General features: G+C 28.2%; 5 protein-coding genes and 2 long non-coding RNA genes across 15 annotated transcripts in view; 3 read left to right on the forward strand and 4 right to left on the reverse strand.

Annotated features, from left to right (window-relative positions):
• The window catches only part of LOC122718793, a 24,059-nt gene extending 23,096 nt beyond the window's left edge, over nucleotides 1-963 (reverse strand). Inside the window, exon 1 of the mRNA XM_043944127.1 lies at nucleotides 798-963. Coding sequence (XP_043800062.1) covers nucleotides 798-861 — 64 coding nt within the window. The 5' untranslated portion in view covers nucleotides 862-963. The remainder of the gene's footprint in view (nucleotides 1-797) is intronic.
• Nucleotides 964-1,740: 777 nt separating this feature from the next.
• LOC122718695 (vacuolar protein sorting-associated protein 53 homolog) lies at nucleotides 1,741-5,685 on the forward strand. The gene is made up of 13 exons (XM_043943955.1): nucleotides 1,741-2,008; nucleotides 2,189-2,589; nucleotides 2,671-2,791; nucleotides 2,863-2,999; nucleotides 3,074-3,503; nucleotides 3,587-3,933; nucleotides 4,006-4,158; nucleotides 4,238-4,363; nucleotides 4,442-4,520; nucleotides 4,601-4,749; nucleotides 4,825-4,990; nucleotides 5,119-5,265; nucleotides 5,358-5,685. Exons 1-13 carry the CDS (start codon nucleotides 1,922-1,924, stop codon nucleotides 5,517-5,519), a joined length of 2,505 nt encoding a protein of 834 aa, XP_043799890.1. The 5' UTR covers nucleotides 1,741-1,921; the 3' UTR covers nucleotides 5,520-5,685.
• Nucleotides 5,686-5,750: 65 nt separating this feature from the next.
• On the reverse strand, nucleotides 5,751-7,688 carry LOC122718697 (60S ribosomal protein L7a). Its single transcript, XM_043943958.1, has 6 exons — nucleotides 7,565-7,688; nucleotides 7,090-7,204; nucleotides 6,852-7,001; nucleotides 6,546-6,766; nucleotides 6,215-6,337; nucleotides 5,751-5,990 (listed from the first exon to the last, which is right to left on the reverse strand). The coding sequence occupies exons 1-6, from the start codon at nucleotides 7,577-7,579 to the stop codon at nucleotides 5,808-5,810; spliced, it is 807 nt and encodes a 268-aa protein (XP_043799893.1). The 5' UTR covers nucleotides 7,580-7,688; the 3' UTR covers nucleotides 5,751-5,807.
• Nucleotides 7,689-8,232: 544 nt separating this feature from the next.
• LOC122718696 (UDP-glucose 6-dehydrogenase) lies at nucleotides 8,233-12,665 on the forward strand. Of its 2 annotated transcripts, none has more exons than XM_043943957.1 (6): nucleotides 8,233-8,512; nucleotides 9,267-9,758; nucleotides 10,785-10,982; nucleotides 11,241-11,687; nucleotides 11,770-11,925; nucleotides 12,006-12,665. In XM_043943957.1, exons 2-6 carry the CDS (start codon nucleotides 9,297-9,299, stop codon nucleotides 12,180-12,182), a joined length of 1,440 nt encoding a protein of 479 aa, XP_043799892.1. In that variant the 5' UTR covers nucleotides 8,233-8,512; nucleotides 9,267-9,296; the 3' UTR covers nucleotides 12,183-12,665. The 2 variants fall into 2 exon arrangements, with proteins under 2 accessions (XP_043799892.1, XP_043799891.1); XM_043943956.1 differs by having other exon boundaries at nucleotides 9,282-9,758.
• Nucleotides 12,666-13,996: 1,331 nt separating this feature from the next.
• Nucleotides 13,997-54,333, forward strand: LOC122718888 (TGF-beta receptor type-1). 7 transcript variants are annotated; one of them, XM_043944270.1, is made up of 8 exons: nucleotides 13,997-15,066; nucleotides 26,096-26,207; nucleotides 29,049-29,206; nucleotides 48,892-49,119; nucleotides 49,822-50,055; nucleotides 52,883-53,223; nucleotides 53,724-53,963; nucleotides 54,070-54,333. In XM_043944270.1, the coding sequence occupies exons 1-8, from the start codon at nucleotides 14,982-14,984 to the stop codon at nucleotides 54,190-54,192; spliced, it is 1,521 nt and encodes a 506-aa protein (XP_043800205.1). In that variant the 5' UTR covers nucleotides 13,997-14,981; the 3' UTR covers nucleotides 54,193-54,333. The 7 variants fall into 7 exon arrangements, with proteins under 7 accessions (XP_043800205.1, XP_043800203.1, XP_043800206.1 ...); XM_043944268.1 differs by lacking the exon at nucleotides 29,049-29,206 and adding an exon at nucleotides 41,422-41,630 and having other exon boundaries at nucleotides 49,825-50,055; XM_043944271.1 differs by lacking the exon at nucleotides 29,049-29,206 and adding an exon at nucleotides 35,533-35,684 and having other exon boundaries at nucleotides 13,998-15,066.
• LOC122718891 lies at nucleotides 34,358-36,998 on the reverse strand. Of its 2 annotated transcripts, none has more exons than XR_006347473.1 (4): nucleotides 36,538-36,998; nucleotides 36,025-36,319; nucleotides 35,704-35,903; nucleotides 34,358-34,708 (listed from the first exon to the last, which is right to left on the reverse strand). It is a non-coding gene; the product is annotated as an uncharacterized LOC122718891 (long non-coding RNA). The 2 variants fall into 2 exon arrangements; XR_006347472.1 differs by having other exon boundaries at nucleotides 35,279-35,903.
• Nucleotides 38,307-41,471, reverse strand: LOC122718890. The gene is made up of 4 exons (XR_006347471.1): nucleotides 41,335-41,471; nucleotides 39,573-39,639; nucleotides 39,367-39,490; nucleotides 38,307-38,738 (listed from the first exon to the last, which is right to left on the reverse strand). It is a non-coding gene; the product is annotated as an uncharacterized LOC122718890 (long non-coding RNA).
• Nucleotides 54,334-72,089: the final 17,756 nt, after the last annotated feature.

Raw genomic sequence — 72,089 nt, forward strand, 5'->3', positions numbered from 1 at the left:
AAGAAAAATTAAAAATTTAGAAATGAATTATAACCATTATGAATAAAAATGATATGGAATGTATGCTAAATTATTTTTAATTCATAGTTATATTGTTTGTATCGCTAAATAATTGAAAGATAGATATATTGAAGATATATGAAATATAATTGAAGATAAATGTCAAGCGATTTCCAGTTATAAGATGTAATAAAATTTAAGTTACATCTTATATATGTCACAAATGAAAATAATATAATTTAATACGTATAATATATGCGAGAAGTTTTAAAAAAACCGCGAAAAATGTAAACACGTTCATATACTTTGTAATTCGTTCAAATCTTGCACTTAATAATAAATAATTATCTAATAGCAGTCTATTTTAAATAAAATTGACTAAACGTCATTAATAAGCTTCTTTCTGATTATCCTTTCACTTATTCTAATAATACATTTGTGTTGCTTAAACTTAATACAAAAAATCTGTTTGACATATTAAATAATATTACATATATTAATATATATTTTGCTATATTATTTGTTTCTTTTTCATATTCTTAATGAAACACTAGCTGTTAAAAAAAATTTCATTCAAATTCTGAAACATGAAACATTTTATGCAAGATGTTTCTAAGAATGAAAACGATCAGACAAATTTATTAAAATCAAATTTAATTTCTATGTTTGAATGCTTCTTTACGCTTCATCATCAATCATTATGACATGTAATATTTCGATGTAAAAATCAGTAATTTTCACTATTCGAGAACAAAATGAACTGGCCGGGTGGGTGTTTACGATTGCGTACAACTTACATGAAAATAAATGTAAAATATATACGAATACAAATTTTCCCCAATATGTTGATTGGCGCGGCATTGTGGTATGAATTTTTTCGCGTTATTTCTACGTAAAATTGTTACTGATTCTACGTTACTTAATACGAAAAAACGTGCGTCTATTTTGTACAGTGGTGTGCCTTTAAACTACACAACTTCCAACCGAGTCGGCGCTACAACTGACCAAGCTTTTCGATCGTTCGACCAACTCCCATAGAATATAAAACATAGAGCGAAGACTCACTGTCTTTTTGCTTATCGAGCGATCTTCGATATTGGATTTATTAATGAGTAGCGTGAAATAAGCAATGAGTGACAGAAACTGAAATGAATAACGTATTGATATCTTTATGATATAGAGCGGCGAATTTTTAATTAATCTACTTGCATTGATTTAAACTGCATTTAGGAAGAAGTTTATATTGTTAGATAACATAAATTTTTCTTAATAGATTTTTGTTCGATGCTTTATATTTATAGAGTAAAAAATTTAATTCGAAGGATAATTATTAATAATATTTATAATATTAATATTTTATTATTTTACAAATAAGATTAAAACATTGCATTATGATTTTATAATATTTTAATGAAATAAATTTTGATAAATCAATAAATAAATTATGAAAACTCAAGTCGATGAAGAAAGTAATGTAATTAATTTTTAAATTAATTCATTTTTTTATATTATTAAGAATTTATTTTTTGTTTTATATTATAAGAAAAAAATATCATTTGTATTCTACTATTACTATTATTACTATTATTAATTATAATATATTAAATATAAATTATTATATTCATGCACAATATATCATTCATCTGCAATGATAGCTAATATTCATTAACATGCATATAAGATATATCAAATGAGTCATCATTGCTTATTTCTATGACAAAAATAATTAATGCGTTGCATCGCACAGTGAAAAAAATGTACCTAAATACGCAACAAGTGCAACATAAAAGTTCTTTTTCACATTGTAGGTTTGAAGTGTTCACGTAAACATTTTATATGTTTTCTTGTCATATGTTTACGCAAATACATTTAGAATGAAATATTTATTAGTTGTATAATTGAAATTAATATATAAACAAAAATGGAAGGGCATGAAGATGATGAATTAGAAGATTTAAATTCAACTATTTATACATTTCCACCAAATGTACAAAATGTCATTGAACAGGTTAGGTTCATAACAAACTGTCAAAATATTTATAATTGTCACTCATCATTAACAAGTAGTTGTTAATGTTTTTTTATTTTATTGAACATTATAATTCATTTTCTTTTGTTTTGTGTGTGAATAATTTTAGTAATTTCTCTTTGAATTAAATAAATAATTTTTATATCTTTTAATTCTTAGGTTTTACCTAGTACAGATCCATTGGACCAACCAAATTTTAATGTAGTAGATTATATAAATTCACTATTCCCAACGGAACAGTCTCTATCGAATATAGATGATGTAGTAAATAATATGGAATTAAAGATACGCAATATAGATAAAGAAATTCGTTCTGTAGTACGTGGACAAACAAATGTAGGTCAAGATGGAAGAGCAGCATTAGAAGATGCACAGAAAGTAATAAAACAATTATTTGTGCATATCAAAGATATTAAAGATAAAGCAGAACAGTCTGAAGAAGTTGTCAAAGAAATAACAAGGGATATTAAACAATTGGACTTTGCTAAAAGAAATCTCACTGCCTCAATAACAGCATTGAATCACTTACATATGCTTGTGGAAGGTGTAGATACTTTAAAGTAATGTATTATAATTTTTATTAACAAAAATATATTTAATCTAATTTAATATATTTATATATTATTTTAATTTTATTATAGAGTACTAACACAAAAGAAACAATATGGTGAAATTGTTTTACCATTACAAGCAGTGATGGAAGTGATGCAACATTTTAATAGTTATATGGATATACCTCAAGTAAAACAATTGTCTGATGAAGTATGTAATATTTAAATTTTTATAACAGTAAAATATGTTTTTTACTAATGTATCGTTTTGTTAATTTAAAGGTACGTCAAATACATGTTGAGTTGGCTCAACAAATTACAGCAGATTTTAAACAAGCATTTTCTGGTCAAAATCCAAAATATTTTAATCAACTTACAGAAGGTTGTTTAGTGTTGTCTGTTTTGGATCCTAAAGTCAAGTATGTTTATTAGAAATTTAATTATTTATGATATTTAAATAAATAAATGTAATAACTCATATTTTTTTTATAAGGAAAGATCTACTTACCTGGTTCGTAGGTATTCAATTACAAGAATATGCACATCTCTTTGATGAAAATCAAGATTTTGCATGGTTGGATAAAATAGATCGACGCTATGCATGGATAAAAAAACATTTACTTGATTTTGAATCAAAATTTGGTGCAATTTTTCCTCAAGATTGGGAAATATCAGAACGAATTGCTGTCCAATTTTGTCATGTTACAAGAGAAGATCTTACAAAATTAATGCATAAGAGACGTTCTGAAATAGATGTTAAACTATTACTTTATGCAATTCAAAGAACTACTAATTTTGAATCATTATTAGCGAAAAGATTTAGTGGTATTACTTTAGAAAATTTGGATGTAGGAAATAAAAAAAATACTACAGACATGACTGATAATAAAGTTCCAGGCAATCCATTTGAACAAAATGAACAAGTATAATTATATTGAGAATGTATATATATTATATAAAAATATTTTATATTTTAAATTATCTAAACTTTTATATTATAAAACAGGTACAAAATGAGAAACCAAAACCATCATCATTTTTAAATCTCATAGGAAGATGTTTTGAACCATATTTAAATATTTATATAGAAAGTCTAGATCGTAATCTGGCAGATCTAATGGATAAATTTGTATCAGATTCTAAAACACAACCACCTGGTGCTAAAGATTGTGATGGTATTGAGGGTCCTAGTAGTGTGTTATCCTCGTGTGCAGATCTGTTTGTATTTTATAAAAAATGTATGTTACAATGTACACAACTTAGTACAGGTTCAATTATGTTAAGTTTAGCGGAAACTTTTCAAAAATATTTACGTGAATATGCTCTTAAAATATTGCAAAATAATTTACCTAAGTAAGTAGAATACATACTTTTATGAGTCTACTAATTAAATTTATAATTTTTCACAATTAACATTTCTTACAGAATTGGGGGTAGTGCAGGAATTGCTACAAGTATGAGTAGTATACGTGATTTTCGAGATCTTTCAACATCAGGTTTTATACAGAATTTCCAAAGTTTTTTAAAGGAAGGTGAAAGTACTAGATTTAGTAAAGAAGAACAATCGCGTATATGCTGGTAAAGGTTTGCTAATTAGAAAACATCTTAATTAATATGATATTTAGAAGAAAATAAATTATATAAACTTATATTTCAGTATACTAACAACTGCTGAATATTGCTTAGAAACAACACAACAATTGGAAGAAAAACTACGAGAAAAAACAGATAAATGTTATGCAGAAAAAATTAATCTGTCTCAAGAACAAGATATTTTTCATAAGTATGTATTACAAAAATTTTTTTATAAATAATCGATATTTAAGTTTTTAATAATATTCGTAATTATTTTTGTTTATAGTGTTATATCAAATTGTATACAATTACTTGTTCAAGATTTAGAATCTGCATGTGAATCTGCATTAACTGCAATGACAAAGGTATTTATTCATTTATTTGTTATATTTAATGTTTTTAATTATTTCAAGTAATTTTATTCATTTGTATTCATAATTTTTAGGTTCAATGGGGTGCCATAGAAGTTGTTGGTGATCAAAGTAATTATGTTAATACTATTGTGGCACATCTTCGACAAACAATACCTACTATCAGAGATAGATTATCTTCATGTAGAAAATACTTTACTCAACTCTGTGTGAAATTTGCAAGGTAATAAAGTAAAATATGAATTTATTTCATTAAACATCATTATAAAAATTAATAAAAAAAAATTTTTTTTTGCAGTTCATTTATAATAAAATTAGTACAACAACTGTATAAGTGTAAACCATTAAATACCGTAGGTGCCGAACAATTGTTGCTAGATGTACACATGTTAAAAACTGCTCTCTTAGATCTCCCATCAACAGGTTATCAAGTTCAAAGAAAAGCACCTGCTACATATACTAAAGTAATTTTCTATAATTAATGAATTTGCTAATTAATTTTTATTCATGATATTTATTCATGATATTTTGAATTAATGATTTTCATTTAAAATTGTATATTAATGTATATATCTTTTATTATAAAAAACAGGTAGTAGTGAAAGGCATGGCAAGTGCTGAAATGATTCTTAAAATTGTAATGTCCCCAATAGAATCTCCAAAAGACTTTGTAAAGCAATGTAGAATACGTCTACCGGATTTACAAGCACCAGAATTTCAAAAGATATTGGATATGAAGGTATTTAATGTTTCTTTATGTTTCTATTATTAAAATTTATTTAAAATTAATTAAGATTATATCATTTATATTAAATTTCTAATAATTCGTAGGGTCTGAAAAAAACAGAACAAGTTTTACTATTAGAACAATTTAAACAACCTGAGAATACAGATGTTTCTCATGATATTAGGAGTCATATCATTCAAGATAGCCCAGAACATGAAGCCGGGCGAATAAAAAGATTGGAAAAGTTAATAAAAAAAAGAATATGAATACGTTTCATAGTAAAACTTATATTGTAATGTACATATTCAAAATTAAATATAATTGTATCTATATAAATATTAAAATTGCATAATTCTCTTTGTTTCAATAAAGTAAAATTGTTTTTATATAAAATTCATTAAGAATTTAATTTTTTATTATTTTGTATTAATAATTTTTATTCTCCAAATTTTATAAATTAAAAGGTCTTGTATCATATATATAAAACAACAAAAACCTTGGTTTTTTATTTTATTATTGTACATAGTAAATAGTATTCAATAAACAGGTAGATGTTAACCCTGTTTCTGTGCAAGTTCCTTTGCTTTAGCTTTTTCCAGCTTTGCTATTCTAGCAGCAGATTTACTGCCTAAGAGACCACCACCCCAATGACGTCGGATTTCATCATATCTATCATTGAAGTTTGTCTTAATAGCTTCAACAAGTTTTGCAAAGTTTGCTCTATCACCAGAATCCACCTGAAATAAAAAACAATGTATTACTAAAAGTAAATCAAATTTAAAATTTAATAGGACTACTAAAATTATATCAGTATCATATTGTTTAGTTATATCATTAATATTATCATTGGATTGGCTCTTTTTAAATTCATCATGTTTTAAATTAATTATATTTTGTATAGAAATAATTTAAAAAAATTATATAAAAATAATGTAAAAAAATAATATAAAAAAAATCTTACCTGTACTAAAGCTACAGCAGTGCAAGTTTTACGCCTAACAAGACGTCCCAATCGTGATTTACCTTTTATAATGCAATAAGGTACACCCATTTTACGACAAAGAGCTGGCAAAAATAAAACAATCTGAAATGAAAAATAATGTATCAATGAATAAGAACAATGCAATGATTCATATTTTACGAATAGAACCATTTTACTCAGAAAAATATTTCATCTTTTAAATAAAATTTATATTAAATTTATTTTCAGGTGAAGAAATTCAAGCATCATTGTAACAATAAAATATTGAATTTGTAAAATTCTTTCTTTTTGAGAAAGAAAAAATATGTACCTCGATTGGATCAACATCATGAGCAATTACTACAAGTTGTGCTTTCTTTTGTTCAACAAGTGTAGTTACTGTATTTGTTCCACTACGTAATACATTAGGTTTTTTTGTTGGTGTATCTTCTTTTTTTGCAACTTTTTGTTCAGCTCTAGCTTTTAGTCTCATTTTTTTCATAGCAGCAGATTCTGGTCTGTACTTTTCTAACATTTTAAATAATTGTGTTGCTATAACATGAAATAGATGAATTTAAATTGTCAGGTTTTCCCAAATTTTTTGTTTATTTACATAACAAATATAAGATAAATATACCTGTTTGTTTATCTAATGTTTGTGTGAATTGATTGATTGGAGGTGGGACTTTTAACCTTTTCTGTAATACTGCCCTTTGCCTTTGAATACGAATGTATTTGGGCCATTTCACAAAGCGACTAAGATCACGTGCAGGTTGAATATCCTGTCCTAAGTAATAAATTATTATGAATAATATAAATTAACACTATATAATAAATAAATTATATATTTAGATTATCTATTTTTTTTTACTTACCAATACCGAAATTACGAGTACGTTTCTCAAATAAAGGATTGGTTTGTTTTTTGGGTTCAACCTTCTTAACAGCAAGTGGTGCAGCTGCCACTTTCTTTCCAACCTTCTTCTTCGGCTAAAATTATTACAAAAATATATATATTAATATTTTTCATTTACTAAATATTATTATACATTTATTATCTTCATAAACACAAAGTAACACAATACAAAACATTATATTTAATTTTACTACGACAATATATATTAACAAAATAATGTATTCTATAAAATTCATATATTCTATATCAATAAATAATCGTATTAAATAATAAAGTAAATAAATATAGCTAATACAATAAAACGTATAAAAGAGAAACATATTTATAATAATATTGCATATCCAAGACATGCTGAATTCTAACCATCAAAATTCAGAATAATAAATCATTATCATTGGAAATATTATTTTTATTTAGCAATTTATTAAATTTACCTTTTTCTGAACCATCGTTTTAATAAAAAATTTAACGGATCCTTTATATCACAAAGGATATAAAAGTTTGTACTTCGCTTAGCACAACGCAAAGTACGACCGCCAAGAACGTAAAGAAAGAATCATATAGCAGCGCCATCATCAGCGCCACCACAATGCTGTTTGACAAATAATATCTTGATATATTAATTTATATAGAGAGGAAACATAATGATTATTTCTGAATTTTCTAAGTATATCTTAATATTTATTTCTAAAATAATTAAAATATTATTTTAAATAACTTACAAATATTTTTTTAAAAAGAAATTCACTTTATGTTTTTAGAATTTGCATTACAATTTAAAATATCATATATTATATAAATCATTATTTTTTTATTTATCAAACAGAAAATATAATTTAATTATAAAATTATTAAATTAATTAGAAATACATTAATATTGTCAATAAATAGATACAATGTATTGATTTTATGTTATATATTATTATTAACATAACATAAATTTTATGTAAAAAAAGAAAGTTGCATTTTATTTAAAGTAAAAATGTTTTGCTTATCTCAATAGTTTTATGAATTTGAAAGATGCAGTAGAAAGTTGAAAACGTCGAAACACGCATGCGTGAATTCATTAGCAACGAGAATGTAACGACAGAGACCGCGCGTGCGACCTATGCGTCTCCAGTTGAGAGTATTTTCTGTAAAGAACGCGTAGCGGCTATGTCAGTGTTCCTAATGTGTCGACGATTCGTTTATAAAACATATCTGTCATGAACGTTGATATTTGGAATCTAAAAAACATTTGTTTATTAATGTGTTCGTGACAGTACGTGAATTGAATGAATAGTGATTTTCGACTTATCGTAATATTTTCTTCCGTCCTACTGTCGATTCTGAGAAGCCGCTCGTTTTCTATTTCGACATAAATTTAGAAGCAGTAGCTACAGGTAATAATAATAATAAATTAAATAAAATTACTTTATATTATTTTAAATCTTGTTGCTAGCTGAATTCATTTATTCTGTCGTTTTAAAGCTAATAAATCATTAGTACTTCGAATGTTGAAATCATAATGTAGCATTTCGTTAATGGTTACTGACAAAAATGTGATAAATATATTCTTTCTTGATCTTTTGCTTTTTATTTATTTTAAATTTACATTAATTACAAATTGTAATAATAGAATCATTAGAAAATATTTCTTATTGGAATTAGTAATTATATGAATATAATGATTTACAATATAATATAGTAATAATTAAAAAATTAATGAATTAAATGTTTAAAATAATTTTATTTAATGTATTATTATGTAATTTTTGAGAGCTTTATAATTTAATTAAATTCATATATCAGTAAAATAGTAATAAAATGTTCTATATTTATTTGTACATTTATTTCTTTATATAATCTTTCGTGTTACATTTTTAATACAATTAAATACAAAAAAGCAATGTAAAATGAAAAAAAATATTTTTTTAATTAATTTTGATTTATTCAATTAGATTAACTATCAATATGATTCTCAATTTAGAAGATCTACACGTCAGATATCTGTGAAATTATTTGCAAGTTTTATTATATCTTATTACTTACGTTACAATTTTCGGTATTAGATAATGATTTTCTCGAAAATATATATCAAATAATCTTGTTATCATTTTTCAAAAAATTTTTCTTCAAAAAGATAACGATCAATAGTTACGTGATTGATAGGTACCAATAGCAAATATGACTATCAAAAAAATTTGCGGTATCGGTGCTGGATATGTGGGTGGACCAACGTGTAGTGTGATTGCTTTGAAATGCCCAGAAATTCAAGTAACCGTGGTGGACAAGAGCAAAGAGAGAATTGCTCAATGGAATTCAGAGAAATTGCCGATATACGAACCAGGTCTTGATGAAGTGGTGCGCAAATGTCGTGGCAAGAATTTGTTCTTTTCCACGGATATAGAAACTGCGATCCAGGAAGCAGATCTAATCTTCATTTCAGTAAATACCCCAACGAAAACGTTCGGCAATGGAAAAGGAAGAGCAGCTGATTTGAAGTACGTCGAGAGCGCGGCTAGAATGATCGCGGAGATTGCAACCGGGAATAAAATCGTTGTAGAAAAAAGCACGGTTCCAGTAAGAGCTGCAGAAAGTATAATGAATATTTTACGTGCCAATCATAAACCAGGAGTATCATGTCAGGTAAATGTACCACTATGAAAAATTTGATTATTTCAATCATATTCAACGAAATTACAATTGATCGATTTTGTATATCGATCGAATGTCGATTATCGGAAGTAAACGATTATACGCAACGAAGATTGCATGAAATCGAAATGCAATTTCAAGTTCTGAAATATTGATCACTTTGTCGAAGCGTAAATTTGTTTCTTTGGAATTTCTTTTTTTTTTTTTTTTTTTTTCATTGCTCTCTGTAGAGAAGATTTAATGGTCTTGTGAGAGTAATGACTCGAATGCCACGTGGCTGACTTCTGATATGCTGTTGTGTGTTCTAGAAGTAAAGATTGAGTAGATAGATAGTATAATGGACTCAATATCGTCGTGAAATAAGAGCAAAGAAAATTTACAGTTTCTCCTTGCTCGTAATAGAGTATTATACACGGTACCCTTTGCAGCTATTTTTAGACGCATACCAGATGCATCTTTTCCGCATGTTGATTAATATTTTTTTTTTGTAGATTAGACTTTCTATTTGTAGATTATGCTAATATAATTTAATCTCTTTTTTTTTTTAAATATTAAATTATAATTAAAAATAAATAAATAATTTTCAAAGAGAATAATTCTTAAATATATCATTCCATAATTATTTTTATACATAGATTTCAAATGCAAAAATTCGATATATATGATATTTACGATAATTATATTATATTTACGATAATTTTTAACATATAAATAACCATTTAGTTTTTTTCAGCGCTAGAAAGATTCGATGCGATATTATTTGTATTTCTTGTATTTATTATTAACACATTATTAATGTATTATTGGAAATTGATATTATGTGATTCAATAAACGGTTAAGTTTATGTCTGCTAATACGAGACATCTTAATTGTTACTCACTCATCATATATCATCATATATGACCTTTCTTTCTTTCACAACTAACCAACCTTTTCATTATTTATTGCGCGTTCTTTGACATCATCGATGCAATTGTGTAAAGCGATAGTAACAGGAAAGTTTATATTTTTTTCAGATCTTATCAAATCCAGAATTCCTAGCGGAGGGAACCGCCATTGAGGATCTGGTAAATGCAGATCGCGTTTTAATCGGAGGTGAAGATTCACCGGAAGGACAGGCGGCTATCGAGGAATTGTGCAAGGTTTATGAGCATTGGATTCCAAGAAAGAATATTTTAACGACAAACACTTGGAGCTCGGAATTATCAAAACTGGTAAAAAAGAATATTTTATTATAGCTATAACAAATATTACAGATATTTTATATTGGCGATCAGATATCATATCAACTTGTTTACAAAAGTTTAACGTATGATTGTAAAATTTGTTTGCCAAATAACGTCACGTATTTTTCAACGTCAAAATGTACGTATATAAGTCTTTAATTTATATAGGTTTATCTCTTAAATTAATATTTATCGAATACGGACGGAATCGAATTGCGCAATTATTTGAAATTAATTGTTTTTTAGGCCGCCAATGCTTTCTTGGCACAACGTATATCGAGCATAAATTCCCTGTCGGCCGTGTGTGAGGCGACCGGCGCGGATGTGTCCGAGGTTGCACGGGCAGTTGGCCTTGACTCTCGAATAGGGTCGAAGTTTCTTCACGCATCCGTCGGATTCGGCGGTTCGTGCTTTCAAAAAGATATTCTTAATCTGGTGTACATTTGTGAATGTCTAAATCTACCAGAAGTTGCCGCTTATTGGCAACAAGTGATAGACATGAACGAATATCAAAAATCCAGATTCTCAGCGAAAGTAATCGAGTCTTTGTTCAATACCGTCACGGACAAGAGGATCTCAATGCTCGGTTTTGCCTTCAAGAAAAATACCGGTGATACGCGTGAATCACCGGCCATTCACGTTGCTAAGACCCTGCTGGACGAGGGCGCTATGCTTCACATATATGATCCCAAGGTGAAACCTTCTCAATATAAATTCGAAATGTTTGATACATCATTGGGTTATTTTTTTTATCTTTTTTCTTCTTTTACTTAAGGTCGAAGAAAGTCAAATTATCGAGGATTTGACGCATCCAAGCGTAACAAGTGACCCAGAATACGTAAAAAGTAGAATTAGTATTTACAAAGATGCTTATAGCGCTACAAAAGGTACACACGCTATTGTCTTATGTACCGAGTGGGACGAGTTTGTGGTTAGTAACAATGTATTACTTGCATAAAGTTTTAAGAGTAATTTTAAGCTTATTAATTATTTTGATTTTTTTTTATTCAGGAGTTAGATTATAAACGAATTTACATTAACATGATGAAACCTGCATACATTTTTGATGGAAGAAAAATTTTAGATCATGATAAATTACAAAAAATCGGTTTCATCGTACAGACTATTGGTAAGAGAATTACAAGAACGGTGCTTTCAAGAGCATGGGGAAGCCAAACTCAGATATAATAATGTTTACGTAGGTTATCATAAAAAAAAAAAAAAAAAAAACGAAAAATGTTTAATTTCATATATGTTTTTAAAATCTTGTGAATGATATAAATTAGATTCTAAAATTTATGAACTTTTATTCGTGATAAGTTTGAAGTTTAGCTTAAAGCATTCTTTTTTATTTTAAGGACATTGTAAAATAATAAATTAATTTTCAATTTTTTCAAATTTGCGAAAATATAGGTTTACAAGATTTTAAAAGATTAAATTTTTTTTAACAAAATTTAAACTTAAAATTAAAAATCGGAAACAAATACGCTGTTTTTTGAAAACACGTATCGTACGTGATACGTGTGATATTGCTTGTCATGACTTTTGTAATAATCAATAATGTCAGTTGAATCAAATATTTATATATATTTCTTACATAATTTGATATGTAAGTTAATATTATATATTAAGTATATAATAATTATCGCATTAATTGACGATACGTAATTAGTATTATTTTTATCAGTTTTTATTAATGCTGCAAATATTATTGTGAATTTATCGATTATGGGCATTTATGGGATATATAGTAAATAATACTATTTTAAAAAAATGAAATAGATTTCGAATATTTTTTCGGTTTTTTGTGCAATATATATTGCGTATGAAAAAATATTGCAAATATGAACTCTTTGATACATTATTGTGATATGTTATATTTTTAATTCAAAAATAGAGGTTGAAACAATATCCGATTATGGATAATTTTGATTCCTCGTTTTCAACCCCTACTTTAAAAGCATATTTTTAATTATGTTTAACATTATTATAATTTTATCTTTTTGTATTTCCATATTCCTTTATTGCATTTTTGGAAAACTTTTCCTATAGTTTCACGATTTTAAATGTATATTATGTATTTTCTTTATATGATATTTAGAAGTATTTATAAGTGATGCAAATGATATAAATGATTCATTCTAAATGATACTATTATTTTTAAAAATGCAATGAAGTTATAAAAATTGTTTTTTTGCTTTGTTATAAAAATTATAATTATATTGTAATGTTATAATATTAAATAAGTTTTTTATAATAACATTAGAAAGGAAAGGAAAAAAATAAGCAATAATATCAATGTTATATTTAGTATATTACATTATATACTAAATATATATATATTTGATATATGATATCAAAATGTTCTGTATAATAATGCCATTTACAAAAAAAAAAAAATTAGGAAATTAGCAAATTAAAATATTCAAAATAATTTTACAAGAACTATTTTCATTGTATGTAATTATAAGAAACTGATATAAGCAAATAATTTAGTATTCATTTATTCCAAATAACAATACCTTTACTTTTATAATTATATATATAAAATTATAAATAAATTTCATAGAAAATTTTTTAATTTGATATTGTTCGTTTATATTTATATATATAGTATATTCCTTTGATATTCCTAAAGTAAAATATTTTATTATTTTTAGTTAAATATTTCGGTGTTTTATATCTATAAATGAATGAAAAAAGTTATTTGATTTTGAAGTTTCTTTTACATAGTAATTGTTATTAATATTATAATATTTTTAATTTTTGTATAAAATAATTTTAAATAAAATATTAAAATAAATTTCAAATTATTATGTCTGTAAAACGTTTAAAAATATAACTACAATAAGAATATTTTTAAATTTATGATATTATTTTCTGTAAGTTAGTAATTTAATAATTATAAAATTAAATTATGATTTAAATATATATAAAATTCAAATAGTTCAGTATAAAAAGCATACATTAAAACTTACAAATTAAAAAAAATTTCAAAATTCATAGTATCGATACTGATACTTACAGCCCTGCCACAGAAGAACGATGGCGCCGCTGAACGAACTACCGGTTGCAGGAACAGAGGCAGCAGCAGCGGTGGTGACGGCAGTAGCGGCAGCAGTAGCAACAGCACGAGTCGCTCTGCGTTTGCCGTGAAAATTCGCGAGTGGTCCGCGTGACAGTACTCTGGAGGTTACGTTAACAAGCTGAACGATGATGTCAAAGAGTTGGTGCCGCGTGATTCGCGCGAGATCGAACCATTCATCGAATTGTCAGTGAATCATTTTGTTCGCTGTTGCTTTTTTCCTTGTCGTGCGAAACCTCTCTTTCTGTTGGCCAAGAGGGATAATAGGCCGGGCCTATCAGCACAGTAGGAAAATGGCGGCTTGCCTTGCGCGGCGTAGACGACGAGGGGCAACAAGGCTCTTGGTGTAAAGTAACCGAACGTAAAAAAAAAATAACCTTTCGTTTCCGTCGATTGTTCGTGGTGTAAATTGTGTAGTTTGTGTTCAATCATTGACGTGCTAAACGTGAAAACGACAAATAACAAAAAGAGAGAGGGAGATAAAAAAGAGAAAAAGGAGGGACCTCGTTAGCGCGAATACCACGAGTTACGAGATGAGAGCGGGACGCGAGGAGGAACGAAGGAAAAACAACACGAGAAGCGAGTAACGAAGAACCACTGTGCGTTCCGTTTGTGCACGCGTGTATGCTCGCATGAGAGCGAGCGGCGATCAACGGTGACAAGTGTTCCGTCGACGGGGAACTTCGCCTTAGCCCCACGTCGACAAGAAGATGATATTCCGGGCATTGAGACACCGCCGTGGCTACGTCGATCGCGATCCTCGTGCCGCCGTTTACTGTCGTCGCCATTGAGCTACGGCCACTTTCGCGAAAATTATTTTTTTCGCGAGAGAACAGTGAGGCCGTGGACAACGGGACGACAACGACGACCACGACGATCACGAGACGAAAAGTTGGAGGAAGATGAGAGGCGCGTGCGACGGCGGCATAGCGAGTTTTCTCGCTCTGGCGCTCCTCTGTTTATTCCACACGTCATGCCTTGTAGACGGTATGTAATGCTTCTATTGCCCGTCAATTTCTCTCTCGCTCGTTCATTCTCTTATTACTTCTCTCTTATATTCTCTATCCCTTTCTATCTTCTTTTCGCGAGTTGATTTTCCTTCCCATCCATATCCGTCCACCTGCCTGTCATTCTTTCTGCCCTCTGATTGTTGTTCCCGCTCTTTCTCTCTTTCTTTTACTTTCCGCGTAACGTTGCGTAAGCAACGCGGTACTGTACACTTATACAGAAGGGCCGATTAATCTTATTGTACGAGGTTCGTCGAGTATGCGGAAGGATATACGTTTAATCGGCGCAAACTGTATAGGTTCTCTCTGGTTCGCAAACAATTGATACAATGATTTCTTTTTTCAGCATTATTGCTTGCATGTATGTTAGTCTTCCTTTTCTTTCACATATTCTTAACATATACTTGTCGATTAGTTCTTATATTTAGTTTAATGTTTTGATGTTACTAAACATTATAATCATTATAAATTTTAGATTTTATAATTATAAAAAACATAGGTGTTTTAGTAAAATTTAGATTGATTTTTTGAAATTAAAATTAAATTGACAGAAAAGAATTGAAGATTAATATTTAAACCAGAATTAAAATTAATAAATAGATCAGAATCTTTAATCGTTGTTTCTATTGTTTTTATTATTTATAAGCTTCTATAGTTTCTATAGCATTATAAGTTTCTATAGCATCACTTAATTATTATAATTGTTGATTAATGATCTGATTAATGAATACACAAGTATTTATTGAATCGATAATTGTTATATCTTTGCGTAAATAAATCGCTCGAAATAATTAGAGGATTTATACGATTGATTTTATTGGTCACATTGAAAACAAACATATCTAATGTCGCAACGTTTAAGTGACAATTATACATAAACGTGATTTGTCTTTTGTCACGTGGTTTGTGATAGTAATTTGTGATAATAATTATTATACTAAATAATTTCATAAAAGGAAACGCGGTATTTATAAAGTTTATAACGAATATTGATATTTGAAGATCGATTTATTTTTATGTAAATTTTTTAATTATGAAATGGTTGATAATGTACGCATATAATTTTTTTACATTACTGTTAAGGATTTAATTACTCTTTGCAAAGAAATTGCTTTCTTTGTAATTATTCAATAATATGAACGATTCATCGTTCTTAGCACATTTTTATTATTTCACAATAGAATCTTGCAATTATTTTACATGCATCGTGAAGTTCGAATTCATTAAATAATAGAAAATCATATTTAATGTCATAAATTTATTTGATATATAAATTAGTTTCTAAATAGTGCTTTAAGTATATTTCCAATGAATACAATATTATTTTCGTTTAAATAACACGGATACCTTAATTATTGTGATTCCTTAATTATTTTGATTATCATTTCTATTCAGTATGTTATGTGATTTTGCACATTATTTCACATTTATTATTATTATTATATACTAGCATAATCAGTTAACAAGTACTTTTCCTTATTAAAAGCATTTAATCACTTAACTGAGCATTATTGAATAATACATTATTTTCTTATTTTCTTAGGTAAGTAAAACAATTGAGTATGATTATAACTCAATTATAGAAATAAAATTATTATTAAAAAATAAATAAAATATAATTAAATATTAAAAAATAAATTTATATTTATTGATTTATTTATATCGATAAGATTCTTTAATAATATTTAATGATCAAAATATACGATAATTTTGTTACAGAAAATGTTAAAAGATATTTTACCATATTAATTTAATATAACTAATTGATATTGTATTAGATATATTGCCAATATAATCATTATAGTCATTTTTTCAAAAAAATAAATTTAAATTATATATTAATAATTTTCCGAGTGTTTTTAGTTATTATTAAGAAGTATTTAAATAATAATTAAAGTCAAGTTAAAAGAAAAAATCTATTAGGACAAACGAATATCAAATAAATGGATATTCAGAAAAGTCAGAAAAAGTCAGAATTCATGTTATCTCGCAAATCTTCCGTATTTCAATTCATAACCGACCGCCATAATTATTTTTACCGCATAGTTATTTTCATAACTACGAAGCTGTCGATAAGCCGGTATCTTGCGATTTTGAAATCCAATCGTCTTCGCAAGACGATACGTAATCTTTCGCGTAAATGGATGGCACGCATGTGTATGCAAATGATTGATTTCTCAACCATCGAACCACCTCGGGCTACCAGCCTGTTTCTGCCATCAAGTTATTATTATAAACACATTTTTAGCCGCACTGTGGTCTCTTATCTCACCGCTTCGTCGATGCTTAATTAAGATACTTTACGATCAATTTCATTCTATTTTTTTCTTTTCTTTTTTCTTTTTTTTTTTCTTTTCCTCTTTCAATATCCTGTTGACCTTCTTCAGATACGATTTTCTTTTCTGGAAAAATTATTGGAATATTTGTGATTTTATATCGAGAATTATTTTTTAAGAATATTTTTAAATTAGAGAATAATTTTAATCGTTTTCGATATGTTCATATAATTCTTCTTGGTTTCTCAATATTATTTCCGAAATGAAATTGTGCGATTATTTTGTATGATTTGAAAGATTTGATTGATTTTTCTTTAAATTTGAAATTATTAATTTTCGAATATTTTTTTATTTTATCAAAAATATTCTGAATTTTTAATATAGCATTTCTAATATAATTATTTTTTAAATTAGAAAGTATTCAAATATTTAAATTTTTTTAATTTAACATTAATGTTTTGTAATTAATTCTAATTTAATTAATTGTTCTGATTGGCATATTAAAATTCTAACAATTTTAAATTTTACATTCACTCGAACATTTTATATATGATTTCTGGAATTCCAATAATTTATTTTGTATATTTTAAAAGATTTTTTTTTTATTCGAATTTTTGAATATTTTATTTTTTTTTTTAATTTGAATATTCTAATTTGTTAATATCTTGTAAATTAATTTTAATTCAACTAATTGTTCTGGTTATAACATATTACAATTTTATAATCATTTTGCACAATTTTAAATTTTATTCCAATATTTCGTAGAAATCGTCGGAATATGAGAGATACGAGAACGAAGACAGCACAATAAACATAACTCGATATCATTTTATCACGGCGCTTGAATACCGTTTTAAATTTCGCGCCACATTTATTGCAGCCTCGCACTTCGATATTATTGGTTTAAAACTCTTATCGCCTAGGCAATTCTTCTTGTGATAAGCGATAACTCTTGTCTTTTTGTAAATTTTTTTAACATCTTGATATACAATTAAATCTTTTTAAAATTATTTATAGTAAAATTATAATAAAACTATGGAAATAGAAGGAAATAAAAATTTATTAAAATATTAATTTAAAAATAAATAAACAAATAAATTACTCAGAAATAAATGTTTTAAATCGTAAAATATATTTCCAATTATCTCGAGATTGAAAACATTTGTTAATTATCTTTATCTCTTGCTGATTCAAACTCATCGAACTTATCTTAAACGATTACAAGATCAAGAAACTTCGTCAACATTGATCTGAAACCTATAAAGTACGCTATCCAACTATCTCTCGAGAGATTGAAGGGCCTTGATAATCCGAACAAGTTCATTGAATCATCATGAGGTCAAGAGATTTGGTCAACCATGATCCTTGAACTATTTCGAGGTTAAAAGACATCGATGATTCTCCACTTCTGATCGAATTTTAAATTTCAAAAAAAAGTTAAGAACACAAACAGGAATTAGATATCCTTTGAGGCTAGATATTTCTAGTTATTTATTTTTCAGAGTTTGCTGTCCTTGAGAACTATATATCCTTTCACACATTCCAACGATATAACTTAATAATAATACAGAAGAATACTATATATATGAACATGGAATTACTCTTAGAAATTAAATCCAAGATTACATAATTCATATAGAAAAAAGTTATTAAGTCTCGTTTCCAAGATTATTTAATATACATTAAAAAATATAATTAAATTTTTTTTCGATATGTCATTTCTTATTTTCTTTTCACAAATCTACAAAATTTTTGACAAATTATAATAACTGTAAAAAGTTTATGGCAAACACGAGATGCATTCGAAAATACTTTAGAGGTTAGGTTCAAGATTATACACTATATATAGAAAAATATCAAGTTTCGTTTCCACATATCATTTGCTATTCTCTTTTCTTAAAAAACTATAAAGTTTTTGATAATGTTTATTTTTATGACCACAAATGTTATTTAAAAAATTCAATTCACGAGAAACACGGCCTCGATACCGAATGGGATCGTCGATTCGAATTCGAAACGTTGTATTTTCATTGCCTCGTGTGTAAATTGTCAGGTTATTCGGCCCAGTTTTCACGCAGAAATGTGGACGGTGGTCAGTGGAGGAGATCGAATCCGTGGCGGTCGTTTGAGTATATTGTTATTCCGCGAATACTTGAGACTATTAACGTTCACGGAGAGCAGAGATAAAACGGTCGTAGGTCGGGAAAAAGGCTGTTGGCATCGCGGCAACGACCTTAACTGAAGCTCTAAGCATCAGTGACGAACAAAATCCATGGGCGCGTTATTTCGTGTGAAATAATTGAATACAATGGAAAGAAAATGATAACATTATTTTTAATAGAAATTATATGTTTATTAAACAAGTGACAATCGATTAAATATGATTTATCTTCTGATAGGTTTAAATGAAATCAATGATATATGAATATAAAATCTTATTATGATTATTTAAAACACGTTAACATTTGAATTCACAATAGCATATAAATAATCAACGATTCGACATATACATTGCTGTAAACATGCAAAGTAATATATTATAATCATTCGATGATTACTTAATTATTGATTGATTACACTTTTTAGTCTGTTTAAAATCAAGTCTGTTTTTTTTCTTTCTCTCTTATATTCATTATAGCTTCATTATAGATGATAAAATAATTTTTTGTATAATATATCATTATGTAATATTTTAATTATACTATGATACTAATTTTTATTTTAATTGACTTGAAAAATAATTAAAGATATATTATGTTATTTACGTGCAAATGTATTCCAATTAATGATCAATGGTGATTAAATGCTTGAAAGATTCTATCAGTAATAAAAAATTAATTACTATACATATATGTTATTTAAATCCATACAATATTTCAATAATCATGAAAGATATGCTACGATAATCTGATTAAGAAAGTGAAAGTTTTGCATGTTTTGAATTTATTTCGATGACTAGACTGCTAACAAATTTTATTAATATAAATATTTTTACTATAATTAATATCGGAATAAAAAAATTATATCAAATATTTAAATTTATAATTTATCGATTTTGAGAAACAATTATTCAAATTCAAGTCAGAATTTAATTTTCTAAATAAATTAATACAATTTTCATTTATATCTGAAAGTTTTATCTCTTGAAGAGAGAGAGAGAGAGAGAGAGAGAGAGAGAGAGAGAGAGAGAGAGAGAGAGAGAGAATACTACAAGAGAGTTCTGGGAATGAGAAGCTTGTGTCTTTTAATGTAAATAAAGGACGTTAGGATACTTATGAACGAGCTTAATCCAATCCATGGGCAAACTGGTGGTATGCTTACAGGTTTGATTATGGCGTTAGTTTGCCTAGTTTTAAGAGGATGATGTTGAAAGCTTACCTAAACAAAGTTGGCCTTTGTTGATTGAAGGAATATTACGTAATGAATGTATGATTAGAAATTATTTTAATTTTTTATAGATATAATTATAGAAAATTATATTTTTCCTAAAAAAAAATATGAATAAAATAATTGAAAGTTTTTTTTTTTAATTCAAATTCAATAATTATTTTTAATGTAAATTTTTCAAGTTTTAATTTTTTAAAAGATTAGAGAATCAAATTTCTTTGTTATATTTCATTTATGTTTGATGATATATAATCACAATTGTCTGAATATTTGTATCAATTTTATAATTAACGAAGTTATGACTGTAATTAACAATTGAATGAACATAATCCAAGTCTGGTATGCCTTTAATCTATCACTTTTACTCATCACATAGATTAAACTAATCTAACCTAACCTAAAATTTTATTAGTTCTCACATAAAATATTTATATCATTCTTCCATATCGAATATATAAAAATAGTTTATTGTAAAATCTAATCTAAATTATATTACTACATTTTCTCTTTTTCATGAATAACATAAGACACTTTAATCATCAAAATGAAATAAAATAAATTTTAAACATAAAATATTTTTAATCTAACCTAATCTAATTCAATTTAATCTATATATTCCTTGGATTTTTTTTTCATATTTACTTTAAATAATAAAGACATCTTATTTATCACCTTATGCAAAATAAAATCAATTTGGATTTTAAATATAAAATATTTTAATTAAAATCTTCTGAATATTTAGAATTTGTTTCTAAGATACTTTATTGCCACTTGACATTTTTCGTATTGGAATTTAATCGTTTATTTTGGCAAAGGATGTAAGAAACATAGTTTTTTTGATGGAGAAACTAAAAAAAAACATCCAAGGAAGGAAAGTTTCGGACATGTTTACCGCAATTTGTAAGCAGACTGGCGTAGCTAAAACCGTGAATACGGAACCATTACGCTTAATGTAGTTTGTAAGCAGTCTGGTAACATACTCCACGATTACGGAACTAATCTACTTAATTTTAAGAAAATAACGATCTTGCCATAACTTGTTTCAACTATTTATCACAACAATTTTATTCAATTAGTCGTTTTAAGTCTAGAATTGATTTTGTAAATTAATTTTTAAATTAGAATTAAAATTCTTTTATTCCATAAAAATTAATTTTATTGCTTTCAAAATCTGTTTTTTTGAAATCTGTTTTTAAAATTACATCATGTATAAAAGATTTTCTGTTTCATAAAAATTAAAATTATCAAGTTTCTATCTCATGTATTATAATTCTATCTTTAGAAAAAACCATATTCAATATTTTGAACAATTTTCGCTGTCGAAGTAGTAAACACATTTGATAGAATTGCACGAATTTGCAGTATTTTGTCAATATTGCCATGTCGACAGATTGAAAATAAAAATATTTAAATGCAAAAAAAATAAATATGCAATTATTGAACTTTAATGCGATATCTATTATTAAAATGATATATGATAAACATAAAGTTAAAATTTATGGCTATTGTTTAATAATTTTATTTTTTTTAAATAATATTGTTCCGATACAATATTCTTGTGTTAATTTACAAATTTTAATTTCCTATAAATGCATAAATATTTACAAATCTAATTATTTATGATGTGATATCAAAACAATAAATGTTTATATAAACATTTCAAAACGTAACATTGTATAATTTGTAATAATTAAGAAATATTTGTACTGAAAAGCTATTGTGCATTCAATAGTCTGAAATTTTCATTAAAGATTTATCTATTGCGAATAACTTTCAATAACTCATGCTTAAGCTTTAAATAAATTTAAAAAAAGCTATATGTACTAAGAAATAAAAATTTCGTAAAAAAAATCAATTTTGAATAATTATAGATAAATCAAGTGAATAATTGAAATCATTTTATATATCATGAATATTGTAAAATTTTTAATTATGTCTCACAAATGTAATTATACAAAAAAAAAACTTAAATCAGCAAATGAACTTAAATCAATTATTATATAAATCTTATTCTTAATTAAATAAAATTAATATATATGAAAATCAGTTTTTTTTCCCACTTCAATTTCTCGATAATTTTTTTCTGTTTTCCATTGTTGGCTTCAACAATATGCCAAAAATACGTCAAAGTAAGTACGTAGCGTCCTCTATACTGTAGCAGATATTCACTCATGTATCCGGTCTCATGAATGCAGAATTCGAGATCAGTCCTCTACGTGGCCATACTGTTGAATCGCAAATTAGATCTAAATACAAATCGCGCGATGGCCGCACGACCAATCACGAATCTCCGCTATCGAATAAATTACACGGCAAACGGGTCTCGTTACAGCTTGGCCAACAATTCCTCCAGCGATAATCTCCGAAAGGTAATTGATAGGGAATATCGCGAAGGGATCGGTCGATCCGTGTCTAGTTAGTTTGGCCACCTTGTCTTCCATAATGTCTAACCTACAATCACGCGTGTCACTAGATGGCAGTCTTGAAAGTTTCGTAGTGTAGATGATTATCATAAGTAAATATTTTTATCATAGTTTTTATAGTTTTTAAATTAATAAAAGATTAAAATGTGTCGTTGAAATGTGAAATAATATAATAATATGAAAAAAATATATTTGTATATAACTTTATTTCAAGTATATTCAAGTATTTTTTCTAATTCTGCATTTCATTTTCACGATAACAAAATTTTGTCATCAAATATTAGAGATATTAAATGGTGAGAAATTTAATATGTTTAGATTTAATTAATTAAATATCATAATAAATATGTGACGATTTTGTTTAAACATAATTAATTTTTTCGCAAAAGAATAATGAATATAACCTCAAAATAATGTATCTACATGCTAAAGTGGAATATGTATGCCATTTAGATAGGGGTCTCTTGTGCATGGATGCTCGATGCGATGTGAAATTATGCAGAACGGCGTTAAATACTCGCATTTAATATCACCACGTACGGGTGGAATTCTCGTTTCGTTGATGTTTTGTTACCCGTTTGCCGTTTAACTCGATTATAGTTGTTCTCGGTGCGGTGAGTTTGCGCAGAATAGTCATTCTCTTCTCACAAAAGCAGTTCGCGATGAAAGTTTCTCGTAATATTTGCCTTACTTTGATCTGTATTCGGTCTATGTATATGCATATACATGAATAATATCGTATATGTAAAACAGTATTATTTTAATCTTTGAACTATCGAATGGAGAAATTGAATTGTGGAAAATTAAATGACAATGAGGTTAGAATTCTCTTTTTGAAAACTTATTTCAAAGATAGAACTATGGTATTGGAATGAAAGTATTGACGTATTTATTAATAAGATTATAAATATAAATATGTATATATGATGAAGTAAAAAAGTTTCTGATCTGTTTTAAACACTTTGACCTATGATAGCCGGTAAAGATAGAAAGATACAATACATTTTTTTGATCAAAGAAAAAAAGATATATTTTCAATTATTTTTGCTGAGAACAGCAAATATAAAAGAAAAGAAGTGCGTCAAGAATTTATTTGTATATATGAATGTAAATATTTTTGTATTACAACAAATTGTTTATTTTTCTTTGAAGCTTCATTTATATAATATCATGATTTTCTTGTATAATAAAATTACATCAAAGAATTTTTTCACTTTCGAATCATTGTTTTTAAAATTATTTTTTATAATTAAATTAAAAATTTTTTTTTTGAACACAGAAAAACTTGTGAATTTTCAATTCATCATCAATCGTTACAGACAATATACCTATACAATTTTTTCGGAACAAAGTCTAGCTAAATTTTTCCCACATGCACAAAGAAACATGACCAACAAGTTCTCTCTCTTTCTCTTACCTTTCATAGCTTCGATGAAAGGATTAAAAATCCACGGAGTAGACCATGCTATACCAAGAACGGATCTCTTTCGAATTTACACAGAGCTCGTTTGGTACGAATCTTTCTGGCCACAGGAAGGGCCCCGTAGCGGATCTCGTGGGCGCGCAAAAAACGCTTTATTGGGCTCGACGAATTCCATACACAGGTATATTTCCTCGAGTTTCGTGGCCCCTCAGTGTCTGCGTATTCACGCGGCGAAAGAGGTGGGCTCGGCCCGCAACAGACCATTCGATGTGGGCGTGCGCTAATGACTTGAATTAAACTCGTTTCGTCAAGTTGTACCACCTCTCCGAAACCATGTGTTCTGCTTACATAGCATGGAGAAATATTACCAAATTATTTCCTCGAATCCATATTTTTTTTTTTCCTTTTTTTTTTAATCTTTCTTTATAAATTAGATTTTCGCTTAAATAGTTATAAATATGATCCATATGAGGCAGAAATTTTTGCGAATATTTCGAATGATCGAATTATAAATGGTTATATATATATAGAAAAATGTTCGGAAATTGATTTTGTTGTTTTGCATTAATTGAATTTTTTTAGTTTTTTTATTTTTATTTTATTTTTTGTTTTGAAGTGAATTTTATTAAAATCGAACAACGCAAAATTTCTAACCAAAGAACTTTAATACGGGTGTTATCGAGGTTCTTGATGTGCTATTATCTCGGTATACACCTGGCCAGATTCGAGTGGAAAAAAATATAGTGCGATCGAAATGGTGTGCGTCATCAAGCGCGTGATAAATTACCGAAAGAAATAATGTTGCCATCATTTTTCTTCATAATTGCATTGCACTCAAGGCGATTCTTTTTTTGCCTAACTTATTAGTATAATCGTATTGCTTCACAACTTTGTATACGATTATTAACCCGATCCATTTAAATAGTTGCGTAAACATATTCGATTCTTGGTGGTTTCCTGCCGAATTAATATTTTACAAGGAATATATTTATTTTTTTTTTTTCAATTGTTCAAACTTTATAATTAATTATAATAGGATTAATTTGTCATGTATTCCACGGTAATTGTTTATAATATAGATTTTTGAATATATTTGAAATTTTTCAAATTCTTTCTTCGTTTTACATGCATGACTTTTTTAAGTCATTCTTATATAAATTGTAAAGAACAAAAAAAAAAAAATAAGAATAAATTTTTAACAGATCAATGAATTCCCAACTTATGAATCGCGACTTATTTTATTAATAATAATATAATAATATTATAATAAAAATATTTTATTAATATAATTTTTAGCTTTTTATACGATAATTAAAAAAGATTGAATTTTAATAATATAAAAAAAAGGAAGTCGCATTTATTCTTATCTCGTCCAGTTATTGCACAAATAAAAAAATGAAGTATACTCAAGTATACTCCTATATCTACACATTCGATGATACTCGATATTCTCGTTATCCTTGATAGAATTTTTTATTTTTTTACTTATCTATCTTTCAGGACTGAAGTGTTACTGCGATATTTGCACGGAGACCAATCACACGTGCGAAACTGATGGCTATTGTTTCGCCAGTACCAGCTTGGAGAACGATGTGACCACATACGCTAAGAGGTAATGTATTCGCATGAATATTTTTAGTCAACAAAATAATTATTCACCACAAAAATATATATTATTCTCTTGATTCATTGTTTTCCAACCGATCAAATTTCTTATTTAGCACTCAGTTCTCATTCGAGTTTCACCAACTCGGTGATTTAGAACCGGTTCTTTTAACATATCGATATTTATGAATCGATTAGACCGATTTGTTCCGCGTGAAGTGTAGCGCGGAACGTTTGAATTATCATTTGTATGAAAATATTCGAGAGACAATGATATTCGTAATTTATACATCGGAAACAGATCGTTATATAAGCAATAAATATTACGAAAATAATATTTATCCTTCCTAATTTGAATACGGGTTTAATTTAATATCAATACAATTTATTATTCTATATATATATAATTTAGTACGATATTTCCCAAATATTTATCACGTCCATGAATTTGTATCCACTTTTAATTACGGATATATCATTGTTTGTATATTTACCCGTGTATATGTTTATAACAGGAAAACGTATATTCGATTAATATATTAAATTTCTATTTCTGAAATGGAATATATTCGTCGAATAAATATCATCAATAGATAATCATAATATTACGAATAATATGATAAATGTTCATCGAACGATAATTAATTTTATAGAAATAAAATAAGATTCGTTATCTGAAATGGAATACAATATAATGTCTGTGATTATCGCGTTGATGTAGCAGACGTAACGCGGCTCGAGTATATATACGGCAAAAATGATGTCCGAACTTAATTTCAACGTTAATTGGACGTTATAGGGAAGGAGGGGGGATAAATCATGAGCGTAGCAATAAAACGAGCGATCGACGGTATGGAAACGGTGTTATTTCTTGTTATCGCGTATCCTCCGTGAAACGTATCGCGTAAAACCGTATGAAAATATGCGAGATAACGATTATCGTTCTTACATAATTACCGGTTTTAAATTACCTTCGAGTTTTTATTGAATATCGTGTAATCGACGGATTCGTGGTAAAAAATTTTTGAATTAGAAATTGTCCGAATGTGTGAAAAAAAAAAATGAAATAAAATAGTTTTAAAAAGTTTCGATCATTTCTTTTTTTTTTAATCAATTTTCAAATTTTAAGCCATTTCGATACTCGATATTAAATAATTGAACATTTAAATATGCAAAATTCGAATATTAGAAATTGGAAAATTTAAATATTCAAAATTGGTCGAGAAACCAATTTTTAATCGAGTATTTTTCAATTGAATATTTTTAAAACAATTTTAGAAAATTAAAAATATCAAAATACTCGGTAACAAAAAAAAATCGGCTCGTTGTTGGCCAAATATATTATTTCGGATACTCAAACAATTCTGATTTCCTTTGCATCGCGAAAAGAAGTTCAACGGTCCGATTCCACTCGGTTACCGATCGATCCCCTCGTTGTAGTTTCCAGGAACGTTTAGCCGCTTTTTTCAGTTGGCCCTACTGGGCATGATTAGCGCATGTTTCGGCAGTTTCGACGGAAACGAATTATTGTTGTCGGCCGGTGGTCGCGTTGGTAACGCTTCAACGTGCCTATTCTTGTGTCCATTCTTCGTTACAAACTAAACAGAAATTTCGAGAAGTTTCGTGAATACCACTACCTGTGTATCTATATTCCACTTGATCTTTTTTTTTTTTCTTTTCAGTTCATTCTTTATTCTTGATTTAAGGGCGTGGGGGTAGCCATGTATTATATTTATCGATAAAATTCTAGTAGACTATTGACAGAATATCTATTGTGCATTTTATTTTAAAGATAATTTAGATCATTATTATTTCTCAGTCGTATTGGATTTTTTCTTGTTCTTTCTGGCAAAACTTCGTTAATCGATTCCGTTTCCTTCATGGTAAACAAGAAAGGTCCTCTATTCAATAGAGAATTCAAAGGTTCTCGTTGGTATGGAAAAATTGTTGAATCGGTATTGGTCTGTGACTCCGTAGACGAAGAAATTTTCTTTATTATCGACGAGGATCTGAGCCGTCTGATAGGAACGTAAAACTTCTTTATTATGATTCGGATAATACAAAGAATGAAATAATATTTGAACATGTTAACAAAATCTTCAAATCGAATGGAATATATTTATGATACGATATTTATTGATATTATTAATTTTCCTATTATTGCCAATATGGCAATTTAACGATGATGATGTATATGAGATATATAAAGAATGCGATACGATACGCAGTTTCGAAATCAAACGAAATCGACCGAGACGATCTACGATAGTCTGAGGTCGCAGACGTGCGGACGGGGCCTAAATGTTTAATGCGCCAGACGGATAATTCGGATAATTCAGCCGGAGATCGTATCGAAAATAGCACGACCGAGATTATTTGATTGGTCGAGACATGAAAGCGGCACGAGACAATTTCCTGCTATATCGACCGATTAAGTGACATGATTAATCCGCATCAAATTTTACACGCTTCATTTTTCTTTTCCAAGATCGATTGACACTTATCGTCGTTATATTCTTCGCTAATAAAAGATACATAATGGTGTGCAAATACTTTTCGTATAGCCATTCTATATTCATCCAAAAAAAAGGAAAAAACATATCACTCGAAATAATGAAATATTCTCGATGTTAAATTATTTTCAATATCAATTATCCGAATGATATGGCAACTGTGTCGGTTCAACGAATGCGTGAAATACGCCGAAATAACAGAGAAATTTGCTTGCGTGCGAAGCATCTGAAAAGATTAGTCGGTTGAAAAGAGGGAAAGCAGTAAAATTGCGCGTTTGGTACACGGTGGAGAACGAACTGTTGAAATTAAACGTGGCATTGTGATGTTGTGAAAGGTGCCTCGACCGAAAGCAATGGTTCCCACCGGAAGAACCGCAGTCCTGCAACAGAAAGCGGGGTATCTATCGGTCCAGCATCTGCTGTGATAAAGAGTACTGCAACAAGAATATAACTCTGGAGTTACTATCTCCCAACTCGCCTGAATTATCCTCAGGTATTCTTTTCGCTGTTTTGCAAACAGCAAAACATACCCTACCACCTACGTGTTTTTCGTTTTACTTTTCTCCTTTTTTTTTTCCATTCGTTCTAATCTTTCGTGCTTTTCTTTTTCATCTTTGATATTTTTTTTTTTTCTTTTTTTTAGGTTAGTAGGAAATAAAAGATGGATGGTAAAATTTACAATAAAAAATCGATTTTAATCATTTTTATATTATAAGAAATATTGGATTTTCATACGTAACGTTTAATAATATAAATAAATTCATAATCACTCGATGCTGAAAAAGATAATTCGATTCAAATATATCTATTTATTGAATTTATTATATTATATAATAATTCATTTTTCATTACATTTTATATTTGAACAATCAAAAAATTATTTATAGCGGAAGAAATATTATTATATTAATAAAATCTTTTAAAGAATTTAAAAAAAAATAAATAAATAATTGATCGATTATTTAATTAGATGAAATTAAAGAAAAAGAATAAAATAAATTCACAACGAAATAATACTATTCATTTACTTCCTATCAACCTAATACATTAATAGTTTTTCCTTTCTCTTTTTCTTTGTTTCTTTTCTTGTTTTTTGTTAACATATTCGACTTATTGAATCCCATAATAATAATAAAAACGCAAATAGAAGCGTGAAAATAACGTGTCCTGCTATAAAAGCGTGAGCACATATTAATCCGCAACATACACGTTCTCGATAGAACGCATGCGCAGATTTGGCGTGCCGCGCGAGTTTTATAAATCGATGCCGGACGAAATTGTAAAATGATTCGCGTAATGTTCGTTTCGGGTGTGGTTTATCAGTTAGGGAAAATATTTTGCAATTTAATCGCAATTCTTTTACAACGATTGATGTAAAAAAAGATTGTTATCGAAAATCATGTCAATATTTGCCATGATATTTCAACACGTGATATTTCGAACGAATAGATCGAAATACGTGTAAACGCGTATTATCGTATCGGTTGCCGGTTTCAAAAGAAATGAACCTTTTATTTTTTAAGCGCTTTAGTGTAATTATCGAATTATTGTTCAACTGAATTGGAATAAGAATTCTGCTCATTTTCTATGGGATAGCAGGAATGGTTTATTGTTGTATTGTGTACGATTCATTGTTTATTATAATGTAATAGAATTAATATTTTGTTACTATTATATTCTAACCGATCCAATTTCGCACGATTCGAAGAAAGTTTAATCTAAGCATAATTTTCTGCTACATTACGTATGTTCTTTAATACTCCTAACTAATCTACTCGTTATCAATAGCAGCTTAATGAGTATTATTTTCAAGTATCATTGTTCTCGTATATCTACTATAATACTAAGTGTAATAACTAATAAAGTAGAATATTCTTCGCATAATATCCAAGAATTTTCAAAAAATTACCGAACGTATGAAAAAAATGTTTAAAACATTTTAATAAACATTTTTGAAAATAAAATAAAATTTTGAAATCGAGGAAAAAGAGCAGAATTCTTTTAATTTAGTTAGTACAGTTTCGATTTCATCGTGGATTGTTTTACCGCTTATAACTTTCACCATAATTTGCGGTTTTAATCGATTCTTCCCCCACTCTTCGATCACGAGCGCGCACGAACTCTTCTATTCGAAATTACAAAGCTCTTTATTATCTCTTTTCTCTCTCTTTTTCTATTATCACGAGTGAGAATCGTTTTCATGGAAATATTTTTCCATTCGACCATTTGTCTACATATGATTGCCTACGCTCCGATGAGCACGTTCCTTCTTCTTATAGCTAACCATGAAAACAGGCGCAATAACGAACTTCCTAACGAGATCATTAACTGCATTCTTTGCGGTCGTAGTACCGCATATCGTACTGCCCGTGTTTCTTCTCCCTCTCTTCTTCTCTTCCCCTTCCACTTCTCCTGTAGCTCCTCTTTCTTTTCTCCCTCTTTATCTATCCTGTATTTGGCAGTCTGCCTCTTCTAATTCGCGAATATATTCCCTTACATGTTCAACTAGCCACGGGGTCTGGGCCGGATTAAAATTTCACCGCGCAAAAATATCGTTGAACCGATTCCTCTTCCTCTTCAGAACCACTTGAATCTCTTCGAAGCTTTCGTGCTTCATATTTTACATTTGTTAACGTTCAGATAGCATGAATCGTACATATAATATGCGGATTAACATGACTATTTCTTCTATCGTGAATCAAATTTTATACAGCTTAATGCGATTTTTTAACGTGATCCGTATCAGATGAACTACTAATATTTTACGATAGTTTGAAAAAACGAACTTTCAACGGAAAAGCAATGTTCAATAATATAGAGGGCTAAGACTAGCAAATAGTGGGGATAGCTCGTGGTCCAATAGGCAGGCAGATTTGCGATCGTATAACCGACTTCTATTGGTCGTATATCGTATACAGTCATCTACCAATCAACTTTCGTTGGAAACTACATCCGTTTTTATATAGCCTTCGAGTTAAATCAACTGCGAATGAGACTTTTCGCGTCGATTCTTAAAAATATCCACGAAGTCATTTTAAAAAGAAACTGTTCGAAGAGGAGAGGAGATCGATGTTTGGACGGTGACGTAAAATTTTCTCATACTTCCATCTGTGGCTGGCTCGTGTATGTGCGTTCAATAGGTTAGGCAGGTGCGAAACTATATATTATGAAAAGTAAACTGCACATAAGGATGTATTACGTGAATCTAAAAGTAGGGAAAAGTGAAATCGTAATGTTGCCTAATAACGAGTTTGTTCCTCTCATGATCTTGGATGCTTCAATTGCCACCATCTATTATTTATTTACTTTATTATTTTTCTTTTTTTCTTAAATAATTATTATATTTATATTTATAACATAAATGAATGAATTCATAAATATATATGAAAAAAATATTATATTTTATTTTATGAAATAATATTAATGGAACATTAAGTACAATATTAATAAACTACATCAGTAAAATCATTTAATTTATTGCCATGGTTATTATGAGCATCCATATTCATTAGAGAAATGAATTAAAAATCAATTTTTTTTATTTTTCCCATATAAAATTATAATTTATTGAAAATTATTTTTATTTATCCTCTTGTCCCGTTTTCTCTTACTTTTTTTTTTCTAATTTTTACATGACGATTTTTCATAGTACATATCACGTCCATACGTTGTAACACGTATCGCGTGTAATCTATTATCGATCGAATACAGATCCCTTGGCGCTAAATTCAAGAGGATATATCGAGTTCCAAGAATGGACTCGCGACAAAAAAAACAATATGTTTCATATTTCGAAAAACATGAAGTCGAATGGAAGAAATATTTTATATGACTTAATCTCTTTCAAAATTATTATTTTTATTTGTATATACTATAATTTAATAATAACTTAAATTTCAATAAATTATAATTAAAAAATTATTTCTCATTATTTCAATAAATCTACAAAAATATCATAAATATAACGAAATAGATATTGTGTTTTTAAAAATTTTTCATTAAAAAATATATTAAATATTTAGACAAGTTTAGCTAAACATAAAACAAACAGATACGATCATCTGCGATTTCACGCGCTCGCGTGCGCGTTCGAATTACCGCTCGTTGTGGATTACCTTGAGGTTCGTTCCGCAACGAATCCCGATCCTTCGACACTAGTACTTCTTTCCCAATTTTCGTCTCCACTAAATTTCATATTTTACTTTTATTTTTTTCTCTATGAAAATTTAAATTTATTTTGTAGAATCTTCATATTTGAACAACCTTGACTAACAAACATCTCACCGCATCTGTGATGATGATGATGATGATGATGATGATGATGATGATGATGATAATGAAAATCGTTTGCCTCTTAACTGCCTCCATTTTTTTTTCTACTAGATTTTTTTTTGTTTTATTTTTCATTCTCATTTTGGTGTGTTCAAGAGAGTTTCGTTTTGTGCCTGCTTTTTTAGCAATTCAGATTTTAACTTTCGATTGGATCCCCTTTTCGACATGGCCCCCGCCATTCTTATTAAATCAATTAACGAATGAGCAAATCAAACGCTCTGCCAAGTGCGGTTAAAAAGATAAGCAAAGAACGTAGCGCACATTTTTATACCGAATTTTTAATTACATGTTTTTCTTTATTCTCCTTTTTTTTTGTTTTTTCTTTTCTTTTTTTATTGTTTTCTTCCTTTACGCTCGACGACATCGCGAGAGAAATAATGGGATTTCAGGAACGACTAGGATCCAACTACAACTGGCTACCCCCACATGTCAGGTATCTCAAACGAGTGTTGAGTTGCACGGTGTTCGACAATTGTTTTCCCCTTTTCTCCTCCCTTTTTTTCAATTTTTTAACAACTTTCCACCGTTCACACTGTTTTGAATTTTTTTCTTTTTTTTTTTAATTTTATTTTTTTTCCCCCCTCTCTCTCTCTCTTTCTCTCTCTCTTTATTTCTTTATTTCTTTCTTATGCTGAAGTTTGCTGAAGTTTTTTGTTTAGCGAGCCCGTGTTGTTCTACGTGTTCAGCATCCATCTGTTTTAATCGCGGCGCGAAATAATCGATGAAAATTTTCACGAAAATACACGTGTTCTTTCGTTCGTAGCCAATTCCGTGGTATCGTGGACGGCGGCCATGCACAGGTGTGTATTTACCATTGAAAGCGGTTTTTTTTTATGCACGCCCGGTTGTTTGTTCGTTCTGCGAAGATTCGAGGATATATGAGACGGTCACGTTACCACGGAATGATCGAGTCTCGATCGAGTGTGAAGGATACGAGCATAATTGCGGTGGAACGATGAAGTTTATGATGCGGCCGTATCGTTCTTCGTTCTTTTTTTTATTATCTTTTTTTCTTGAATATCGAGGGAACGATGCTATAATTTTATGATAAAATCTTTTTTTTGTTCTTACTATTTTTCTTTTTAAAAATATTAACATTAGAATAATGAAATGGATTTCATTTTTTTTTTTTTTTTGTTTTTAGAATTATCGAACATATGAAAATATTCTTAATAAAATTAATATTGTAATGAAATTTATGAGATGGAAATGTAATTATGTATGTTATATTTATTTTCATTATGACATCATATGATAATAGTTCTAGTGTTAAATTAAAAAGAAACAAGGTAATAAATTTTTTAATTTTTAATTGTTTTTTGCATACGAATTATTTTTTGTACATTTGAACGAATTGCGTAACGTAATATTTTTAATTGTCGATGTTTATAAATAATTTTTTCGACGCGTTTTCTCTCCTCTTGAATGGATGTTGCTTCTTTCGTTATGTTCCCAAACGGGGATAGATATTTATAGATAATGATTTCATCGTTGTTGAATGTTCCATGACTTCATTGTTATGCAATCTTTAAATCTTCGTTTATCAAATCGAGTAAAAGAATTATTACGAATATTTCTTGAATCCTTGTTTCTCTCTTTTTGTTACCCTTTAATTTTTCAGCCTGTGTTTAATTTAAGAAAAGAAGGCCACGAAGCACGTTAACTGGAATAAAAATAGAAGAAGTCAAACATTCGTTATTTTATTATCAGAAAATCGAACGAAAAACATAATTAAGTGTTGTATATTTCATCGTTCTATCGTTAAATTAAATACGACAATCACGAATTTTTAAAATTAACAGGATTCATAATTCAAAAGTAGTAAACAAATGAAGTCGGAAAGATTCTTATTCAAAATAAAACGAAAATATAGAATAAAATTTTTTCATATTCCAGTATAATCAAGTTTGACCATTTTTCAAATACAAATAAAATTCTTAATTAGATGAATAAATAAACTATTAATAAGTGATTATTCCACACATAAAAATAAATAAAAGATATTCAATAAAATTTTAAATAATTGAATAATTATACAGAAATCGATTAATTTTCAAATTCGATTCTTTCGAAAGTTAATTTTTAAGGGGAAATATATTCTACATTTATATTTGCATTAAAAAAAAATTTTCAAAAATTGATACGATCGAAAACGAATTGTAATTTCTTTTTTTTTTTTTTTTTTTTTTTTTTTAATTTTCGTTCGAATTTAAAGTCACAGAATATCTCCAACCTCGTGCAATTTTGAACCATCCAATATACGCGTGTATTCCAACGCCGCCATTGATATTCTCTCACGGAGTAACCTCGAGTGTCCCGAAAACGCGATCCAAAAAGCACGAACTATCCATCCCCCCCTCCAACGAGGTTACACGTTGGTTTGTCTCTTTTTCTCTCTCTCTTTCTTTTTCTCTCTTTCTCTCTCTTTCTCTCTCTCTCTCCTTTTGTTTTTTTGTATTCTGAAAATGGTGCAAACTCGGCTTGAAGGTGCGTGAATAAACAGCTGTCGTCGTCGCAGCCCGAGCCGCTCATCTTCTGCATGACGAGCGACTCGCGAAACACGACCTTTGTCATCGAGTGCTGCAAAGAGGATTTTTGCAATCGGGATCTGAAACCCCAGCTCCACCCTCGCAACAAAGGTACAGTGAAACTGGTTACCTGGAAGTAGCGGAAAAACTCTGCAGGTGGCTCAGGCTTTTGCTGCAGCTCTATATATATGTATATATATAGTATATATATATATATGTATATATGTATGTATATTTTCTTATGTCTTTCTCTCAAATCTCTTCTATCTTCCTTTATCGCAGCTACATTCACCACTTCTCTTTCTGCCCGCTAATTTTCCTTAGTTTTACCTGCAGATGATACTGATTTTTAATATATTATATATATATGTATGTATAAATATGTATTATATTATATATATATATGTATGTTGTATAATAATGTCGGAGAGCATCTTGTTAATTAAAGTACCCAATTGAATTTTCATGCTGTTGATTCATCCACTCGTTTTTCCATGCTTCTACTTCTTTATGTAATTATTATCCATCCATATCCTATTCAATCCCTCCACACGCAATTATACGCACAGAAAACGCTCAGAGCACATTTAGATCGCATCATAGCTCGTGCCTAGTCAATCTCTTTCACTCTCTTCATCATTGTGGATATTATAGTATTATATGCAGTAATAGCAAGAATGAACGTTAACGATATAACCGCCATATATTATTTCGTTGTACGTGTATTTACGTGTGTACAGAGTAATCTGAAAAATAATCGGATAATTTAGAAAGACGTAGTTATTAAAAAAAAAAAAAATATTTGACTGCAAACTTATATTTTATAAATATAAGTTTATAAAATGAATGGATGATTTTTTTTTTTATGAAAAATATTCTTCTTCTATGTATTTTGTTTTGATTATTTTATCGTATTTTAAGATCAATTTGTAAAGATAGAGAGCTATATCAATAAGATATCTACCTTTATTTTGATAACTGCTATATGATATTAAATTATTCGATCCTTTTTTTCAGACTACATCTGAAAATGAAATACTCTGTATGCATAGTTTTTATATCGATATATACGCTTGCCAATATACGCTATGTATACATTTATGTCTCTCTCTCATGCACACATTACCATTAATTTGCTGATAATGGCCGTTACTCTTTTTCCATCGCGTTCAGTTCAATTATATATCTTTAGATATCCATGTACTATGAGTGACGAAAATATTTGATATTTATTTAAACTTACTTCTTTATCTTTTAATAATTTCTGGATGCAACAAATTCTTATAGCGAATTTTATAACTGTTATAAATTCACATATATGTATGAATAATCAAGTTAGAAAATTTATCATATTCGACAATTTATGAACACTTTTTAGTTAACTATGATACAATATTTATACATTAATCAAATAAATTTCACATGATATTGATATCGATATATAACTTAAAATAATTCGTTAGAAGCTTATTTCTTCCTCAAATATATAAAATATTAAATCCAATATTATTTCAATATATTCTTGCTACATATTTTATTTAGATATAGAATGTAAATTATCGTAACATTCGAATTTAATTTTTTCACTGAATATTTTCGTTACTTGTAAATTACTCGTAATTATACATTTAGCTCGAATATGTTACATATATTACGTACGTGGCGTGTACATTCTATGAGTAGAGAGCGCCACGGTTGCGTATAACGCACTACTTACACTCGAATTCGCGTTTCTCTTTCTCATTCCAGTTCGCTCTGTGTTACGGCCGATAAAGCACGATATAGTATACCGGACCGTGTCACCTCGTACCTCCCTTTTGCAGTGCGATGCTACATCACGGCCACTTTTCCTTCTCGTTCCTCGCGCATCCACATTCGCGCAATGCGTTCACTTCCGTTTGAACGGCCGGAAGCGCAACACTTAACCTGTTCTTAAGCTGTTCGCTGTTTCTCGTGGATTTTTATTTGATAACGATGAACGTGTACTTATTTGATACGTATGTTAGCTTCTCCAGCCGATTTAAAGTACACGTGTATACTTGCTTAATAAGAAAAATATTCATATTTAGTTATTTATGAAAGTATTTGAATATTTTTTAATTTTTTAATAAATAATTTTTTATTTTATATAAAATTTTATTAATACATAAGATATAATGTATATATATATGAGGAATTTTTTTTTAAATGAATATATCGCTTTAAGAAGGTGAAATCAACGTTCAAAATTTTAAAGTATTTTTTTGTTTTTTTAAATATAACTTCGTAATCTAATTAAGCAAAATTATATTCAAAGAATGAAAAGATGTTAAAACTTTAAGAGTTGATTTCACTGTTTTAAAAAAATTTTACGTCAATAAATAAATTGCTTGATATGGAATTTATTACATTTTACATATATACAAACTTTTATTAAAATCAAAATTTTCGAATTGAATGAATTTCCTTGTAAAATAACGAAACACTGTCGTTTCATATTTAAATTAATAACATCATATGATATATTTTTATCAATATAATTATCAGCTTAAGAAGTTAACATAAAAGATTTTCAAATGAATTTTATTTAGGTACATTTCCTTCTATTTCCTCTCTTTTCATTTCTCTCCCATCCATTTTTTTTTTTAATTGCAGCATAGCTTATATTTAAAAAATATAATAATATTTTTTTTTATTTCATTTATTAATATTTGATCAATAATTATCAATTAAAAGTAACATTTTAATTAATAAAAATAATGAAAATGTATAATTGAAAATTCTTTTTTTTTTATATTTCGAATAAATAATAACGTAACAAATGATGGAACAAATTTTTTTCAAAGATATAAAAGACAGTATGAAAATATTTGCCACCTATGGAGATTCTAGTTACTTCAAGGTACTCTCCTCCTGTATATTTTCGCTTACAAGTGTTCGGGGGGGGCCGGAAGTCCTCCCGAATGAACTTGGAAAGCACCGGTAGCATGTTGTTGTCATGTATACATATATCTCTCTGCACTCTCTAACGAAAGTAGACATTGTAGTGATACTGATAAACGCAGGTCCTTGCGATAAGGACATCTTTTGTAAATATTTCTCTTCAGTTTCTCTTAGAAAATGAAGTACACAAGTTTTAGATTCGTCCCGTATGCCTTTCTCAGTTTTCCTTTTGATTTTATCCTCCTGTATGTAAAATCTATTATTAGATTATACACGTTAATCTGTTCCTTTGTAATAATTTTAAATTTCGAAGGGTCGGTGTGAGACGATATAAAATCTAAGTATTAAGAGTATTTTTTCTAGTTGATAAATTTTTTTTACTACTTAAATATATTATTGATAACAGTAATTCTGTATATTCTTAGTGTGTTTAAATATCGTTCGATACCTTGAAAAGGCAATTGAAGCTTCGACATTGTGTTGACTCGCTTAAACGAGTAACGCTTAATTGCACGATAATTACATTATTCTATTACGAGCGTTGAACAGTGGTCTCTTTAACCCTTTGATACTCAAATTTTTTTTTTTCGTTGGAACGTTAAATTTTTTTTTTATAGTTGATAAATTATAATCAATAATAAAGAGAAATGTAATTTTATAAACTGCGTATTTTTCATATTAAAATTAGTGAAAGATTTTATATAGCTATTAAAAATACTAGAAAAGTGATTTTTTAATCTGTGTCATATTGAATATGAGTATTCAGAGGTAAAGTTGACCCTGTTTTTAATTTTTTTTTTTTTTTTTCAATTATTCGTACAAATCCGACACGTGAAATAAAATCTTGCACCCACGCTTCGTTTTTCTTTACCGTAGTATGTAGCTATTATTATTTTCATTTTCTGCACGTTCTTTTAATTCAATCTTTTAATAAATTTCCCATTTCCTCGCTGTCGTGAATTGTCTGTATGCAGAATATATCACGCGAAAGCATCCTAAAAATAATAAACTTTGGTAAAATAATTATCAATTAATTCTCCATTATTTACAAGATTTTAACGAAGGATTGATCTTAACTTTTCTTTCGCAGCTTAAGAAATTTTTGTATATATTTGCATAACTTGTGTGTAATTCTTCTCAAAACCTAAAAAAAAAAAAAAAAAAAAAAAAAAGAAGAAGAAACTGTTATTTATTTAAACTGTTGTTTAACTTAACGTCTATCATACCGAACGATCTAAACGTTTTTTATTTTTTAAAGAACGTGTAAATATTTTTCGTTGAAAACGGTATCTTGTTGCACGGTTGTTCGTGAAAAAAAAAAAAAATCAAGTTAAAAAATTTTGCGAATGACAAATTTAGAATCAAATTATAAATTTTCAATGGAATCGAATGTTTATTTCTAATTCGTCTAATTTTGCGTAAATAGAAATAATTTGTAAGTCAATTGTTTATTTAGAATAGATTTACGATCATTCATAATTTAAAATCATATAAACAATGATAATGATGAATAAAATCAATGAGATATATTATACCATCTTGAAGCATTTGAAAATTTTTTTCATCATACTTAAAATTACATAACCTATAATCAAGTCAAAAAATTCTGAATTAATAATTTAATCTAATCTAACCTTAATCTTTTGAAAAAATTCCTATATCTTGCTTATTTGTTTAAACATTTCAAAATAGATTATCCTATTAAGAAAAAAAAAATTAATTTCGTAAAACTCTCTTCGAAATTATAAAAAGAAATTAGCGGGATAACGTGTTTGTAGAGTTTCGAGGTTAACGATATTATAATACTGTCTCTTATAATAATCAAATTACTTGCAAACAAAAAAAAAAAGGAACCACGTGAATTATTACTTGATCGCAAGTTATTAATGATTAATTCTCGAACTTATCTCGATTGCTTGTTATATTCCCTTACGAATTTATAACTTTTGTAATAGAAGTAATTTATCACTGAGCCAACGAACTCGAAGAGAAAGAATACCGAAAAAGAAAAACGGAGAAAGAAATTAAAAAAGTATAAAACAGTTGCGATTTGTATTTTCCTCTCTTTGTAATTTATTTACAACATACAAAAAGTATGATTAAAAAAAAATCAGGTTATGTTTTTAAATTTTCATCTTAAGACATTACTTTTTTTCTGACGAATAGAAAAAACTACATATAGATATAAAAGTATTTCGAATCTATCACAAATCTATTCTAAAATTGAACACTTACTATTCTATCATTTGAACACTTACAAATACGATACGATAGGATAGAAAATATTTTTTTAGTACAGTATATTCGCCAGAAGATGGCTCTATTCCACCAGTCCTGCCATCATGTGCATTATCATTGGCTGAGGACAATAACAAAGATCGACAATGAACATATCGAGACAAAGTGAAATAGAATGATGACTTTACAGCATTGACGTAGATCTTTAATCAAAAGAAACAATATAATTTAATTGGAAGGTTATGCTAGTTCTATTAAATCATTCTATACACTCAATATACCTATTGTCGATCTTTGTCACTATTCTCAATAATTATAACGCATATAATAGCACGAAAAATGGAAAAAAAGCCAGAATGCATATTTTATTTATTTTCTGACGAATATATTTCAAAATCAAGACGACTAAACAGCGATTATATGTATAGAAAAAAGTAAATAATGTAATTTTTGCAAAATCTAATAAAAAATCACCGATTTTTAATTTAATCTTAATTGTTCTCACAATAGAAACAAAGTGATATATCCGAATAATCGTACAACGAAATACCGTCACAAAAAAAAATAATTTCTGAATTTACAATTTTTTTATTAGACAGACCATGGAAAAAAACGGTTTCCTCTTTTTGAGCTCGGCGGTACGGATAAATGCATATTCTGGTCCGGAAGTCATGTAAATTGTTCTCAGGTGTTACGATAAGGTGCGTTTCTTCCCGGCGCCCGATTACTCGTACTGGTGCACAACGAATAACACGCTACACGGTCCAGGTGACATGGTATCCATGATCGCCTGCTGCGATCACTCCGACTTCTGCAATCTCAACTTAATGCCCTTTATTCCTCCTCACGAGTACAGAGGTGGGCCATACTTCCGATTGGTCGATTACCTCGAACGAGGTATAGCTTCCGCCCGCTACGTTTCCTTCTAAGATCGATCGAATTAATGCGAGATTTTTTCAAGGTTCGATGTATTTATTGAATTTTGCTGACTTGTTTCACGTCAGTCATCAAAAATCTTCGTATGTAATTCCATAAGGAAATTCATTTAAATAATAAATATTCTTGATGAATAATTCACAAGATTTTTTACATAGGTATTGAGCATTAAGAAATCGTGAGAAAAAGAAAAGCAAATAATATTTAACAGACGGTTGAATTTTCAGCGATAAAATAAAGCAGATGTTAAAATTAATCAATAAACGAAAATTGAAGAATATATATTTAATAATATAAAAATATCGGACGATTAATTCAATTTTTGTTTCTATGTGTTACAAATTTATAAAATTATCGAGTTAATAAAATTAATTTTCATCAGAAATTGAATCAACATATGTCGATTATACTTATATTATTAAGTCATATAAAAATATTTATGAATAAGTTAAATAAAAAATTGTTTTAAAATAATAATATTAAATTTTTCTTTTATATTTATCGTATAATCGAATCTAAAAGAAATCTTCGCAATGACGATCTTGGAAAAAATTGCATTCGATAAAAATAGAATAAAAATAAAAAAAATAAATAAATAAAGAGACAAAGAAAAATGAAATTTTGGGCTTTCGATTATCGATTTTCGATGCTTTTTGTGATTTGTCTGGGCGATCATCTTGTCGCATACACATATTCCCATCTTCCCCCATATAAGTCCTTTGTACACGTTGTCTTTGTTCATGCTTCACTATCGAGCTGACATAATGCAGCAACCATGAAACATCGTGATTCGCTATAACGTCTACGTTTCTGTTGTCGAAGAACCGTTTGTGAAATTCAATATTTTGCACTATTGTAAAAGAGACCGCTGTTCCATTACATAACTTTATAAAACATTCTGTTTATATTATGGTAATTTACATCTATCTTTGTAAATGTATTACGAAAATATTTCGCGATTTAGCTTAATCTTTTTTTTACATTACATTATTGGCTGATAGAAGATTCTGCAGTATTAATGATTTTTGCGAAAATTTTAAATAAAAATAATCAAAAAATGATCATTTCGTTTTTATTATTTTTAAATTTCAAACATGTTCAGAAATCATGAATATATGTAATTAGAAAAAAATATTTTTATACAGAATTATAATATTTTTTCATAAGTTTAAGAAAACAAATTGTCATAGATCAAAGCTGCTTACGATATCATTTATCTTTGTGACACGTGGGAATATAAATTATCAATTATTGTTTGATCTTCAGTTTAACACAATCTTCACGTAATAAACATGTTTTGCCACTTAAAATTATATCGCAAATTAATATTCAATATCAAGTGAATGATACATCGAAATTGATTCTCGAACGAATTGAACAATATATGTTCTTACTTATACCTCACCGTTCTTGTTAACTCTTGAGATTCGAGGCGTTATAGGTTAAGAACACACAAGATACCTTTACTATAGTCAATACAGAAAACATCGTCAACAATATGTTGTCTATTAATTTTTATAGAAATATGTTCTAGAATGGAATTACAAAATGAATTTCGAATAAACTATTTTAAATTTGAGATTAAAAGAAAAATCGTATAAATGATAAACAATAAATTTCTATTATAGCAAGAAAAAAAAACAGACTATAACAAAAATATATTATACATATATTTTTACACAATATAATTTTTCTTAATAAAATTTTGACAATTTTGATATATATTATTAAACAATCACTTTTTTCACTATAAAAGAATTACATAACGAGCCGATAAAAATATGTATATAGTGACGACATCTATCTTGAATAATTGTAAATAGGATTTGGAAGTTATTCGTATTTTATGATGTGAATAGTTCAAATATTGGACGTAAGATGGTGTGCGAAATTAGCGTCTGATTCGTCAGCAATTCGTATATTCTTAATCTTATCAAAAAAGAACGTGATGTCGTGGTGAATATTCTGTAATTTCATGATGACACAATCTTGGTAGATTGTATCATCTTGCATCTTTTTATAATATGGGAAAGTTCTCGCTTGGTGATAATATACTTTTTGTAAGCTGTATGTGGATAAGATAATGCCGAATTTATACACTTGTACTTGGTAATCAGAATTCGCTTCAACGTATCTCCTATAAAGTTCGAGATATCTATTTTTTCGCGATTATTCGTTGACAATATTTACATGTGATTCAATTATAGATTTAGAACAAAATATGTTATCTATTACATAGATAAAGAAATTTATATTGAAGAAATTAGAAAATAATTTATATCAATAAAATAAATAAAAATAGTAATTTTAAATCTTTCTATTTGATATATTTTTTAAAATTTAATATAAATATATTTTAAACTACAAAAAAGAACAAACATCTAAAAAGAAAATTCCAATGAACATGAATATAAAAAATAACGAAAAAAAAAAACCGTGACACATATTACTAATCATATTTTCACTAATTATTGGGTTACGAGATATTCCGTTGAGAAGTATTACGTAAAATCACCCACTATCGTTTTTGTTTATCCATTTATATCTCTATCGTTTTCAGAAGATGCGACTTCGTAAAAAATCGTCTGGGTTTTTTTTTTATATCAAATTCACACGGTTTTCAAAATAACAGAATCCATCGAACGATAATAAAACGATTGAAATTTCGAACTTCTTAGAATACAATTTGTTAATATCTCAGTGGTTGACTAACAAAAAAATTTTAACGCCAAATTTTGATTATAAAAGGTTATTAATAAAAATTATATTTAAATTTCCTAATAATTTTTATTTATGTATTATTTGCTTTTTACTTTAAATCTATTTCTTAATTTTTAAATATTTATTTTATTATTTTTCTTTTGTATAATTTTTTTTCTGTAGACTGATATATAATAATTTTTTTTTATTGACTGAAATCAATTTATTTTTAAGACACGCATGTGGCGCCTCTAGGTGTTTTGACTAGATATCACAAGGCGCCTATACGGCGTCGTTGGTCTCGAGTACGTTAAATCATGAACAAAATTTTCTTCTATGAGTGTTGCATTTGTAGTGCTTTCAATACGGATTAGAAAGCATCTTCAACGTGAAATGCAAGAGTGATCTTTACTGAAAATAATTTTATCTTCACTTGTTATTTCTAGTTTTATTTTTTTATTTTTAAGTTTCATTATTTTTAATGCAATATTGAGTTAAAAATTCAATGGTTATATATTTAAAGAGTTTCGAGCAATTTTACATGTCGGAGATAGAGGTTAGATTATTAATTACATTAAAAAAATATCAATTATTCTAAGGCCTGAAAAAGAAACTATTTGAATTGATTTTTGTCGAATGGAGACATTTCATCTCGTGAAATATCGTTCAATGAGAAATTGAAAAAAGAAAAGAATACAATTGAACGTAAAACCAGAATGTCTATATGTTTCGTCGCGATACAATGATACGTCAAATATATCGGGTATGGACTCTTATTACGGAAACGATGTTGTAAAAACGTGTTATCAACGGAACAAGAGAATCGTCTCGCACTTATCTCTATCAGTCTGTTCCAAATAGAAATGAACTAAAAATATTTTAATACGGCATTTTATATCTCGAATCACACGTCCGTTTCGAGTTCTATCCAGTTCGTTCTTGTTTTCAAAATTATCATTCGTATAAAACACAAATTACGCATTTAAATTCCGAATCTTCGTTTAACCTCATCATTTAAAGATTTTACTATCTTATCACTTCCAATCAATTCATCGACTCATTCAAAGAAATAAAAATGAAAAAGCTAACCTCTTCATTTCCAACTTGACAAGAATTCACGATTGGCATAATTGTTATAAATCGAGAAAGGAACTATACTCGATATTCGGTTATTGGCAAACATTCGTAGTATGAGCGTAATAATTATATGAAAAGCAAACAGAGTAGGACGCGATGTAAAAGGGAATGGTGGTGGTAGGTTGACTAGAATGGACGACATCGCGATGTATTGTACAGAGTAACGAAGTGTATTCGCGCAATATTGATGAAGGCATGATGGAACGTATCGAAAGCGGTATCCATCGATTATATCAGCCTCCACTAAATTCGGAGAGGGTGAATCTATCTAAGCTAGTTATTGATGTCGTAGTTTTCACTGCGACATTTGTTTCGATACGTTCGTTAATGATGTTAGTAACTAGGTATTTTTTTTTTTTAATATTCTCGTTCTGTAAAATATTACAGTTTTATACATATTATAGTTATATACATATAAGAATATTTAATATACATATTGCGTTTTAGAAATTTAATTTAGAAATATGATAAGGGAACAGTGGTCTTATATTACATGTATTATACATATATTATATGTATACAGATGGAAATTATTAAATGATTAAATAAAGAATGAACGTAGTGTTGATCATTTTAATTTTTTAGAAACAGAATCAAGATTAGAATAAAATAAAATACAATAAATTAAAAAATAAAATATGTCTAATTTTCAAAATCCTTTCATTAATAATATTAAAAAAAATTGTATGTAATAATAATGGCATAGATACAAAATTTTCATTTTTCAATTGATAATTTTTTTAATGTGTTATCAAGATTATCATTCTGAATAATATTGAAAATTTTAATTTGGTGATTAAATTATTTATTAAAAAATTATTGACAAAAAATATTTCTTCGAAACAATTAGGTTATTAAATTTTAGTTTTAATCAATTATTGCAAATAATTTCAAATTTAATATCAATTTCACAGTCGGATTAAAAAAAATTATTATTAAATAAGACCAAACAAAATATCAAGCTAGATACAATAAATTTTTACTTGATATCAATTAATTTATATTAATTTTCAATTTAATTTCACTTCGAATCAAAAATTAATTTATTAATTGAATAAAAATTTATTTATTAATTATTAACCAATCGATTGAATTAGTTTTCTTAATCCGACGCAACCTAACCTAATCTAAACAACAACTTTCGAAGAAGCATTTCTGTTAATAACTTTTTACTAAACAACGACTACCAAGTAAAACCTTCACAATATTATAACAAAAATCTTGGCAAGATATCAAAAAACATCGAAATATTGAACAATATTTTTTTATAAATAATTAATAAAAATTTCAAATTCTTAGAACGAACTTCGACAACAGAAAAAAAATGTATTCTTCACAAAATCACCCAAAAGAATTACAATTTTTTAAATAAATTTATATAACATCTTTATATAAACGATTAAAAATTATAAAAAATTATGAAAAATCTACATGAAAAAAAGCTGCATGATCAAGATAGAGTTCACACACTAACATTACACGTCATCAAGGTATATATATATAATAGACACGTGCATACACATACACACGCGCGCGCGCGCGCACATCCCAGATAAGGTTGTTCAATTTTCATCGGGTATCCGGACGTGCGCAATCATTCACCTGTGATTCTCGTCCTCTGTCTCACCGTTATTCGTCATCTCATCGAATACCTCGTGGGAATCAATTTGGTGCCTTATCGTGAAATTGCTAGATGGATGGTTCTTTCGCCGGTCGCCGGCTCTGTGATCGATTCGATTCCACGAATATTTGTTTCCCGCGGCATCAGCCCAGCCGCTCGTTCCCATGATCTTTCCAATTTCCCTGCTGTGTATCGAGAGAGAAAAAAAAAAAAAAAAAAATTGAAAATGATAGTAATCCTGTGATTCTCCAAATCGAGTTGCAAATTCAACTCGATGTTATCTTGATTCGATTTCGAGATTCGATTTTAAAATCGAATTTTCAAAAATAATCACGAGTGATTTTTCTTTTATTTTAATTAATTATCTTTGAAATTTATATCGAAATTCGATTCGATTCGAAAACGATCGAAAAATCGTTTTGAAAAATCGGAAAATTCAAAAATTAGATCAAATATTGATTTGCTTCAAAAGCAATGAATGCCTTCGAAAATTTAAATTTCGTCCAAAAATTAAATTTTCGAAATTGATTGTATTCGAAAGTTTAATTTTGAAGTGATTTTCTCTCATTTCTTCAAAAGTAAAACCAATTTCGAAGATATCAAATTGTTTTCGAATCGTATACAAAATATCCAAACTCCCCCTTTACATCATAACACCCTGTGTGGTTTTTCGAGGAATAATAATCGATTAACAGCAACCTACGTGATGGAATTCATGCCCACCATCGACCGCAAAGGTAAGTGAAGCTGCCAAGATCGAGAGGATCGTGAAAGAAGTTCTGCAGCCACACGATGACTCATGCACGAATTGCGTCATCGTATTGTGCATGTACAGGTAATGCGATACATGGTTCATTTTTGGCCAGAAAACTTGATGGAAGGAGGCAGAATCAACAAACAGAACGAAATATATATTTATATTCACGATAATTCTTTGATTCTCTCACTTTTTCTTCCTTCCCTCCCTCCTCTCTCTCTCTCTCTCTCTCTCTCTCTTTCTTCATGTAAATCGAGAGAATGTGAAAAGATTCGAGAAGATTCGATCCAAATCAGGTATCGATCGAAGTATTTATATAAAGAATTGCAAAAGAGTTTGTCCCTGCTCCTGACCTACTGATCTCTCCTCACTGCTGCAACCTGCATGCGCCTGTTGGTTTAAACTGTTTACCATTTACTGCACGCTTCTCGGTGTATCCAGCATGCCGTATATCATTTTAGCACGTTGCTCGAACATGTATGGCCTATGGTGTATCCTTTGTCCTTCTTGTCGTCAATTTGACGCATTTCGTACGTATATCGCTTGATTTTCATTCCAAAATCTCGCTTTGCTGGCTTTTCGAATCACTTGGAGAAACTTGTTACGTTTAAAATATTATATGGAAGAAACTGTTAATGTTTCTTATATTTGTCTTCTCGGTCAAAAAATCGAAGAGTTGATTTGCATTTGAAATTAAATATTGACGAGTATTATTTTCAATATTTTCTAATTTGTGAAACTAGATTATTAAATTATGAATTAAAAATCCAAATATTAGGAATAAAGAGAAATAAGTATTATTAGAGACTGAATATATTAGAGTCAAATTTAATTGAATTTAATTAACCGTTTTGGGATATGTCCGTAAAGGATTGATAACGAAAAGGTTAACCGTTTGTAGAAAAAAAAAAAAAATTTGCACAACGAATGTTCCATGTTTCTCTGGAGTGGTTATTCTGCGTAAACCAATCATTATAAAACGATAACGAAAAATTTATTGGGAAAAGTGGCGGCGGGTGAGGATGACGCGGCATGGGTCACTTGGAAAATGGCCTTGATGATAGCAATGCCGATATGCGCCATCTGTGTGGTGGTCATGGTCATTTATCATGTGCGCAAGACCCCAGAAAGGCCCGGAAATAGCGATGACTCGCAAGAGGCACCGGATCGACCTATCCTGGGCAGTGTTACTATTAGGGGTATGCTGGAAATGACTACCAGTGGTAGTGGCTCAGGTAGGTCAAATTAAAGTTTTATATATATACTTTGTAGCCAATTAAAAAAAAAAATTTATACTCGAACGAATGAAAATAAAAAATTTCAATATTTTATAGATAAATCTCAAATAATTCTCAATTACAATAAAAATGATGATAATTTTTACCAAAGTTTGTATAAAAGCTATCTTTTTATTTTTAATACATTCGAGATTGTATCAAAAAATCGTAGGATTTTGATTTGAAAATGATTGATTGATTTTCGAAAAAATAGTGAAATAATGAAAAATACAAAACAATATTACATATTATAAGACGATATTTGTATTAAATACATATCTATATATGTATATAGAATATAAAATCTTCATAATATATATGTTCACGTTACTCGCCATAGAATAGAAAATATCTATAACGCAATCATATGTATGTAACTATAGAATAAAAGAATCTCTATGATCATATGCATCATAGAATAAGAAATCTTCATAATGATCGTACGCCATAGAATAGAAAATACCTATAATGGAACTGTACTATGTCGATCACCACAGAATAGAAAATCCCTATGACATACATGTTGCGCCACCAGTCTCGAATGTGTTAAAACAATAATCAAGTAGAAAGTTCGAAATTTGTTGGTAAGAAATCGCGAGAACAAGTGTCATCTTCAATCATACTGAAATCCATATTCTTCAATGCCCATCCTCTCTTAAGTAGGCCTGCCGCTTCTGGTACAGCGAAGCATAGCCCGCCAGATTCAGCTGGTGGAGACGATCGGAAAAGGTCGGTTCGGTGAAGTGTGGCGTGGTCGTTGGAGGGGTGAGAATGTTGCTGTGAAAATCTTCAGCTCGCGCGAAGAAAGATCTTGGTTCAGGGAGGCCGAAATTTACCAGACGGTGATGCTCAGGCACGACAATATCCTCGGATTCATCGCTGCCGATAACAAAGGTACATATATAAAGATCTACATGTAATAGATATATATACCTAATACATACTAACATATAAATAATATGTATTTTTTACTGATCGAATATTATAGGAAATACCTTTTAAAAATATTATTTTTTTGATATATTCGATGGATTTTTCGTTTTGAAATTATGAAAAATATAAAATATTGCATATTTAGGAACAAAATATCGTAGCTAATTTCATTATAACTATTAACTTATTTAAATTTATGGTTTGTAACTCTGTTAATTTATTGAAAAGAATGAAGAAGTTTTTGATTTCTTGAGAGAGAAATTTGTCGAACTCGAGAAAAGAAAATTGTTTTTTTTCTGTTCCATTTTTCTTGGAAATATATTTACAAGTATCTGATTTCAATAATAAATTGTCAAGTTTAATGAATAATGTTAACAAAAACAATTAAAAATTAAATCATTCTTTATTAAAAATTTATTATATAATTATTAATCTGACCTAATCCAAACTATAAAACTAGAAATTAGATAAATTTTTGCATGATATCAATTAATTTATATTAGTTCTAAATTTAATTTCATTTCAAATCAAAATTAAATAAGAAAAAAATTCATTCAATTATTAGCTGACTTGATAGTTTGCATTAGCTTGGAACAAATTTTCCATTATAAAACAACCAGCCATCAATTGTCTAGCAATAAATCTGAATAACCTAACCTAATCTAACTATTTCTATTAATAACTTTTTAATAAACGACCATCAAGTGAAATCTTCAATATTATTGAAATGATAATCTTGACTATTATAAAAATCAAGATTGAAAAATAGTATATTTTTATAAATTTATAGATAATATTGAAAAATGTTTCGAAATTCTTGAGAAAAAAAAAATATCCATAGAATTTTTATATTATTTAAAATTTTCATTTAAAAAATTATAAAAAAATAATTACAAATATTTAAATTTCCATCAAAATTTATAATTTATATATTAATATATAATCGAAAAAAATATATATTCGATAATCGAAAATTTACATTTTCATGTAAACCGTGAGTGTTAGATATCCGCAAAATCAATAGCAATGGATAAGTTGTTAAGTTATGTTAAGCTATATGTGTAATTCGAATAATTCATATTCAAATTTGTGGTCTCTTTGTCGATCACTATTATCATCATCTTTCTAATTATTGAGATGATGTTTATTCTTCAGATTCTTGGAAAATTATCCATATTATGATATTCATACACTAATTCGTTAATCATGTCATTATATACATCATATTTTTTGTAATTTTATATGATGACAGTATATTATATCTGATTAATTTGATTTATTCAATAAAACGAGATATCGTTATAAAATAATTTCACGTAAAATGAAGTTCACTTAATGAAATTATTAAAATTATTTAATGAATTAAAATAAAATATTTTTCAAATAATTCTAAATGATCAGTTATTATTTAAATTTTGATTATGAAATTATATTAATTTCACTTCTTACCTTATTTTATTTTAGATTAGAAAATTAGTGAGAGAAATTACTTTCGATCCAATTTATATATGTGAGAAAAATTAATGAAAACGAAATGCAAAATTATTATAAAGACTTCAAAATATAAAGATGCTCAAACGTTGTTCAGATGCTTAAGATATTCCAATTCTTTTAAAAATTATCTTTGATGTTTAAATTATATAAGCGATTATTTTTTTTATTTTGATTTGAAAATGCAATTTTTTGTTATTTTTTTGTGTAACTTTTCAAAAAAAAAAGAAAGAAAGATAAATTAAAAAATGAATTTATATCATATTTTTGATATAAAATCATTTATTCACTATTTATATGTTGAAAAAGTTTTGAGTTTCTTACTGGGACACTCCATAGAATGATCTTTTATCTGCAAATGTTCTGAATAAAGTTGTATATAAATAATAACTGTTAAATGCACAGATAGACCTTTTTAATCTTTTAAATATATCATTATCAAACATTAAAAGTGTTTTGATTGGATAGATTTTTTCAAGAGACATTAGAATATTTAAACTTGATGAAAGTATCATTGATGTATCGTTTAGTGCGAGGTCAAACGACGAGACACTGAACTCTATATGAATCATTAGATAGATCAGTGGAAACATCATGTTAATGACTTATAAATTATCTTTTATTGCTGTACCAATCATATGGGTCATATTGTACGTTTTCTTAATATTATTAGACTTTATGTGATTATAATTCTTTTATTTATGAGATTAAATTTTGATTGTAAAATTACACTAATTTCAATACTGTTATTTATTTTATTTATCGAAAACTTTTAATAACTCTGAGAAGCTAAATCCTTTTACTTTAATTTATAGTGATGCATGTGGGCATTTTAAGATTCGAGATAAAACCAAACTGAAGGATCTGTTCTGAAACGTTCGATTGGAATACTTCAGTTTTTTTACACTAATAATAGAAGTTCTTTTTAATTCTTTGCACTATGAAATTAGCTCTGACAACTCTATTTTTCTTTAGAATTCTTGAAGAAAATAATTTCACTGCAAAAAATTATAGAATAATAATAAAATTTTAAATAACTCAATTATTATACATATTGGGTTTAAGTTAGGTTAAGTTAAAAACATTTTTAACTTAACCTAACTTAAACATTTAACAACAAATAAAATCACCAAATAAAATCTTCACAACACTATTTAAAATAATAACTAATGTCATATTAAAAAGTCATCAAAATCAGAATATAATAGCTTTTTGTAAATAATTGCCGAATAAGTATTATTTTAAATGAACAATTTGCTACTTGATGAACTAATCCGAGATATATTGCATCTTTTAGATAATGGTACGTGGACCCAATTATGGTTAATCACGGATTATCATGAGAAAGGTTCGCTGTTCGATTATCTGAACAGATCTACCGTGGACACAAATGGCATGATCAGGATGGCCTTGTCGATTGCTACCGGGCTTGCGCATCTTCACATGGAGATCGTTGGTACTCAAGGGAAGCCCGCCATTGCTCACAGGGATCTCAAGTCAAAGAACATCCTTGTGAAAACGAATGGCACATGCGCGATTGGTGATCTCGGATTGGCTGTCAGACATGACGTAATAACAGACACCGTCGATATACAATTGAACAATCGGGTCGGCACTAAGCGATATATGGCACCCGAGGTAAAATAAATAAAAAATTATAAATAAAAAAATTCATTTAATAATTTCGTTATTCATTGAAAAATTATTTTGATGAATATTTCTGATTTTGATAATATAATTGAAAAAATTTTTCAATGATTTTGTATTGAAAATACTCATATATATATATATACATTAATATATCCTTATTTCAAATTAATGATAGATTAAAATATCATTTTTTAAAAAAATTTATTTAATAAATTCTCTGCTCTAAGCGAAAACAATATATTCACATTGTCTGCTAGATAATTTAATTTTTTTTTTTGAGGATAATTATATTACCAGCAGTGAGAAACATCTTTTGCTCCTTCATTTATTGTCGTTTTAATTTATTTTCGTACCTATAAAATTTCGAAATTTGTGAAAATATAATCTCAATCATTAAATTAATATCTTTGAAATTAATTTTCGATCTCGAAATAGATAAGCGAAAATTTCTTCTCCAGAATCCTGAGAATTGTTGCTTTTGCTTTCAGGTTCTCGAAGAGACGATAAACATGAACCATTTTGATTCCTTCAAGAGGGCTGACGTATACGCTCTCGGGCTGATCCTTTGGGAGATCGCGAGGCGATGTAACGTCGGCGGAATCCACGACGAATATCAGCTGCCGTTTTACGACTTGGTGCCTTCCGATCCGACGATTGAAGAGATGCGTAAAGTTGTGTGCACCGACAGACAGAGGCCGTCGATACCGAATCGGTGGCAGTCTATTGACGTACGTACTATATTCCTTCATCATTCTATCTTTTTCCTTTTTTCCAACATAAATTCCATTTTTCATTTTTTCTTTTTTTTTTCTTTTTTTTCTTTTTTTTTTTTAGGCATTGCAAGTGATGTCAAAGGTGATGAAAGAATGTTGGTATCACAACGCGGCAGCTAGATTAACCGCGCTTAGGATTAAAAAATCTCTGGCCAATTATGGCGCAATGGAGGACCTGAAGTGAAAGAAAATTGGCAGTCGATTGTCGAAAAAAAAAAAAAAAAAAAATCGATCGTTGACAAATACGGAAGTGCTCGAAACACACATGGACACTCACTCTGACTGTAACATACTTTTATCGCAATAAAACTTTTTAAGTGCCGCATTACTATGCGCGAGAAAGGGAGCGAGAATATGGAAGAGAGCGAGAGCGAAAATGAGAGAAAGAAAAATGAGAGAAAGAGATTAAGATATTCAGTCGGTAATGAGAAAATTCTAATAGTTGAAGCAGAGAGCCTAATGAAAGACTGGTTTAAAAAAAAAACAAAAAACAAAAAAAAAAGAAAAAAAAAAAATCGAGACGACGTTCCTTTAATCGCGTTAACTTGATCGAGTCGTACCCTAATTTCGAGTATCAGCTTGAACGTATAAGATAAAATTATTCTATGCAAAAGAGAGGTCATAGTCGAACAACTCAAGAGGATATTTTTTTTCTCTCTTTTTTTCTTTTTTTTTTTTTTTTTTTTTTTAAAGGAAAGACATGTTCACGAATCGATAAGTGATAGGATAATCGATAAATATGTAAAATGCGGGAGGGTATCGAAGTATTTTGCTCCGACGATCGATCAATTGAATAAAATAAATGGATGAATAAACACGCGCAATGGCGTTCGGTTAATCGAATGTGATGATCATGTCTGATTACGTGATCACCTCTGCTGTATATTTATTAATAGTAATGATAAGATAATGAAGTATATATAAATTTATTATATAAATATATATATATATAATGACGTTTATTGAGTAATATTTTAATGAATATTAATAAAAATTTGTATATTAATATATAAACACATATAATTATGTATTCGTTATCGGGCTAATCCGATTCGATTAACCGATTCAACTTGTTTATCGAATAGTTTGTAATTCGATGATCATTTCAACGATTTAAACCGATTATTTAATAATTAATTAAATTATTGTGAATCAATCGATCGATCGACGATGATTCCTCACGAGTATTTTTGCATACGATTTTGATTTGATGAGGAAAACAAAGATGGCCTCCACATTGGAATATATTTTTATATGTTTCTGTATCTTTCTTTTTTTTTTTTTTTTTTTTTTTTTTTTTTCGTTTTTTTGTTTCGATTTTTTTTTTTCAATTTTTCCGGTGCCTGCCGGGACTTGGTTTCTTTTTTTTTTTTTTTTTTTTTCTTTTTTTTTTTTTTTTTTTTTTTTTAAAGGAAAGACATGTTCACGAATCGATAAGTGATAGGATAATCGATAAATATGTAAAATGCGGGAGGGTATCGAAGCATTTTGCTCCGACGATCGATCAATTGAATAAAATAAATGGATGAATAAACACGCGCAATGGCGTTCGGTTAATCGAATGTGATGATCATGTCTGATTACGTGATCACCTCTGCTGTATATTTATTAATAGTAATGATAAGATAATGAAGTATATATAAATTTATTATATAAATATATATATATATAATGACGTTTATTGAGTAATATTTTAATGAATATTAATAAAAATTTGTATATTAATATATAAACACATATAATTATGTATTCGTTATCGGGCTAATCCGATTCGATTAACCGATTCAACTTGTTTATCGAATAGTTTGTAATTCGATGATCATTTCAACGATTTAAACCGATTATTTAATAATTAATTAAATTATTGTGAATCAATCGATCGATCGACGATGATTCCTCACGAGTATTTTTGCATACGATTTTGATTTGATGAGGAAAACAAAGATGGCCTCCACATTGGAATATATTTTTATATGTTTCTGTTTCTTTCTTTTTTTTTTTTTTTTTTTTTTTGGAGCATATACCATACACACCGTGTTACAAGAGAAATGCATATCTTTGTTTCTCGTTTTTGCGATTAAGCAGAGTCGAGAACTCTGCACGTGTATACAGGGTAGCTAGAAAGAGCCGAACAATTTATGGTTATTGGATAGAAACGACCACATAAATAGTTCAACTATGTTCTGTGGTTCTGTTTTTCTTCGTAAAAGAAATTAACAGAGATCGACGTAAACGCGTTAAACCGAAATAAGAAAGAAAATGAAAAAAAAAAAAAAAAAAAATGCATTTTTCCTAAAAACTTTTTTTACAAGACCTTTTTTTTTGTCAACAACTCAAGCAAACGATACTTTTCAAATAACGTAATTTTGGAATAATTCTTTTCAAAGTTTTTACAACGAACGACTTTTTCCACATCACAACTTCCGGTTTAATTTAACTGTATATTATACATACATACATACATACATACATACATACATACATCATACATACATACATACATCATACATACATACATACATACATACATACATACATACATACATACATACATACATACATATATAAGTGCGCGTGCGCACGCATGCACACAACATACATACATAACACATACACACATACATATTCTTAGCATTAGACACACCCAAATGTTTTGCTCAAGATGAAATATTTTTGCGTATTAAATCGTGATACGCGAACTGAAGGCAGTGCGTCATGATACGCGGGACTTTCGAAGCGTGTTTCCTTTGTAACACAGGAAGGCTGAAATTGAAGGGTGCTAAGCTCAAGAATGAATGTATATCATTTACGGTATGAAAGGCAGATTGAGCAATTGAGGGAACGGAAGATAGAGAATGGAAGAGACAGAGACTACGAATCTATTGACTGAAAGGTAGCGAGAAAGAGAAAAAAAAAAAGAAAAAAAGAAAAAAATAAAAAGTTAGAAGAGAAATGAATGTGAATTGATAAAGAAAAAAAAAAAAAGAAAAAAAAAAACAAAGAAAAAACATTGGAGAAACTATATTTTCGGGAATTTTTTCATGGATCGATGAAAGGAAAACAGAGATAGAAAGAGAGGGAGAGAGAGGGAGAGAGAAGCAAGAGAATGATACTAATAGCTTAATAAGCTTCAATTTATAAATTACGCTGTTTTCCTCGAATATTCTTTATTATAACTTCGATTTTCCATGTGAGTGATATTTTGTACATTTTTCATTTTCAATTCGTATTTTCATAAAGTGTAATGAAGAATATTCGATTATAACACTATCCTCCTTAATTAAAATATCCTATTCAATATTTTTTTTTGTTTTTGTTTTGTATCTATCTATATTTTTAATTTCTATATGGTTTTTTTAATTTGTAAAATTTTATAAGGATCCAATTTATTTTTTTTTCAATAACGTTTTTTCCTAATTGGAAAATAATAATTTCAAATATTAGGATTTTAAATTTTAATTAAGGAAGACAAAACGCGTGTTTCTACGCGTTACGGTTGATGAAAAGCAATTATACGAGACGGATTTGCGTGAATGTATAAATATTGTCAAAGGAACGATTAGTATGTGAGTATGGTATATCTCTCTGTGAAAAGTTAGAAAAAAAAAAAAAAAAAAAAAAAAAAAAAAAANTAAAAAAATTACGTTTGGCGACCATCTCATGGTCCTAAACATGATTCGTTAAATTCATCGGTAATGTTGAATAAAAAGAAAAAGGAAAAAAAAAAAAATATTAAGCGTTAAACTTGCTGCAACGGAGCTGCGTGGACGATTTTAAAAATTTAAAAATCGCGAAAATTGAGCCGAGATATTGAAGAATGATGATACATAAAAAAACTGGAGAAGAGGAAACGAAGAGGAAGAAATGGAAGAACAGTAAAGACGATCGCGCATTAAAAGAAAATTGGAAAAAGAAGAAAAAGAGAAATATCGTTGTCACCAATAATCAACGTATAAAGAAAAAGTCTGCGAATATAATTAATTATTGTATAAAAGAACGGGGTGGCATCCTACATAATTGTATTTTTATATTGTTTTTTTTTTACCAACCGTGTCCTCGACAAGCGGACGTCTAACTGATTTTTTCTCTTCCGTTTTCTAAAAGAGACTTTTTTAACCTATTCGAAACCCAGATGTCGGGATCCGTTTATATCAAAAACTGGACAATTTTCAATTTGTCGATGCATTTTTTTTTTTTTTTTTTTTTTTATATATATATATATATATATATATACATATACATATATTATATAACACTTGTCGAGACTAGTGTTCTTTTGAATGCGATATATATAGTAAAGTCTATACGATAACTATAGCATGAAAATGTTTCGTTACATTTTGACGACGATAATTCAACATATTCGCTGCCACTGTCGAAACTATCCATTTGTACATGTGATATTTTGTATGTGTTTCGACAATGCTTCGGTAATACTTTGATATTGCATCAATAAGAATCAATTACCACTAGATATTCATAGTTATAAAAGAAATATCGATATCATTCTTCAAACACGTTTATTGTTATTATCGAAACATTGGTGATAGATATACACGGATTACTATATACTACATCAACACATTCACACGATGACAATGTAATTTAGTATCGTATTACATTCTGCGCACCAGAGGTTCCATTGTTGGTATGAGTATGTCCGTGTATTGATGATTTACAGAACTAGAAATAGATGGCGCATGCCCTTAATATTTCTTTGATGGCAGCGAACATGTTAATACAAATAAGTTTCGTTCTAATTTTTATAATATATCCATCGACATCGAATACGGGTATACAATCCAACTAAAAATTCATATATCTTCGAAAGGAAGAAGCAATCGTATCGTTGTAATATCCATAGATAAACGAGATAAAAAATTCCTTTCTCCTCGGCTATCGACGATGATATTCTATGTGTAAAAGTTATTATTTAACCTTCACCGACCAGAGAGACGCGTTGCCACTTTCGTGGACGCTGCAATTTACCAAAAGACTGAACGATCTAATGTTCGATTATAGTAGGTAAAATGGATTTTACGTAATCGAGGAAAAAGAAAAGAAACGAAAAGAAAAGAAAACTATGAAATAGCCGGTGACCGCGTGACGTGTCCAGCTCGTGCAACACGATACGCGGCCTTTGTTTTTGTTTTTTTTTTTTTCGATAAAAATAATACTACGTCGTGGAAACCATATTTTTTCCACCATGTTCTTCTCATACACATTCCTATTGCGATGTAGGTTAATTTTACAATGTATAAATAACGATACATAGAATTACTTGCTGCATCGATGAAGTTCCACGTATGAAAGTTGGATTAGAATTATTACTTGAATACGCCACGGATGTGGAACTCCATCGACGATCCTAGCCCCGCAGGTGTTTCCATATTACTAGTACAATTTTGTGCCAATAACAGATATCGAATGTTAACTAAAGCGCGCGCGAGAGAGAGAGGGAGAGAAGGAGAGAGACATATATTGATATTATAACGTATACAGAATATTCTGACACGCGCATCACATGTATGCGCGCTTTTTACACTTTCGTTCGAGAGTACAATGTCTTTTCGGTTTGACTTGTTACTTGGAGGCGTTACCTGTTACCAGTGCTTTTTCTGACTGCCCCGTTTTTTGTAAACACGTTTTATATAAAAGTGTTATATTAGTGTAGACGATTCGAAAGATTTTATGAAGTAGAGAAATAATATAAGGGATTTTAAGATAGTTGTGATAAATTGTATATAAATATTTAAAAATTCTTTTTTAAAATATAGATAAATAAGGATGCCTTACAACTTCAAATGATTCTTTCAAGATTTTCTCCGTTCAATCACTCCCAATCATTTTTAGAATTTATCGCAACCTGTTTTAAAAACTCCTGTATTCGCTCGATTTCTATCGAATCTTTTTTTAGATTCTAATTGTAGTAAGAGTGAGATCCGATACGAATGATTGACATAACGTTGTTGAGAATTTATTATCAGTGACAAAAAATACACAGTGATGATTAATGAAAATTCAAAAGAATTACAATGGAAATTTTAAAAAAAAAATTGTTCAACTATCATGAATATTTGTGAAAGTACACGTACCATTCAATAACAATGACGATGCGTCATTTGGTCCGTACCGGATTTGATAGGTCCTAATGATTTTTCTGTCCATTCCGTCGTGTTCAGATTAAACCCAAAAGATATTATTTTCTCTCGAACGTGACCATATCTGCCGCCGTCACATTTTTAAGCGATCTTCGGTGGTCGGTGAAACATCAAACAGCCGAGGAGAAAAGTTGAATTGTCACCTGGGTTTCGAAAACAGTCTGATTCATCCGACAAGCACCGAACTGCCAAATAGTATATTTCACTCCCTAAACACCCTATATAACACTCTTCTTTGCTCCCTCGCCGTTTAATAAGCGCTTTTCCAACCCCTTAATCCCCTAACTTGTACAAAATGAGAGAGAGAGAGTGAGTGTATGTGTGTGTATGTGCGTGTATGAAAGAGAGAGAGAGAGATGTATTAAATAATAGTAATAATAATAATAATGATAATATAATAATAATAATAATAACAATAATAATAATAAATAAATAAATAAAAGAAAGCGCAAAACGTGCAAAACGTGGCGTCGTGTTAGAATGCGAGAAACCTGTACCTTCGAGGCGATATTATAGTCTAGTATCGTCCGCTTTTAGTTCAAAGCAACGTTTGACTTTATTTTCAGTTGCGCGCGCATCGACGATGATGAATGATGCGCAAAGAAAAAATTTTATATCTGCGCCGTTCCAATAGAATATTGGTTTCACGTGTTGATAGATCGATGGATCGTTTGATGATTATTGAAAATTTTTTTATATTTGTTATCTAGATGTAGATTCAGAATTTTTTAAAGGAATCACAATGATCGTATAATTTTATTGTTATAATTATTATCGTTATCGAAAATTTCATTCGATAGATTTTTAACATATAACATATTTTACTATTTTTAATTTTTACTATTAACTTTACAAAATTTCATGCAAATTGATCTATTTTTCGAATTTATATGTATATATATATATTTACTTTCTGATGTTACGTATAATATTGTATATAGATATACGAGATGCAAAATCAATTTGTTATACAACACGTGAACGAATATTTTAGAATGTTATTGTAATTTTTAAGAGTTAATCAACTCGAATGTTGGAACGACGCTGCGATCCAGCTTTTATTTTTTGCGTTACGTAATCACGCAATAATTCCGCATTAATAATTTTGCACATTTAGATTTGCAATATCATTCGTTTTCTATTTGCAACTGTATTTTTAGAGAGAGAAAGAGAAAGAGAGAGAATTGAAAGAAATTGGCGTGATTTGTAAATTTGCGATAGATTTAATATTCCTGCGTTATCATTCACTTCTCTTTATTATTGATGATATAATCAATTTTTTTTTCTATCGTAAATTTTTTCAAATTTCATTTTATCTATTCCATATTTTTTTCGCGAATTTTAATCCACGAGAAGAAATTTGTTCAATTTCTTTTTTGAAATTTTTTTTCAAATTTTCTGTAACAATATTTTTAATTGCTCGAAAAAAAAGAAATTGGAAATAGATCGAAAATCGAATTAAAAATTTTGTAATATTTCGAAATTAAAAATTTTCCAAAATCCACAATACTTATTTTTCCTTCTTTTTTATATTTTAATGAAAAATTATAAAATTTTAATTCTAATTAAAATTTTTTAACACTTTTTCAGTGATAATACAACCATCGAACTTGAAACTTTTTGAATTCACTTTTTTCAAATTCGAATGATCCATTTCTAGAAAAAATTTTATTTCGAGTTACAGATTCAGATTTCACTTCCTATTTTATTCCCCCCTTTTTTTTCTCTACGTATGCGTGTATGCGTGTGTGAAAGATTTATCTTTTTTCATTTCTGCTGGCAGTCAAATATTTGTTTCATTTAAAATTTTTCGCGTTAAAGTAATTAACATTAATCACAAAGCGACTTTGTTTCTCCGCTTTTGTTGTTGTTTTATCGAAGAGAGAAAGAAATAAGAAGAGGAAATATAAAAGAAATGAGAGTACCTACCGTTATTAAAATTAATTATTATTATTTTATTTTATATTCGATTATCACCGTAGCGACGATCTTTCCACTTATCGTTTCTCTTTTTTCTTTTTTTTTTTTTTTTTTCTTTTTTCCAAATGTATTATACCCTGTACATAATGGTGTAAATGTTTAATCAACGATTTACGATAGGACGAGCACTTGTAATTTTCGTAATGACGAATGGGTGGATGGTTTTACTTTTATTTTTCTTTTTTTTTTAATTTCAAACGTGAAACGTATGTTTGTAACAGGCACGTAATTATTTTCTTCAAATTTCACTTGTATGATAGCGAGTTGAAAAATATAAACGTGTCGCTAATTTTGTAAAAATGCTCGATTATTGCGAATCGAACGATCGAGTTCTTTTGTAGAGCGTAATATTATGGTAGATGGATGAAAAAGTGTATTTGCTAAATTAAATGATCATTTTTGCAAAATTTTACGATGTTTTAAGATCATTGCAATTCTTTTAATTTCTCGTCAGAATCCTCGATAATTGAACGAATATACTTTAAAATTCTTAAATTCTTAAAATTTTTTATTTTAAATGTATAAAGTTTTTGATAAACATGAAAAATACTAAATTCATTTTATTTCCACATTATCTCAACAATCTCAACAATCAGCGATACGTTTATTCGATATTCATATCTATAATGATAAAACGTTTTTCAAATGAAACAATTATAAAAAACAATCATTAAACGATGAAAGAAGCATATTTGTTCGATCATCCATTAACAGTGTATGATACGTGCCTGATGATATGGGTGAATATTAATACTGTTAATAGATATACGTACCTAATGTTATTAATTATTAATTAATTAACGATTGATTTGTAATTATAACGGGGCCACGGAATTCTCGAGGCTCGTCGCGCGCGAGTCCGGTTTCACAGCTTTTTTTCACGTGATTATCTTTTTTACAATCTCGCGAACCAACCTAATCTTTTTCTAAAAAAATAAAAAAAAAAAAAAAGAAAAAAAGGAGAAGAATAAAAGAATATTTAAAAAAGAAAAAAAAAAAATAGAAGAAATATTGATCGTTGAGAAACACAGTTTGGTACGTGACGATGTATTCGACGCCGTGGTCGCGACTCTCGCGAGATTCTCGAAGCCTCTTGCGTTGCGTGTCCACGCGGACCCTACTAATAAACGCCATAGCGGTCTGAGAAGTAATTGGCTCGAATAAATTAAATTTACATTAAGAATCGCTTCACTTTTATTAGTATATGATCCTTTCTTGAATTCCTTATTTGTGTTTTATAACACGAAATGAAAAACAATAAGAATTTTTGATTGATATCAATAACAAGTTACAATAGTAAGAATTTTATTAAAAGTTTACTAGAAAAACTGAATTAAAAGTAGTATTAAGAGAAGAAGAAAACAAAAAGTTTTAAACTAGATTAAATAAACGTGAAATAGATATCAGCGAAATACTTTATGTATAATTAAAAATAAACGCGCAGAATAATTATAGATAAAGAAAGCAAATATAAATATAATAGGAGAAAGAGATAGGATTATCAAAAATTAAGAAAGTAAAGCCATCTTTAAAAACGCAAAAAATAAATAGAACGAATAAAAAAGGATAAAAATAGTAAGAATTAACTGTTAGCGCCATCTTTATTTTTATATTGGAACTTTTCTCGTCTTTGAAGTTGGACTAATAATTGAGCAATAATTTATTTAAAAGGAAATAAGAATTTTCAAATAAACACATAAAATTAATCAGTCATATTAAAAAATAAAACAATAATCAAATTCTATACAAATTCTACTTTAGAAAATCATAATACAAACTAAAATTATAACTGTCAAATAAATGACTGAAAAAAAATGAATAATTTAATCCACGAAAAAATTTTAATTATAGTGCGTACTAATAAATATTAATATACAAATGATAAATAATATATAACTATGAAAGGAAATCGCAAAAAAATCACACATTTCAAGGAAAAATATCGATAATACAATGATATATCATAATTTTGATTATCGAATCACAAATTAGGGAAGGTAGGTACTCGTCGAAAATAAATCGAAATATTAACGAGCGAAAAACGAACGCGAAACTTCAATTTCTTGGAAAAGCTATATTATGAAAAAATATCATTAGAGTAAAATATTGAATGAAAAAAAGAGAAAAATATATAAACATTATAAATGAATTTTGAAATGCAATATATATTATAATTTAATTTGATAAAATTAATTTTATTACATTTATTCGATAAAAAATTTATAAAAGATAAAAAATATATAAAAATTTATTCTAAATAAACGTGAAGAAATGAAACATTAAAATCATTAGTTAGAAATTGTCGTGACACAGATTATAAATCATATTTTCTTCGAAGCGATATTTCGATAATTTGCTTAAATGAAAATCAAAACCGTAAAATAAATGTATTAAAAAACTATATTATAATCAAGCAACAAATGAAAATTTCAATTCAATAAAGCACTACCGATAATCTCGAATCACGATGTATTAAATAATGATTAACGAAAAATGCATAAAATAATTCAAAAATTAACTAATTAATTTTAATTATAATAATAAATGGATTATTAAATAAATGAAATTGATAATAATTTATAAATTCGATAACAAAATATGAATAAAATTACTTACTATAGAACCAAATTATTGAGGACGATGGTTACGACCGCGCATCCTACTCCATTGGCTTTCCACAGAAGACTAATGCCGTGTCGCGCTCCATAGCTCGTTTAATGTCTTTCTGATTGGCTGCCGCCGTAAACCAATTTTACAATCACGTTTATTAAAATATTGAATAATAAATTTCAATTATTCTAATATTTATAATATTTTTGATTAATATTTTTAATTATTGATTTATTTATATAATAATTTTTAATTTATTAATTATTTATTTGATATATATATTTATATATTTTTTATATATTGATTTATTATTTATTTATCGATATTTATAATATTTCATTTATTTATATATTTATATATAATTAAATATTTATATATTTATTCATTCATTTTAATTAAATAAATATAGTGAACGGAATTGTATTTGATTTTGTATATAATTTTAAATTGTGCATTTCGCATTTAAAGTATTCATTTTTTTAAATATTTTATTTGTGAATGTCTGTAATGTGCATCTTTATTCGCGAATATTTAAATTAAATACGTTTTGTTTGAAAATACTTATTATATATGTATTTGCTTATGATATATATATTTACAAATATTTGTTGTATATATATTTACAAAATATAGTTTTTTATATAGTTTATATAGTAAAATACGAAAGTATTAAAATCGAAAACGTGATAATCCATATTCGCAAATGTTAACATAGTTTTTAAGATAGCGGAAAAGTATTTTGTTTATCTACGAATGGTAAGTTATATATTTTTGATATTGACGATTTGTTATATTTTTTATATAATGATAGTAAAAAGTAATTAGAAATATTTCAATATAATAATATTTATTTGTTCTCTATTTCATAGTTAGTTTAAAACTTTCTTTCTATAATATATCTTCCTGATGATAACCTTACAAAAAATATTATCTTGATATATAATATAAAATTATTAAATCTATTTTGTGTTATTTATAATCATGCAATTTAAAGTTTAAATTTTATTTTCATGTTTATTTATTTACCTTAATTTTAACTTTAATTTAGCTATCTTATTTACATTATCTATCAATAGATGACACTAAATGTATGATAATGAATCTTTAAAGAAGGCTTTTCATTTGACGTTTGATTTTGTCGGTAACATGGTACAATGTTACATAAACATCAAACAGCGGTGCTTACATAATTTGAGGTTTAAGACACTAGGAGAGATGTGTATAACGCAACGTATAAACCATTCGTTATAAGCGAAATATTTACACGCTCATGTAACCAACCTCTTACGCGCGCGAATAGTTGTACCGACCCTCTCCTATATAATGTGACGTTACAAGGTAAGAAGATCCGTTTCGTAACGTGCTATGAACGTTTCAAAGTCAGCAATTTCGTCTCTTTTAGATTATGTTTAATTATTAACGAAAACCAAATAAAAATAAGAATTAGCTAGTGCATCTTTTCATTTATTTAAGAAGCACAAATTTTCTCGAATATAATATTTGAAAGTAGATTAGAATTTTGATCTATTAATCTTGTTTTTTTATTCAAATCTATACAATTCTGAATTTTTTACTTATTTTTTAACTGCAATTGAAATTATAAATTTATTAAAAAAATTTTTTTTTAATTTATTAAAAAAATAATTATGATTTCAAACTTAATTTATCGATAAATTGATAATAACAATTTTGAGTAGATAAAACTTTAATATTAATTTTTGAAAAATATATTATTCTAATTTTAAAATTTATTCGCTAAAAATTTCAATAAATCAAATCATATTTCGTGTGTCAGTCATAGATGTCTCCAAAACAGTTTACAAGTAAGGAAATAGACCGCGCGAAACGCGAGATTAATTTTTATCCCGCGAATTGTGCAATTGTATAAGTCGACCGCACCATGACCAGTTTCGTTTATTTCTCTTCATATAACCCAGATATGATGACGAATATTCTCAATATCGACAATTTGTAACATTTTTCTCTCCTTCTCGCGTCTTGTAATCCGCAGCGTTTACGTAATGTTGGTAATATAACCAAATGTATGTAACGCTTGCATAAGGTAGACCCCTACCCAGTCTATACGCCAACTGACAGCGCACAGCCGCGGCATAATCTATTGTTTGGCAATAGTTATAGTTCGTTGTGTAACGGACTAGTTAATGGAGACGATCGATAGATAACGCCGTGCTCGATTACTCGACGAAAGTAAAAATGAAGAGTGAAAGATGCAGAACTAGATCTCGCCAAAGAGGCACGAATAAAAAAAGAAACTAAGAATTTACATTTGAATCGTCTTTCCGTTTTTTAACTTTTTTTTTTGTTATTTCACCAGACAAATTTGATGAAGTAATGATCCCGTGCATATCCCTATAGTGAATCACGTTACCGACATACGAAATTATGAAATAGATTTTTATATGATCGCGTATGATCGATTGATTCTTTGTAAATACATAACGAGAATTTAATGATTCTTATCACAAAAATCACGTAATACTGTGATCAATCTCTGGTTAATTATGCTATTTTGTTAATTATTTCTTATTATAAAAACATAAAACAACAACTGATTTTCTTTTTTCATAAAATATAGGTTAAAAGCGATTATGTCATTGAGGAATTAAAAGTGAGATCTTAAGTAATGTTTTCTAGAAAACAAATATTTTATGTTATTACATAGTACGTACATATATGTTTATAGCTTATAAAATATTTTCGTAATATATTCGTGATTTTTTCACAATCATACTCGACTAATTTATTTTAAACAAGTCATAGTCATTGGCAAACATCATATGCAATGTAAATGATTAAATAGCTTTCGCGATGAATTAATTTCATTAATATATGCTTATAAACTATAAATTTAGAACATAAAATTTATAATAAATTTATCGAAGGGATTAATGCGAAATTATCAAGTCTGAACACGAAAGGAAAATATTACGAAACTGTCTGGCGATGAGTTTAAATGACGTCCACACTTCTTAATGGTCATTTTATGTAACAACAATTCTACGCCGTTCAATATCTCGAGCGAATCACTTGCTTCTTGCCACTAAACATAAATACGTGTAATATTATTTTATTTGCTTATTAACAGAAAAATTCTGTGCAACGTTATTCTAGATACGTAATTTCTATATACATTGATCATAAACTAAACAAGAAACGAAACACATAAGCTTATTGTGTAAAATCGAAAAATACGAGATTAAGTTACAGAAATTCAGCACGTATAATTAGTCCTTTCACTATTATTCGCGCATTATATATTTCGCATTTTTAAATAACTATCAAATCGTATAATTCCTAAGACGTCTTGTTGTAACCTCGGCACAAGATGTAGTTGCATGTCCAGGTTAAGAGTTTTCTAATCGGATTTTGCAAGAGCTGCGGTTCTCCAACCACCGTAATCTGCATTGCGACGCAGTTAAACTGATTACTGAATATACGATCGTTTGGTTTATGCATGGTCACTATAATACCTTACACTAACAATCAACGATGAACAAGTGCTATAGTTATATCTTCCAGTGTCTGTTTTGAATTGCAACTCTCTTCTGGGAATCATTGTGAAAAGAAACTTTTCACAATGCAACCTAACCTCATATTTGTTCTCTTAAATGTTTAAGAGAAAAGATTATTCTCCGAGATAATTCTATATAATAGTAATATAATAATAAGTTTTTTAATAAATTTTTTCTAAGTTTCTAATAAATTTAAAATATTTTAAATAAAAATTAAATAAAAATTAATTGAATTATTGTCAAAATATTATATCATTTTTATATCATTACATTTCACTGTTTAAATTCATTGATATATATAACAATCCCATCTAAAACCAACCTTCTAACTAAATGCATATTTTCCGAGCGAAATATTCATTAAATCATAGTTTCATTTCTTAAAATAAATTTGAATATTTCAGCTAATAAAAAGAAGAATAATTCGTTGTTTTCATTTAGTCTTAGTTCATATCAAATAATTATTGGAATGTTAACGTTTAATATATAATAGATAAATTATTTTATTTTTCCATTATGTTCAAATTTCTATTGTGGTTAATTAAAAGAATATTATTTATTAAACTAGCCACAGGATAGCAGTGCCGCAATCATTTTTTTTATTTTTATTATCGATTCGCCATAAGCAGCCAGTTGAACAAATCGCGATAGCGCACAGTCGTATATGCTTTTAAACCGATTTATACTCCCACTCGTCTTACGTAAGCGAGTCAAACCCGGGATACTTTCACGTCCAGATTTTTGCTCCCCATTGTAGTAAACTGTGACCGTGTGCTCCAACATTCAAACCACGGCCAATTGTGAGAATGCATTCGTTACATAGTTGCTTATGATATCATGCGCGGTCACATGTAAACGTTTATTATGCAAAAAAATGAAACTGTTATGTTTCAATGTTGCAATCTTTGTAAAAAAAAAAAAAAGAGGATAATAAATTTAGAGATAATCGTTTGATATTTTTTTTTTATTTAATATTCTCTTCTCTATGTCGGCACGAATATTAATTCTAAGACTAATTCAAAGACAAATTCTTTCGAAAGAGTTTACAAAATTTTCTAAATATGTTACGAAATAATTGGAAATTAAACAATATGAATATTTATCACGTAGAATATATAATTAATTCCAAAAATATAAATATTTTCACGATATAGTAATTTATACATTTTATTCATGTTTATTTGGATAATCAGTTTATTAGATAATTCAGATTAGTTCTACTGCAATAAAAAACTATGATTATGATTTACATTGAGAAAGAAATATATCATTTTATTATTATATATTATTATTAAATTCGAAAAGGAAATTAATAAAATAATAATTTATCGTTAATAAATCGATACTTTTATTCGTATTTTTCTCGAAGAAGTTAAAGTTATTCGATCGTGTTACAAGCTTAGATACAAAAAAATAAACAGGAATATTATTCAAATTATTATTTTTTATTAAATCACATATCAACCACTATGTTAATTTTTTCATGATAATAACACCTTCTTATTATAAACTTAACCTAACTTTTCTTATTTCTTATTTTTTATTAAATCACATATCAACCACTATGTTAATTTTTTCATGATAATAACACCTTCTTATTATAAACTTAACCTAACTTTTCTCGTTTTTCTCGCTTTTATATAATATGTTTATTGATATATTCGTGATCTAAATCATTTTTCAATGATTTAGATATCGTTTTAACGTGTCCACAATTTAACTATTTAAATCGTTGCGCAACAATAATATATAAATCGTTTTTATCCTTATAAGATATTTACACAATAGACCACCCACATGTAGATAAGGGCTAGTTTTCAACGATCATACCAACCACAGTTTAGTTCATGAATAAAAGACACCGGCCATAAAACAACATACGAGTTAACATCTCTGTATGCAATGAGCAATGAGCGTTAATCTTTCTGGTTTATTGTCTACAGTAGAACTGGTGATTCAGATCTGTCCTTTGTAGAATAATTTTCTATGCATCGAAATGGCAGCTGTTGCAACGTGACCTATTATAATGGGAAGATAATGTCTCTTACGAGATTGTTATAAAACTTTGCCATGTTCTCTATCCAATTATTTGAGCAATTATTCTTTTTGTGCAATCTAAAAAAAGTTGAACAAAAAATATAAAGAGCAAAAATCGAATTGAATTTACAATCGTGGTTTCGTTTTATTGGATTTTACCTTTGATATTTGGAAAAATGAAAAACTATGAGATAAAGATATGAGATATTAAAGTTTTGATCTGATAATGATTATATATTTCAAATATTAAATCACTTGTAGCAATCATTAATGAACATTTAATGTTTTGATCGTAATAGAAAATTTCCACGTGGTTATTAAATTTACTTTAAAACATTAAAATATTAAAATCACCTATAATTATGCAAAATATATCTAAAAGATGGATTTTTATAAAAGGAGATCCGCATCTTGATCGAAATCATTCGTATGGGAATATTGCAAGTTAAATAATTACGAACAGTCCTCTATTAGCATATCTAGAGCAACGTTCAATTACAATAACGTAATCCTTTCTAAGCCGACAAACCGGGAACAAATCTGTCGCTCGTCGCCTTTCTCGCGATTCGATCGGTGTTCGAAATTCATTTCGATGTATCATGATTCCCTTGATTTATGCGTCATGCAATCTTGATAACTCGTTAAAATGTCCAAGTTGATATAGGTATATAAGAGATATAAGTAGAGATAAATATTTTATGATAGAAAACTAGAAGATTGTGTGAAAACGTGATTTTCTACCTTCACAGTTAATTTATTTGCCTGCATTGAAAATGTTTCGTTTAATTTACGTTTAATCTATTATTACATTATATTATGATCTCGATTCGTGTATTATGGATTTTATTTTACGAGATTTGTTCCACGCGTTTATGGCGATATGCTTATCTTCATGTTTAATAAAAATACAAATCGATTTCTATTTTCTTTATCATAGATCGACGATAAATCGATGTTTAACTAATCGAATTATATACATACATATATCGTAATATATTTCGGATAATTGATATTTTAATAATATATAATAGTAGATATTCGGATAATCAGTGTTCGGCCAATGTTTGAATAGGAGATGGATTTATTACAATATATTGAATATATGATAATTAGAGATGGAAAATCCAAGTTGGAAGGATTTAATGAAACGAATTGGATAACCAGAATTTGAATAATCACAGTTTGAAGAATTTAAAAGAATTGAAAGTTGGGTCTCAAATTGTCTCAAATTGAAGGATCTAAATTGGATGGTCCTATATTTGGAAAATCAAATTTACATGATTCGAGTTGCGAGGATTCAATTTGCATGGTCCCAAATTTAGAAGGCCCAAATTTGCAGGATCTAATTTGTATAGTTCCAAATTAAAAGGATTTAATTTGTGTAATTCGAAATAAGAGGATTCAAATTGAATGCTCTTAAATTTGGAGAATTCAATTTGAGTAGTCCCAAATTTAGAGGACCCAATTTGAATGGGACCAAATTAAAAGAATCTAATTTATGTGATTCGAAATAAGAGGATTTAAGTTGAATGCTCTTAAATTTGGAGGATTCAATTTGAGTAGTCCCAAATTTAGAGGACCCAATTTGAATGGGCCCAAATTAAAAGAACTAATTTATGTGATTTGAAATAAAAGGATTTAAGTTGAATGCTCTTAAATTTGGAGAATTCAATTTGAGTAGTCTCAAATTTGGAGGACCCAATTTGAGTGGGCCCAAATTAAAAGAACCTAATTTATGTGGTTCGAAATAAGAGGATTTA

This window comes from Apis laboriosa, unplaced genomic scaffold, assembly GCF_014066325.1.
Source record: "Apis laboriosa isolate Shangri-la unplaced genomic scaffold, ASM1406632v1 scaffold68_cov148, whole genome shotgun sequence".
Classification (NCBI taxonomy): domain Eukaryota; kingdom Metazoa; phylum Arthropoda; class Insecta; order Hymenoptera; family Apidae; genus Apis; species Apis laboriosa.

Bases quoted from the DNA above. Each gene is read 5' to 3' on its own strand.
- LOC122718695 (XM_043943955.1), top strand. From the start codon at position 1,922: ATGGAAGGGCATGAAGATGATGAATTAGAAGATTTAAATTCAACTATT. The intron at 3,504-3,586 runs GTATAATTATAT...ATTATAAAACAG, and splicing joins CATTTGAACAAAATGAACAA to GTACAAAATGAGAAACCAAA. The intron at 5,266-5,357 runs GTATTTAATGTT...AATAATTCGTAG, and splicing joins AAAAGATATTGGATATGAAG to GGTCTGAAAAAAACAGAACA.
- LOC122718696 (XM_043943957.1), top strand. From the start codon at position 9,297: ATGACTATCAAAAAAATTTGCGGTATCGGTGCTGGATATGTGGGTGGA. The intron at 9,759-10,784 runs GTAAATGTACCA...TATTTTTTTCAG, and splicing joins AACCAGGAGTATCATGTCAG to ATCTTATCAAATCCAGAATT. The intron at 11,688-11,769 runs GTGAAACCTTCT...CTTTTACTTAAG, and splicing joins TTCACATATATGATCCCAAG to GTCGAAGAAAGTCAAATTAT.
- LOC122718888 (XM_043944267.1), top strand. From the start codon at position 14,982: ATGAGAGGCGCGTGCGACGGCGGCATAGCGAGTTTTCTCGCTCTGGCG. The intron at 49,120-49,821 runs GTAGGTCAAATT...TCCTCTCTTAAG, and splicing joins TACCAGTGGTAGTGGCTCAG to TAGGCCTGCCGCTTCTGGTA. The intron at 50,056-52,882 runs GTACATATATAA...TGCATCTTTTAG, and splicing joins CATCGCTGCCGATAACAAAG to ATAATGGTACGTGGACCCAA.
- LOC122718697 (XM_043943958.1), bottom strand. The intron at 7,002-7,089 runs GTAAGTAAAAAA...TTTATTACTTAG, and splicing joins TACTCGTAATTTCGGTATTG to GACAGGATATTCAACCTGCA. The intron at 6,338-6,545 runs GTACATATTTTT...TTTTCATTTCAG, and splicing joins ATGATGTTGATCCAATCGAG to ATTGTTTTATTTTTGCCAGC.